The 52,641-nt window shown below is 34.0% G+C and overlaps 1 protein-coding gene across 1 annotated transcript; it reads left to right on the top strand.

Moving 5' to 3' along the window:
* The first annotated feature begins 7,179 nt into the window (after positions 1-7,179).
* Positions 7,180-52,147, top strand: ODF2L (outer dense fiber of sperm tails 2 like). Its single transcript, XM_069478157.1, has 18 exons — positions 7,180-7,223; positions 8,584-8,676; positions 14,064-14,226; positions 15,788-15,920; positions 16,946-17,074; positions 19,488-19,550; positions 19,688-19,759; positions 20,337-20,453; positions 23,786-23,971; positions 27,124-27,233; positions 28,528-28,663; positions 41,733-41,843; positions 43,105-43,209; positions 45,145-45,303; positions 46,643-46,728; positions 46,811-46,973; positions 49,275-49,400; positions 51,971-52,147. Exons 3-18 carry the CDS (start codon positions 14,114-14,116, stop codon positions 52,097-52,099), a joined length of 1,938 nt encoding a protein of 645 aa, XP_069334258.1. The 5' UTR covers positions 7,180-7,223; positions 8,584-8,676; positions 14,064-14,113; the 3' UTR covers positions 52,100-52,147.
* The last annotated feature ends 494 nt before the right edge of the window (positions 52,148-52,641 follow it).

Here is a 52,641-nt window from a genome sequence, read left to right as displayed (position 1 = left end):
CCAGGTCTTTTGCCCCCTGTCTTTACCCTGGCAAACAATCATAACAACAGAAAGTTTTTGATCAGCCCTTACTATGCAGGCACTTTGCTTAGGTACTGTAATTTTCATTTTATGAAGTCTCATTATGACCTCCATTTTGCAGATGAGGAACCGGGACTTAAACAGGTTCTATAAAATGGGGAAACTAATAATATCCACCTCATAGCTTTGTCGAGAGAAGTATTAATATATTCAAGCGCTTAGAGCAGTACCTAGCATATAGTAAGCAGTGTATAAATATTAGCTATCATTATTACTACTACCATCAGTTGGCATATATAATCCTTTCTTCCTTCCTCTTACAAATATTTATTGCTTATTAACTCAGTGCACTGTGGTGGGCACTGGGCATATCAGTGAACAAGGTTCAGTTCCTGTGTCCAAGGAGCTCCCACCCTAAGAGGGAAGATTGTGGGTTATGTAAGGTTAAGCACCGAGGGCAAATGCAGCCCACTGGGCAGCATTTACACTAGGCTCCAGATGCGATGCAGGGGAGATTATCCAAAGGCAGTGACATCTAAGCTGAGACAAAAGCATCAGCAAGGGTTAACCAAGACAGAGTGGATGAGGGTGGGGAGGAGGCTAAATAGCATAAGCCTGGAGGTGAAGGACTGCATGGGAGAATTCAAGAAACTAGAAATGAAAGAACTGCAATGTTGAAGGATGTTGAAGGGGAAGTATTTTTCCCTTCCTGTCCCTCTACATGGAATTTCTCTTGCTTCTTCTCATCTGCTTTTCCTTCAAATTCCAACTCTGTCCTGAAAGCCTTGCCTGAGCTCTGTAACCAGGTCAAATTCCCCTCTTTCATGATTGTATAGCATCAGATAACTCTCCTTTGAAGCATGATCAAGGGTGCCATGTCACATTTACGTTGTGTAATTGGGTGTTGGCTTCCAGCTGTAGGCTGTATGAGAGAAGGGGTGGTGTATGTTTTTATTCACTGCTCTCTCAGCACCTAGCTCAGTAAACTCTATTAAATGAATGAACGAATGAATGAATGAATGGAGTCGGGAGAAGGAAATAAAAGCCAGGATCATGAAGGAGTCCTGGATTGTAGTGTAAAAATGCTTCCCCCAACTTTGTTCCCCCCAAAGCATCTCTTCTGTTCTAGAGTAGTTTCCTCTTGCTCTCTTTTGACAGGCAGCTCCTGGGTGTCGGAGCTCCCCCTGGGTCTTTGGAGAGCGGAATGTCACTAGTCAAAATGTGGCTGCCCAAGTTACTCACTCTACAGCTCAGAGATCTTCTGAGCTGGCTTGTTTTCTGGAGCTGATTCCTAGCTGTAGGTTTTTTCCACTCTCTCACACTGTGTCTAGACTGGAAGGCTAGAAGTGTGGCAATTCCAAAGGCACTGCCGGTAACTGTGAATCATTAAGCAGAAAAATGTACTTCATTTCAACTTTCCTTAGTTTATTTTCTTATGCCAATCTCTTGTGATTTTAAGAAAAAAATATTTGCATCAGAAAAGCAATATGCTCAAAATTAAACTTGCACACTGTAGGAGTAGCTTTTTGCCAACAATCATGGAAGTTTCTTCTTGCCGTCATGTACAATTGTATAAGTTGTTCACTGGCTGAGGGTACAACTGAGGAGCAACATTCAGCACTCTGCGTGTTTTAATCAATAGTTACAATATCTTCCTTAGGATGTGAAGGTGGAGAATACTGGCTACAGAGTGCATACAGCTTTATGAAGAACAGCCATGAGTGAACAGCCTGGTCTAACTTCACCTGGGTGAAAACCTGAACAAGCACACTTAGGCTTTGCTAAGGACTGAGAGTCTAGGCACGACATCCCTTCCTGTCTACCTGCTTTTTGGCTCTTTGGTTTTGGAACTCAATTTCCAGGTCTGCCCACTTTCATCTCCACTTTCATCGTTTGTGCCTTACGAGATTCCCAGTCACTGACTCATTTTCTGATCCCGTTTTGGGAATCACATTCACTCCTAAAAGCCTTTTCCTACCACCTTTTTTCCAACCTACCATTCAAAACCCTTTTTACTGTCAGCAACCAGGCCTGGGGCCAAGCCAGTTGAAGGCCACTTTTCACTGCTTTCTCCTCTCACCAGGCTGACACTTCCGGAGACAAAAACAAAAAGCTGGAGAAAACTGACTTGACTGAATGAATTAAAAGTCATTCCTGAGCTGAGCATCTTCTTCTGATAAAGTGTGACTTTTCAAGAAAATAAACATTTTATCCTTTCATTAAAAAAAAATTCACTGGTCATGTCCATAGATTTTAATGATATCTGAGAAATAAAAATACACCTAAAGTAAAGGAAAATGGGAATACAATTTTCAAGTGTTTATTTCAATGTTATATAAACTCTAGGAATCTGCTCTGCTTTTATTTGCTTTCAAGAAAATAAGGGTTATTCAATTTCAGTAACTGAAGAATCTAAAGCACATCTTTGTTCATTGTCTGAATCTGCAGTTCAACCTGGTACCAGAACAGCCTGTCTATTTCTTTTTGTGGAGTCTGCTGGTACAGATCCATAGTCAAAGTGAATAAAAGATCCGATTGGTGTCAGAGAAGTCAGGAGATTTGACAACTTGAGGAATCAAAGAAAGTTTTGGATTATTTCCTATCAGGCTTTCATTCCAACAATTCCATTTAGAAGAAGAAAGTATATATAGTCCACTGCGTGGTTGGGCTACAAAGCCCATGGGCCACTTTAGTTTATGCAATGTTTATGAAATAAATCAAAATAGAAGTGAGACAAATTGTAAAGGCTAAGAATTTAAACAAAATACAGAGTTTGCCAACAGCTCAGATGGCACATTTTATACCCCCCTTATCCCACTTTCTTCAAATTTATACTCATGTTCAAAGCAAAGCAACAGAGTGGATGGTCCAGACAGGATCTGGGAAGCCATTTGTTGAGTCACCACCATACCAAAGCATGGAGATCAAGAACAAAGGTGAAACATAAACACAGAATTGAGCATGTCAGGATAAACCAAGTAGCTTTCAGAGATAGCTGCTTGGGAACCTGACGATGAAAAGATTCCAAAATTGAACAAAAGAGGGACTGTCTCACATTGCAAAAGGAGGCATTGAATTTGGATTTTGTGAAGACCTTCCCAGTGATAAAGACATGTGGGTCTCAGACATTATTAGAAACAATCCTTCATTTTTCTATGATGCTTTGCAGTTTTCAAAGCACTTTTGCACATTTAATTTCATGAGTCACAGGAACTTCTGAATTCTCCTTCTGTGGAAATTATTTTAAAGAAAAGTAAGAGTAGTTATCTTTTTTGAGGACCATTTAAATGAGATGTCTTGAATATAAGACTAAGATTTAGCTTATGGATTTTCTAAAATATATCCCATGTGTATCAGTAGAGTGTACTATGTAAGGTAAAGAGCAAGAGATACTAGTTTGACTCATTTGCTACGAGATCCTAATTACATCACCTAAACTCTTGAAGCTTGGTTTTGTCATCTCTAAAATAAGGGGGTTGATCTACTTAAATGGTATTATTTTTCCTCACATTCCTTATCTGATTTACTGTGGCAATAACTCAGCAGATTATCTTGTGCACACACATACACAAAAACCCTTCAAAATTTGCCAAAATGAATGGAAAACAAGAACTACTTTTAATGATAACCCAATAAAGAAAATGAGAGAAAGGGTATGGAATATTTCTCATTTACAAAACAGGAAGAAAATTGCCTTCTATAAAATACTGTTATATCTATTATGTACCAAATATTATGTAGCATCATGTGGATGTAAGATATTATCTTTATTACTATCGGTTTTTTCCAGGAAAAAAGAAAAGGCAGAAATGTAGGGGAACTTTTTAAGGAGATGGCAAATAACCATGGAGACTCAGAACAATACACAGAAGTAGAACACAAGATCTTGATTCCTCTTCCCTGGTCTCCCCTTCTGTTTTCTTCCTGCTCTGACTCTGGCCTCAATCTGTTATCTGAGACCTCCAGGGCTTTGCTAGATTGTCCTGCTGCTCCCAACCCCACTGAGAAGGGGTATAGCAGGTCTTCCTTGATCCCTTTCCTCTATTTCTTCTGCTCCTATTACTCCATTTCACCCTACCAGCCCTGTGAACAACCAGAAGCAACTCCAACCAGTTCAAAGATCTGGCAGCAGGGGGATTAGGACTCCCCCTTCTGTTCTTGGCGTGCAGGTGTCCAGAATTTGGAATCTTTAGACAAAATTCTCAGCAAACAGAAGCGACCAGCAAAAGCTATTTAAAGCAGTAATTTTCAAATTTTATTGCGCCTAAGAATCACCTGTTCAAATGAAGATTAGTAGGTCCAGGTGAGACCAATATTCTGCATGTCTACCAGGCTTCCATACATTTCCAATGTAAACATAAATTAATTTATGACCAATACAGCCTTTGTTTTATTTTATGATTACCAGTAATTATAAACTAATAAGGAATTGTTAATTTTGGCTCAATCAATGACATTTTAATAAGTAAGGATTCCCCATAAGGAACCAATAAATCATTATGGTAAACAGTAAATTACACTAAACTCAGTGTGACCCATGTATAAGATATATATTGGAAATTTATTTATGTGGCTGAAGCCACTGGTCCTTGGCAAGAACACATGTAATTTAGAGAATAGGGAATAAAGCGCATGAAAATTCAGGGCCCTGGTACCTCAGTGAGTTTTCTTGGGTCAAGTGGTCCCGGGGTATATTGGGTTATCTCCTCAAAATGAAAATTCTTTCATCTTATTTCCCCTTGGATCACGGTATTGGCTATGGTCACTCATACTACTGCATTCAGCTCAGAACACAGCTGGGCCTTGAAAGTGTATGACTCATGTTTAGTACCTCAGGTGAGAGACTGAAACAGCTCGGATCAGGCTGGGTTTCGCTCTGCAACAGGATAATTGTGTTTCTCATATGGCAACTGGCTCCCAAGAGAGGAAGGCAGAACCTGCTAGGCCACTTAAGGCATAGGTTTGGAACTGGCCCAGCATCACTTTCACCACCTTTGTCAAATTCAAGGGGACAAGAAATAGATTACACTTTTGATGTGTGTACAGGGATGAAAGGAATTGTTTGGAATCTATCTTTGGAAACAGTATCATATACCACCAACCATTTTAAAATTGCTTTTTAATTTTGCTGAAGGATTATTTGTGTTCAAGTATCTTTAACCTATTTAGTTGTTTGCTATTTTTACAGTATAGTACATACTTGTTGCCATGTTTCCATCCAACATTGCACTGTTGCATTCTACACACAAATGCACCACTCACACTTTAATGTTTTAAATACTTTATATCAGGGATCTGCACACTAATTGTGTGGGTCAAATCTAGCCCACTACAGTACCTATTTTTGTAAATAAAGTTTTACTAGAACACAGTCAAACTCATATGCTTATGCATGGCATCTTTTGTACAACGGCAGAATAACAGAGACCATATGATGTGCAAAAACTAAAATATTTACTAACTGGCCCTTTACCTAAAAAATATGCTGGCCTCTGCTTTAAATTATGCAGAAATCCTTAGTAGATTGTTTCATAGGTGATCTAGAGGGTTGAATGATAGCTTGGGAAATTGATTGAGGTTTTTGGATGAACCGAAATGAATTTTTTCCCATTTAAATAATAATGAAATAAAGGATCCTTCTATCCCAAAATTCACTAACCAACCAGATTTTACGAAAAGATTAGATTTACTTTATGAAAGATGCCATATTTTCGTTTCTTGGATAATTCAGTTAAAACAGTTTGAGAGAAATCTTATGTAATGATTTTTAAGAAATTTGATTCTCAGATTTTGTGAAATTTCCCTTGAATGTCTTAGAAAGGTGGTTACATCTAATACCAATACAATTTAATTAAGCATTTTTCATAGAAGGAGCCTAATTTCCATTAAAAGGAGCACAGTTTCTCTAATTATGACAAGTTAGCAAGGTTAGCTAGAATCCTAGGTTAGCGCTGGAAAGGCCCTTGGACTTGGTCGTTTCCCTTGCTCCAACTCCACTTGTCCCCCTCCTAAGCTTTTTTCTGAGAAAACTGGCCAAGAGAAGTTAGCTGACTTGACAAAGGTCACAGTCCATCAGTGACACAGTATATACTTAAATCTCAACCCCCAGTACTTTTCAGCATTGACATATATGGAACGATTATGTGTTCATTATGAATGGACTCTTAATTCTCATCAACTTTTGCTCAACAATCACAGTACTGGTGGGAAAAAGCATTGCTGGAATCATCAGTGGGAAATATTCTTTAGCAAAACAAATAATTAGGTAGCAGCATGCCATGGTTAAACCGCTCAGTTGATAGCTGCTCTATTTGTGAACTTAATACGTTGGTGTACGATTCTTAACATCAACATTTAGTAGAGCCGTTGAATAAAGTTTTTTTTTTATTTTTCCAAATAAAATCTTGCCTTGCCTGTTCAGCTTATAACCCACACCAGCTGGCTGCAGCGCAGATATGAAAGAATTTGAGACCTTGAAGGCATCTTGGAGGACACCATCCGATTCCCTCATTTAGCAGGAAAAAACCTGAGGCCCACGTAAGGATCACAGGTAAAACAGTAATACCATACATTTAAAACGACGTTTCTTTCAGGTCCCTTTCACTTTTTCAAATCTCCCCTTTAAAACGCAAAAGCAGGCCACTTCAGTCCAAGCGTCAGAAAATTCGGAACTAGTCTTATTTCCCTTCTGGTTGAGTTCAGTTAAGCTTTTCGGTAACTACACACAAGTGTTGATCCTTTTGTAAAACAATCTTTAAAAAAAAAAAAAAGTTTATCTAAGAAACGACGACATAAACCAAGCGCCTCGCCCGGGCCCCGCCCCCCACTCCCGCCAATAGCAACGGGCGCTGCGCGCGCTTGCCCACTTGGCTGCGCGCGCCGACGGGCGGGGCGGCCGTTGCCACAGAAGCCAGTTGCCGGTTGCTACCTCCGCTATAGTTCCGCTCTCACGGTAGCGGGCACTCTTCCACCGTAAGCAGTTCTAGGAATTCGCCTGCTTCCCGCCTCGCGTCCTTTGCCTTACTTCCTAGTCTTGACCCACTGCATTGCTCGCTGCGTCCCGCTTCCTCATAACTGACCCAAGGCTGGAGAGCACAGGTACGTTTCCACTACAGCCTCAGTGGCGCCTCTGGCCCCTTTTATGCCGCAGCGGTGGCGGGATGACGTCACAGCGACGTGCTGACGCTGCGGTGGACGCGTAGGTACGCCTTTTCGGTGGGGGCGGACTCTGTGTGGGAAGCTTGGCTGCCCGGTGGCGTTTACGGCTGGCAGCTATCGCGCGGGGGCGGTGGTGGGCCCCGGAAGTGAAAGTCCTTCACGCCCACTCAGAGCTGGACCTCGGCCCTTTCTGCACCTATCCTCCGCTTCCCCCAGACCCATTCGCTGGCCTGTGAAAAAGCAGTGAGATTACTCGCATCAGGGCAGATCTTAGCGTGAGGTGGGCTTGTTCAGATGAAAGCCCTGACCGGACCGTTCCCTGGTATGGCAACGTTTCTTTAAGAAATAACTGCTCTCTAATCATTCGGCTCGCTTTTAAGTGCCCACCATATTATATACCAGATCGTGGGCAGCTCCGAGGCTCCATAAAAGAAACATATTCCAGGAAGCCTCAGGAAGTAATTTCTTCTCTAGGCTCCTTCTAGATTCCAGCCCATAGGCGAGACCCCTTTATTCCGTGATTGGCTTAGGGTTCTGGAAAGTGCTAGCGGTTGACTTGCATTTAGTCCCAGCTCTGCCACTGGATCAGCAGTATGTTTTTTGTGCAGGTCACTACGTGACTTCAGTTTCCTTATCTGCAAAATGGGGAGAATAACAATCACTTTGGGGTGATTGTAATACAAGATTTAGTAAATGCAGTGCCATATAGGAGGTACTGAATAAAGGTGGTTAGTGAGTGATGCTGTTTCTTTACTGAGAATACTCATAACGAGACCACGTGACTGCTGTTGGAGATAAAGTCAATGTTGAAGACAAAGTTCCCTATCACCTAACTCATAGTAAGGTTTCAAGTGTTTTTGAATGAATGAGGTTCTTGAAGTAGATTTAAGCACCACTTCTTTAGTTACGGTTAAAGGAACAAACCACAGAAAGCCTATTTGCTTTTAAAATTAGTTTGATACTGTTCTAGTTACAGTAAGAATATCATGAACATGTTCATAATTCATTTTTTGCTTCTCATTTTCTTCTGCTAATTTCATAATTGTGTGCTAATCGTATAGTTTTTGTATCGCAAGCACCCAAAGATGAGAAAATGGCTTTGTTTTTATTATTCATTGTTCTTGCTTTATACAATTGAATGAGACTCTGGATTAGTATAGCAATAAGGTTGAAATAATATCAACCCACTGGGCACGATTTTGTCGGACGTCAGTGTTTCCCCCTGGGCTCTGTTTTAGTTCTCAGTCAATTTAGGACTACGTTGATGATGATTTGTAATAATTCTGCAAAGAATAAATAGATATTGAAAGAACTGTTTTGTGCAGTTGGTTCTGTATACAAATAACTCAGCCTGCAAGTAATTTCAGGAATGGTGATTGATTCAGGATGATTCTTTTTTTTAAGATGAAAAATTTTGAAGAGAAGACCTGGTGAGAAAGCAGCCCCAACAGAGTGGATCAAAGGGGCCTTAAATTAAAACAAAACCAAAAAAGACCCGTAAGTGCTTCTACTTCATTCTTTTTAAACCTTACCATAGCTTTGGCTGGCAAAGGATACTCTTAATCGTGTAGAAGAAAAAACCAAGGCCGGGTATGGCTAAAGTTTGTCCACGTCACCGTCACATGGTTAGTAAGGATGGAGAATTGATGTCTTATGAGTCTGGCTCAGTATTCTGTCATTTTAATATGCTGCTTCTGGGTCATCAAGGAATGGTTATCTTATGTTCAGTCTACCTGTATGCTGGGAAGGGAGGAAGAGAGGAAAGGAGGAAATTTTAAAAAGATGTTCTTCAAACCGGTCTAAGTTAATTTTGGTACTTAAATGGATAAGGTATGATTATCTAGAAAATTACATGTGGAGCAATCCATTCAGATTGTCATGGGTAAATATTCGTATATGACCACTTCTTTTTGTGCTGATCTCTTGATTTTCTGGCATTTTAAGTCTGATTCCTTCATTGTTTTTCATGTTTCTATCACCAGTGGAAGCAATTTTTATTTGGCTTCTTCAGAATTTTTTATAAGAAAAGAATGTTGAAATTTCATCTCTCTGGGGCCCTAAGTAACCAGTTTCACTGCTTCCACTTTCCTCGTTTCTATCTGCCTGGTCTATTCTTCAAAATACCACTGGATTAATCTTTTACAAATGCATTTGTGACCTGTCATTCCCCTGCTCAAATTATTTAACGTTCTGTCTTAACCTTTGGAAAAAAAATTCAAGCTCTTGAGCTTGGCATACGATCTGTGTGTCCACCGTCTTCTTACCACCTCCCTTTTGCAGGTCATACCCCTCACGATTCTGTGCGCCTGCCAGTGCTGGACCCTCTACCTGAATGCCTTTTCTCTTCCTTTTCACCTAGGTCAGACTTGTTTTGCAGGACTCAGCTGAGGTCCCATGTCTGCTGGGAGGTGTCCCAGGATTCTGCCATTAGCATTGGCTGTCCTTCTGGATGCTTTTGTGGTACTCCATGAGTTTCCTGTCATAGCCTTTAGCACAATGGATTTTAGTGGTCTAGTCACTCTCTGCCCTCTCCTTAGACTTGCAGTCTGTGCCTTCAAGTAGCTCAACCTTATTCATCCCTCATTTCCTTGTACAGAACAGTTTTCATCTTTTGGCTGAATCTAAATTGAATCTAAATTGAATTTATGAGTGCAATTAAAATGCAACTGAATTAAGACAAGTTTGTGTGTTACTTTTTGCTTTGTAGATTTCTATATATCTATATATTTTAGTATCTCATGGCTTTTAGTTCAAAACTGAATTCCACCAACTCCTTGTAATCTTAGCAAGCTATTTAACCTTTCTAAGACTTAGTTTCCTTATCTATTGCTTTTGGATATTAATAACAACCTTGTCAAACTTTTTGTGAAATAATGTTTCTAAGGTCAGTCAATGTCCTGCTCAATAAATGACAGCAGTTGTCATGATGTTGAAGGAAAGGAAAATGCTTTCTGTTTACCTGATAAAGAGTGCTGATTTTTTTTGGAATTAGACAATATTCTGAACACCTGTGGTCCATTCTGCACCTGGATAATTGGTATCTATATGGGACTTCCTCCATCTCAGAAGTGCCCCAGTGTGAACAGTAAATGATTTGGTCACCCTAAGTTACATTTGAGAACCTAATCTAGGCTCCCCACTGTTACGAAATTTTTGAGGGCAGAGGGTGATGGGTATCATATTTACCCTCACAAGGTTAGTAGTAAGTTTTTTTAAAAACTAAAATATAAGCATTTATGGAACAATTAAATTCTAAACTATGAGATTCTAAAAATACTGTTAGTTTTTTAGAGTTCTTGATGGGATGGAGGAATCAGGGCAAAACTTTGGGAAAGAAGGGAACTTGGGCCTTGAAGTACGTATCCTATATGTTGTACAGACCAGTCACTCTTGCTGTCACCTTTTCTCCCCATATTATCTAATCTGCAACCAATATTTTATTTATATATTTATTTATTATAGTTTTAAAACATAATTTTATTTTTAATTATGGGTACATAATAGTTGTATATCTTTATAGGGTACATGTGATGTTTTGATACAGGCATACAATGTGTATTAATCAAATCAGGGTAATTGAGGTATCCATCACCTCAGGCATTTAATATTTCTTCGTGTTAGGAACATCCCAATTCCACTTTTTTTAGTTATTTTAAAGTATATTGCTGATTTTAGTCACTTTGTTATGCTATCAAATATCATTCATTCTATCTAACTATATTTTTGTACCCATTAACCATCCCCCCTTTATCCCAGCTTCCCTCTCTGCTACCCTTCCCATCCTTTAGTAACCATCATTCTACTGCTCTGTCTCCATGAGATCAATTGTTTTTAATATTTAGCTCCCACATATGAGTGAGAACATGTGACATTTGTCTTTCTGCGCTTGGCTTATTTCACTTAATATAATGTTCTCCAGTTCTCTCCATGTTGTTTCAAATGGTAGTATTTCATTCTTTTTTGTGTGCAGCCTATCTTTTAAATATATCTTTAAATATATCTCTCTATACTCTCTTCATTGGAGAAGGGCATTAGCTAATTAGTTATCTAAGCTAACCTCTCTCTGTCAGAAAATGTTTTTTTCCTATTTTTGTAGCTTTTACTCATAAGGTCTATTTTCCAGCTCTAGTTATTTTTACTTTTTGCCTGTTTCCAAGTTTCCTATACATTTTTCCTTTTCATTATGGAGTCTAAAACGAAACCCTAGTAAACTTTTGACTAGTAGTATCCAGAATAGTGGGAGAAAAAGGCAGCATTCCTACATCTACTTTGTGTTCCTTGTTGAATATTTCGTGGTGAAATTTTCAGGAGAAGCTGTGTTTGAAGCCAGTAGAAGTTAGTTTCCCAAGAATTGGTGTTTGGCAAAACAAATTAAAATCTTCAGGATTCACATCCTTTTCTCTTTTGAAAGATTAATTTTAAATATATATTTATCTGATGCTGGTTTAGTTTACTTTGTCTATAAGGATGCTAAGGAAAGTCATGGATGATGATTTTTCTTTTCTCTGACCACGGCTGATATCATTGTCCCCGAACAGCCATCCCTCAAATGTTTGTTGTTGGCCAAAATGGAACATAGTTTAGTGAATGTAGCTGGATCAGCATAACCCAGGAGCACTCTTGGAAAAAGTTTTAAGTACATGCTTTTTTGGCAGGAGACTGGCAAAGTAGTCTCTACATAGGAAATTTAATTCTTTAAACAGGTCAGAATATCTAAAAATTGCTAATCTTTAAGGATATGATCATTAGACGTGTGCAGAATATGTGACAAGTTGTACAAAAGTACATTTGTCAGTTAGAAGTATATTCTGCTTAACTGAAAACATTTTATTGTAAAATGTCTGCTTTTCTATACAAGAATACATTTGGTCCACTAAAATGCTAGCATTTTTTGTAAAGGTAGGACTTTTTGTGCTAAAGAAAATGATTACGTTTGTGTTCAGCACATATATATTTTATGTTATAGTATTGTCGCAACACAAAAATATTGGAGTACCTTGGAATCTCCTCCGAACAATCGTTAACCTGGAGATGATTGTTGATGATTCCTATGAAAATATCTGAGACTTACACAGTTTTCTGCTTTTGAAGATAACGTTTTAGAAAGTTGAAGTAAAATCTAAAATCTGTTTTTACAATGTGTTAATTTTGTTTACACTTTAAGATAAGACATAGTTACCAATTATAGTTGATGAAGCAGAAGTATTTTGTTTTATGACTTTATCTTGTGAACCGAAGTAAGCACTAATTTGTTAAAATACTGATAAGCTGAATCTTATCTCATAAAATATTTTGTACACATTGAAGATCTCTATCCTCTTACATTATTTTTAAAACTTTTATTCCAAATATAGGAAAGATTTTTTAAATGATCCCCAAAAAGATGATTCAAGGGGTGAATAAAAGAAAAGAAATACTTTTTATTCCTCGTATTCATTAAGGGCTCTCTTGTGTCCTTTCCTTCAATTATTGCTTAGCTTTTACAAGGCCTGTAGGTGCTGAGGATTCAGATATAAATAGGACATTCTTTCTTCACATTCCAGTCTACAGAGAGACAAATATTTAAACAAGTGAATGGATGGCAGATAAATGCCAGTTTTTCTCTGAGTGGGGTAGCTATTGCAACTGAACAAATCCAGAGCATATTCTTCTTAGCTCTTAGGTTTGTTTTTTCATTTGATTTTGTATATCTGTATATTTGTAATTCTTGTAGTCTATTGGTAGCTCAAAATATTGTTATGCCCCAATAATAGATGTTGCATATTTGCAGCATTCAAGTGGATCATTTTAGACTATATGTAGGTTATTTAGCATTTCCCTTTGGACTTCGTTTGCTGGAGTTTGAAAAATGTGAGCATACTTCACTGGCCTGTATCCTAAATATTTGTCTCTGTAGTATATAGAATATTCAGACAAAAATAAGTACATTTTATAGATATTTCAGAAGATTTCTGAATTGCTAATTAGTGTGAGTAATTTTCAACCTGTAATTTCACATCTACCTTAAGTATTAAAAATTCTTGAACATAATATATTTTGTAATATAGGAAATAAAATTAAATCACAAAGAAATATCTGACAAAAATGCAGAAAACTTTATAACCTTTGATTTTATGTAAACATAAAATGAAGTCAGGGAGACACATTACCATATATTATTAGAGTTGTGAAAGCACAACCTTCATGGTGCTAAAGCTCTAACTCATTACTTAAAATGGAGTAGTTTTGAAGAAATTCATAAATATTCATGTTTTTGAAATGACATCTCCAAGTTTCAGTGAAAATAATGAGATCATTTAGTAAAATTTGGAAATAATGTCATCTGTCTATTCATTATCACCAAAGAATATCCTAGATTGAGCTGGGAATAGGAATAAAGGAACTTAATTTTAAAAAGTCTACTTTTAAAAGAATAACATATTTGTAGCCATTGTTGCCAAATACTTTCAAAGGTATGTTGAATTTCTGTGGTTCTAGGCATAAATAACATGTATTTCTTATTGGATGGGCATAATGGAACTAAGGACCATTGTTAACCTATGGTATTTATATTAATTTTCTAGTCTCACTGGATTAAAATATTACTGTAATACTTCAAGAAATAGACCATTAATAAAGATATCTAGACTCGTAATTATGTAGAAAATACCAGGCCTTTTGGAAACAATGTTTGGAAATTGACAGTTATTGAATGGTTGTGTTATGCAATTTTGATACTATTTTGAATTAGTGTAACAGTGAGTAGCAGTTATAATTTTGATTTTATCTTTGAAATGTTATTCTTTTGGACATCCTTAGGATCTTTATCTTATTAAAGGGTAATGATAGAAGAAAAGAATATTGAAATGATAAGTTTAGTAACTAAAATATTTCCTACCTTTCAGCTTATGTGGAGAAGTTGTGGAAGCCACCTATAAATCCATTTACAGAATTTATGGAGAAGCCTCCAAATAATGGAAGTCATTCAGAAGAATTCTTTTCCCATCTTAAATGTAGATCGGAGAAAGAAGATTTACCAGCTTGTGCCAGTGAAAGTCATCTCAGCTGGTATTCTCATCAATATCGGGAAATCTAGTTTTCTGATTTCAGGGTTTCATGTTTTGCATATAATGTAAATTATTTGAAGCAAATACAGCATTCTTTCAAGAATATCTTCTTCAAATCTAGTATTTATTAAAATATATTTGTTTAATCCGATTACAAGTACGCTCCTTTAGCAGAATTTAGCTAGTTTAATTTAGCTAGTTTTTTGGAATCTTAATGAAAGAAATTGAAAATGAAAACCTTAAGAATTTATAAATTAAAGCTTTTTAACTAAGATAAATGAAAATAGAAATAATATGTGATATCAGAAATGTAGTTAATGAGTACTAATTCACTGTCATTTGGTATATTAATTACTATGTAACTAATACTTGTCATTTTTTGCTTCTTTAGAGTAGGGAATACACTTATTATTTATATGACTGAACCCCCCCTACCCAATGGCAATCTTAAAATACCACTACTGGCACTATGGATAGTACAGTCCAGCTACTGGTTTAACTTGTTATAAATGAAAATGATATTTTGTCATATATAGTCATTCTTGACTTTCTACCCATGGTTTTTAATAAGGGACAGGCATCAAATTTATAGCCAGAATCTTCTTAGGCCCATTACTTTAAACCAATGGTACTTAAGAACACAACCTGCTTTTTGACATAGCCTCTAAGATGCCATCAATTGTTAATGAACCATTACATTATTTTTATAAAGAAGGAAAGCTGCCAAGTAAAGAATGGCACAGTGTTTTTGTATCACTTGGAATTTTATTTATAAATATTGAAAATGTGCCAACCAACTTAATTATAGATTTTTTAATTCAAATAACTTGTGATTATATAAAAGTAAAATGTAAGTGAAATAAATTAGTTAAGGTATTTTCAAAATTTGTTTATACACAAAGTCCAACTCTTTTGAACCACTTTTTGACTCAAAGTTGTCACTGCTATTAAGAGTATGATGTTGGTAATATGGTATATCTTAGGAGTATCTTTAAATGAAATGAAGTTTTTTGATTCTGGGCTCTTAATGTTGCTAAACATTCCTACTTTGCCAACTCCCTCAATCCCTCTTTGTAGCTCTTTCTATGAATTTTGGGTATGTGCAAAGAGAGGTCAGGCCTGCTTCTTGGCTGACAAAGATTGTAAGAAGCACTCTGAATTCAGTATGAAAAACTGTGACACAAATGTGTCTTACAATAATAGTAGTATCCAGATAAAACATAATCAAGGCAAGTATAAGTTATGTTTAAAATGATAATGTATTCTAAAGCCAAATGTGAAGGATATTTTAGATATCTAGAGAGCTTTAATTTTTTGTATTCCATTCGTTTAGCTTATTCTTACTGTTTTTCTGAAAAACAGTAAGTATCAAGAAAAGATTTTGGAATAAGTTCTAGAAAGGTAAATCTTTTGAGTTTGGAGGTGGGAAAAGGAAGGGAAGAAAAAAGACATATATATATTCACATAAATTGTTTCATATACCAGAAAGGGGAAATTGAATAATTCACATATACTTTATATGATATATTTAACTTAAATTTTATTTTTCCACTTGTAATTAGCCTGAAGCAGCACATTCTAAATGAAAAGAATGAATTGGAAGCAACACTTAAGGAAGCTGAATTGGCAACCCATTCTGTAGAATTACTTTTGCCATTACTTAAGGATACCATTGAAGAGATTAGTTTTGAAAATGTGAGTATGTGACTTGTGAATATCTAATAAAATGAAAAGCTAGTATCATACTGACAATGCATTAACTGAGGTTTCATGTCTTAAGTAGGTATTCTCACATACAGGTATTTGATACCAAAAATGGAGGTTTATTAGTGTTTTTTATTCCTGTGTCATTAACTTTAATTCTTTTCCTAAAAGATAATCTCAGGCATTTACCGGATAAGAGGCCAAGCTAGAAACTGTTTATCTTCATGCTTGACTTACTTGGAGTTAAATGATAGAATCAGCTTCTGTCAAGAGTGAATTTAAAATTAAAATCTTCTGAGAGATGAAATATATCTATTTTCTATAGTATTAATTGGAATAGAAAACTATTTATAAATTTCAGCATACTAAAGTTTGAGTTAGGGACAAAAACAGATTGCATTCTATAACTTTTATTAGAATAAATGCATGAAATACTTTTAGAATTTAAGCTCTTATTTTGATTTCATTTTATTTTACTGTACTATATAAAAAATTTAATTAGCTATTAAACTTTGCAAAATTTACTATTATACAAAAAAGAATGATTTTGTTACTAGTAAAAATTGTTTGATAATAGTATTATATTTTAGAGTGTTATGCTTAATGCTAGATCTTTTTTTTTTTTTTTTTTGAGACAGAGTCTCACTCTGTTGCCCAGGCTAGAGTGAGTGCTGTGGCGTCAGCCTAGCTCACAGCAACCTCAAACTCCTGAGCTCAAGGGATCCTCCTGTCTCAGCCTCCCGAGTAGCTGGGACTACAGGCATGCACCACCATGCCCGGCTAATTTTTTCTATATATATTTTTAGCTGTCCATATAATTTCTTTCTATTTTTAGTAGAGATGGGGTCTCGCTCTTGCTCAGGCTGGTCTCGCTCTTGCTCAGGCTGGTCTCGAACTCCTGAGCTCAAATGATCCACCCACCTCGGCCTCCCAGAGTGCTAGGATTACAGGCGTGAGCCACCGCGCCCGGCCAATGCTAGATCTTAAAATGTGTATGTACTCTTATATTTTGTCAGGCTACTCTTTCTGCATCCAATTTGAAGAAGATTTCTGAACAGAAGGAAATATTAACAAAAGAATTAGACACTTTTAAACATGTAAAATTGGCTTTAGAACATCTTCTTACAAAGACAGACTACAAACAAGTAAGGCATCAACACTAAGCATTCCTTTAATAGTGATATTTCTCACTTGAAGGATATATTATTTCTCAAACTGTAGAAATTAAAGTATTGGTATATTTGAAATGGAAATAATACTTTGATATGGAACTCATTAAAATTAACCCCTACTTTTAATGTTTCACAAATAGTTCTACATGAAAACAGCATGTTTTTATTTTTATTTTCCTTCTCCAAAGCTTTCATTATTTGTTATACTTCATTTAACCTATGATAATAAAATATACATTTTTAGAGTTTAAGCTCCTATGTACATTATATTTATACATACACACATTTTTTTTTTTTTTTTGGTAACAGCTTTTTTGAGATATAATTCACATACCATACATTTCTCCCCCTTAAAATATAAAATTCTGTGGTTTTTTTAGTGTATTCACAGAGTTGTGCAGCAATTGCCACACTCAATTTAGGGCATTTTCATCACTTCAAAAATAACCCCTATACCTGTTAGCAGTTCACCTCCCATCTCACCCACTCCTCCTAAAAGGAGCCGTAGGCAACCATTATCTACGTTCTGTCTCTATGGTGGATATCTCATATAAATGAAATCATATGACATGTGATTGTACGTGACTGCCTTCTTTCACTCAGGATAATGCCTTCAGACATGTTGTAGGATGTCAGTACTTCATTCCTCTTTATTGCTGAATAATACTCCATTGTATGAGTACACCACTTTAATTCATTCATCAGTTGATGGATATTTGGGTTGTTTCCACTTTTTGGCTGCTGTGAATAATGCTGCTGTGAACATTCATTTACAAAGTTGTGGTGCAGGTACATGTTTTCATTTCTCCTGGATATATACCCAGGAGTGGAATTGCTTGACATACATGTATCTTTTGTACATACACATAAATATATATAATTTCCCTTTGATCTAGGACAGGGTTTCCTTTTGATTTAGGACAGTACTTCACCACTTTTTTTCTTGCCTCTATACTGCTCACATGCATAATACAATTTCAGCCCATCTCATCAAGTGTAGGGAGAGTGGGAACAAGATGAGAGGATGTCACCTCATTATTGGGAAAAACTGACTTAAGCCTAACTTTATAGACACATGGTCAGGCATGATATAATTGTAAGTTAAAAATATTTAAAAGGATAAATTAGTAGTATTTTTGTTCTCTACTACTGTTTCTCATTTGTAGGATAAAGAAATTATATAAGATCAAGATTTTTAACCTGATATAATCTGTTAAATCTTAACTAGGGTCTGTGAATCCCCTGAAACTTTATGTAAAATATTGTGTGCATTGACTGGTGACAAGACCTCTACATCAATAATTTTTATTTCTTTGTGTTTATTAACTTCTTTTGAGTCTTAGGACAAATATAGTTGAAGAAATTAACTTCTGTGATAGGCTGAAAAATCTTGAGCTAATGACAAAAATCAACTAAATTCTTCTGAATCCCTTTTGGCTTTTTCCTATGATGACATTTTCTCAGAATTGTAAAAATCATCAATATTAGGTAACAGTTTTGGTAATAAGTTACATGCTCATTATAGAAAAATCAGATAAGCAAAGAAATATTAATAATTTTCCTGATCTCAGTACTCAGTGAAAAGTCACTGTCAAGTGTTAATTTTGTGTTGTATATCTTTTTCAGTCTTGTGTTCCATTACTGTGTATGTGTCATGTGTGTGTGGTTTTAGAAAAATGGGATCATACTATTCTCATTGTTTTGTAACTTGACTTTTATACTTCCAGACATATCATCAGTATTTTCTCATATATTAAATTTTTATTTCATAGGAAGGAATCGTAACTTGAGCTTGGTAGACCCTTAAAGAGTCCAGGGATGGGCTTCATGAAGTCTATGAGCCCTCTGAAATTGTGTGTCTAGGTCTGCATTACATGGACATGCATATGTGCTTTTGGGTGAAAGGAATTTGTAGCTTTTCACATTCTGATGCAGGAGTATGACCCTTAAAAATGAATAAACATTATTCTATGGTCTCATTTAAAATGACTACATAGAATTCTGTTATTGATTTGCTGTAATTATTTAAGAAATTTCTTATTGCTAGAATTTAGGTTTATAATTCTTGCCTATTTATAAACAGCAATGTGTTGAGTTTCTTTTGTATACAGGATTTTTGCAATTTTTATATATTATTAGCCCATACTTTCTGAGGCATTCTTTTGAGATTAATTTAGTAAATTAACTAATTTCATAAATTTTGGACAAAAAATGATTTGGAACACTTAGGCAAAAATCTTTTCAATGGTTAACTCTTTTAAAAATCAGAAGTATGCATAGTAGTTGTCCATATTGATTTCTTGAGTGGTGTTTATTCCACCTTCTACATTTTTATGTAGAGAAATATAGTTGGTGTACACTGATTTATAATATCTTTTTTTCACAGACAGGAGACAATTTACCTAGCATGTTGTTAAAGAAGTTAACTGACGATGAAAATGAAAATACTGTAAGTCTTTTCACACTTTATATCCATTCGTTCTGCCATTTTTTGTTTACTTGTATGCTGCATCGTTTTAAAAAATTAACCAATATTAATCAAGTTGTAAAATTTCTAATTCTTACATTATATTGTATTAGGTGAAGAATCTTAAGAAGAGGGTACTTGAGAAGGAGACCTATATCCAAGAACTTTCTTGTTTGTTTCAGAAGGAAAAGGTAAGCAAATTTTGATCTTTTGAGCTTAATTTGTTATATTTTCTTAATTTTGACTGCTTCTTCTCTTTCTTCCCATCCTGGCCCCAAGTCCTCAGAATTAAACACAGAAAGATTTTTAAAAATTCTAGATTATTTGGGTATTTTGCAAGTTTTATGTATCAAATATAATATCTTAATTTTATTAAGTTTTTTTTTTAGTTTTATGTTGTTTCATGTAGAATACTTGGTATAAATCACTCTAAATTAGGAACACTTATGAATTTGTATTGTATTTCAATTTGGGGACAGATTAAGGAATTTTGGTATTTGTAGGAGCATTGTGTACACACCCATAATTTTACTTAGGAGGATAGATGGGAATTTTTAAAAAGAGATAATTATCAGGAGCCATTAAATGAAAGGGTGGGAGGAGAAAACTTTCCCATAGTTTTACATGAAAAGCATCTGTATTGGAGGGGCAGTTTATGTAAAGCAGTGCTTTGCTGTTTATCAGCATTTTAGATTGTCTAAATTGGGGTAAAATTAAAATTATTGAGGAGATACAGCAAATAACACATTTTTTTGCTCTTTGTTACAGGCAAATGCTTTGAAAGCAAACCGTTTTTCTCAATCAGTAAAAGTAGTACATGAACGACTACAGCTCCAAATTCATAAAAAGGAAGCAGAGAATGATAAATTAAAAGAATACATAAAGGTTATAAGTATTTATCCATTTTTATAGTTTAAATGATAAAATTAACGAAAAGCTATAAGGCCATTCCTTAATTCTGGAATTTGGTGATTTTAAAGTAATTCATTTTAAGTGTTGCCATGGGAAATACATATTTAAAGGTAAATCTTTTGGCCCACCTAAAATTGGGATTTGAACCCAATTTTATATTGGTACCAAAATCTCTTTTTAGTACCAATCTAGGAAGGATTTATAGTGATTGAGTAACTTTAAAAACCTTTCTCATTATGTAATTAACTTAATGTTTATTGTGGAAAATTTATAAAATATGGAAAATATAAAGGGGAAAATAAAAATAGCTTAAAAACACCAAAACCATTGTTAACATTTTGATGTATATTATTCAGTCTCTTTTCTACATTATACATATATACATATTCTCACACGTTTAATAAACAGTCAATAAATGTTTTTCTTTGTTACTAATCATAATTTAAAATCAGTTAACCTAGATTTAATGTTCAGAAAATTGAGTAATCCCCATGTTCTACAACTTTGTATCTGTCTAATTAAGGGACATTTTTGGTTTAATTATTCTTTTGGAGTCAAAGTCACTTTGAGATAAGGTGAGGTTGCTATCGAATAACGCTAGCTAACTGGATCTACTGTCATTTATTTTTGCCTAAGGAAAAGAAGCAGTGTTCCCACCTTCAGAGAAGTGTACACAGACTCAAACCCCGTTGAGTGTGAGGACTTCTGAGTTAGATTTCTGTTTGCTTTTGCTCTCCTGAATTATAGTAGATACTTGCAACTTGTAGCATGTTTCAAAACTGCACTGTGGGTTTTTTTTTCCTTCAGTGACAAAAAGCTTTTGCCCATCAAGCGGACATTAGCAGGTTTATGGAGGATGTAAATTTTGTCCTTTGTTCCTCCTTCATGTTCTTTTAAGTGTTTTCCAATGTGTAGATTCCTTGTCATTCATATCCTAGGGCACTGCAGATGGACTGGATTTGGTATTGCAGTGCTACGTCATAGTAAATACAAGAGAATGCATACGATTTAACACATCTGATAGGTGATTTAACACATTAGATGATCATCTACCACAATTTATCTTACACAGTTTTTAATTATGTCCTCAAATAACAGTGGGGAAAGTTTTTGAAAATATGTTCTTCCATTTAAAAACAGTATCAAATAGTTTTTTAAACGTAAATTGATTTTTTATATCTATGATAATCTGGAAAAAGAACATAAGGCTAAAACTAAGATTTTACTATGAAATTCTTCTGTTTAATACTTTTGGGTTCAAATTCCTTTTCAAAAATGCTGGTGTTAAATAATTAAAAGAAGCTGCCTCACGTTACTGATTTTCCTACATTTCCTCTCACACACTTTTGGATTTTAAGGGATTAAATAATTGTGGGTCAGAATTTAGTTCTTTGACTTAGATTTGACAAGTTTTGTTTTGGTTTGGTTTTTTTAGTGTACAAACACAATGAACTGAATTTGGCAAATTTTTTACTGTTGTTGAGCCAGTTCATTATATTGGATCTTTAAAAAATTTACATTGTAATCCTCTGAGAACTATCTTAAAGCTACTTTGAACCAATTTTTATTTCTAGATCTTTGTAGCAATTAGAATTACAACATTTTCATACTTTTAGAAGAGACAGAATAATTATCTGTATAATATGCAACATGTATATAGTTCTTTGGAAATAGGAAACGCAAATTACCAACTTTATGTGTCTATACTTTTAGCAAATGATTGAGGGGTTTTTTATTTTGAAACTGTAAAAATAATTTGATAGTTTCAGTATACTACCTGATAGTGCTTAAACATGGAATTTGATAAATCTAGTGAGAAAGTCTTGCCTGGACCATACTGGAAAAAAATTTACCTCACCTTTCATGTTTTAAAAGGTTTTTACTTAAGTGTAGCAGATTATCATGGTGCAATGATGACACCTTGTGGATAGTTTGAAGAATGACAGTGGTATTTCCTGTGGGGTGTTCCTCTCTCCTATCTAGACTTACTGTGTATTGCTCTTTGTTTTTCAGCAGCTATTTATTACATTTCATAGGACTTTTTTTTTAGTTTAAGATATATATTTAAAGAGAATTTAAGAATGTATTGCTTCTTAGTTTATTTAGTCACTCTTCAAAGAGTTCAAGTCTAAATCTTAAGATGTACTTCTTAATTTCAATTTTAGTGGAAGAAGCAGTTTTTGTTGATCTTGGGCTTTAAAAGCCCCAGATTTTACTGTGACTCCTTTGGAAAAAATTTTTTAAATTAAAATGGCTATCTAAGGAATGGAAGACCAAACTACATTCTGTAATAATTTCACATTCTTCTCAGTATTACAGAGCTTTCAAAATGTAAAGGCATTAAAATCTTGTCTTTAAATTCTTAGCTCCTCATTACTCAAATACTTTAAATACAATGTTTTAAAATAATTTGAAATAAAAATATGAGAGTTAATCACATCCCTCATTCACCCAGCCTAATGTTCTTTCTCTCTTTATATTCCCAAGATATGTATCAAGGAGATGGTCATGCTAATTAATTAATACCATCACATGCAATGGATAGAAGCCTGTTCTCAAACATCTTTTTACCCTTCTTAATCTTGTGAATCTGATAGTCATTAATTTATCTAAATCCGTGTTTGGTCTTAGAATAGTGACTTTCACAAATTTACTACTCACTGGGTAAATCAGTACTTTTACTGTCTTTAATGTAACCTTTTCTAGTGTCAGGGCATGCCCCCTAATGCTAGTAAATTAAAATTTGGTAAATTATGTTTATCTCATCTATAGCCTTCATGATCTGTAGATTTTAATCATTTCTTTTTTAAGGCTTGTCTTTCAAACTAAAGAGTCTTAATATATTTGGGGAGCTAGCAATTCCTTTGAGCTTTGGTACCTGTTATTAAATATTTACATTGTTTCTAGCTTGATTATGTTTTTTTAACTAGTTTTTTTTTTTAGCTAGTACTATGTATAATGTACCAGATGTGCACTAAATCTAGTTAATCTGTGAACTAATTCTAATATTCTAGTTAATCACAGAAGTTTTAAGGAATTGGTGTTTGTACCATAATCACCAGTTTTAATACCTTTAGTAATGGTAGCATTAGTTTGATGTAAACTTATATGTTTTAAATTTGCATTCTTTAACTGGTTACAAAGCAGCATTGGTGAAGTCACCTTTCTTTACTGTTTTGCTTTTTATTCATCTTATGATTAATCATTTTGGTAAAATCTGTGTGGAAGATTATGTACATATTTTTACAATGTTTGCATAGACATTGGAGTTCTGAAGTAATTTAATTGGTGCTAATATTTTTTAGAGCTTAGAATCCAAGATAGCCAAATGGAACTTGCAATTGCGAATGAATAAGCATGAGGCTGTAGCAATGAAGGAAGCAAGTAGGCAAAAGGCTATCGCTCTAAAAAAGGCATCTAAAATTTACAAACAAAGGCTTGAACATTTTACAGGAGATATTGAAAACTTTACTTCCCAAATTAGAGATCAGGTAAGTATATACATTCTTTTTTTTAGAGATACATTTTGTGTACTTAGTTTATGTATCGTTAATGTCATAATGCTTAATATAGTAATTTTATTCTTTTAATGCTATTGATACTAGAAAAACTTTACTTATACTTTTTGCTTTAATCTTTTATTATGAAATGTTACATAAAGTGTCAAATTTGCATGTTGAATTATGTCATTGTTTTCTTGGGAATTGTACTTAAAGGAAATGTTAAGTGTGTTCTCTCTACCCGCACCCCTGCCCCCATATAAAGCTTCTATGGCCAACTAACTAAGAATAACACTTCATATGTATTTCCCCTCGAAAATTTATAGTGCACATTAGCATGTTAAAGGCCCTGAGAAGGCTTTCAGCAAAACACTATTAATGAAGGGTATTGAACTCAGAGTTTCCTACACTTATTTAACCACAGAACTCTTTTTTGTACACAAAGCTACTCCTGGAACTTGTTCTGAGGAACACCAATTTGGGAAATGCTGATTTATGTTGTTAGACCATATGACTTTATCAGTAATTACTTTAATCTCTGTAATGCATTTAAAACCATATGCTGCATAAACACACCATGTGAAAGTTATCTTTGGATATAGTACAAAGTTGAAAAATGGATTTAATGTTCTGTTGTTTTTGACAAATTGTTACATTTATTCAATTATAAATTAATAATTTTTTTGATGTCTCACGAGTATCCCACCTCTTAAGACTTATATGAAGGCTTATAGAGTTATTAGAGACTTTTAGAAATGGAAACACTTGTATAAAACCTGTGCAAACAAAACAATATTTTATAAGCTCAAGTGCTAACATTCTAAGGTTCTGATATTTAATTTACATTCAGAAGAATTTAACTAGATCAAAACATTGAAGATTAGGTTCAAAGTCTAGAAGATTATAGATCTGGTTGAATGCCTGAAAATATTTTTAGGTGGTAAAACTAATTGAGTCATTAACATTCTTGGGGTTTTCCTATTTAAATAGTATCACCCACACCCCAGATCATAGTATAGAAAAGCTTCTCTTCTTGTTAGCCTTGTGATTTTGGGTAAGGAACTTAACCGAAGCTTCAATTTCCTTATCTGTAAAATAAGGGATAGTAATATTCTGTATCTCATATGATTGTATGGAGGGATAAATAAGAAAATACATGGTAAGTACAGTGCCTCACTACATTTTTGCACTGTCCTCCTTTCTATTCCTCTAATGCATGGAGTTTGTTCGTTTTGTTTGTTTGCTGCCACCTCTGGCTTTAATGTTCTTCCCTGGCTCACAATAGCTGGTTCTTTTTTTAATTATTTAGGTGTCTTTTCAATTGACATCTCTTTAGAGGGGCCTTTCTTAATCACTCCTTTTTAAGTAGTCTTATAACAATCATATTAAAGTCTTAAATTCTTTTCATAGCATTTATTGTAATTTGAAGCTATCTTTTTTAGTTTGCTTATTTTTTTTTTTTTTTAATTGTTTCCTTCTACTTGAATATCAAGTCCCAGGAGGCAGGAGCTTGCTTATCCCATTCACCTGAGGGTACCATAATTTAAAAAAATATCTCAAGTTCAAGATATGAACAGTTTAGCAGCAGGAACTAAATAATAGTTTGATAAAATATCGTCTCATATCTGCACAATGCCTGAAATTTACCAAGTACTACGCAGAGATAAGGAAAATGAGGCTTTGAAAGGGTCTTTGGTAATTAGAAGGTCACTAGTTACTAGTTCAGGTACAATTCAGTGCAGTGGAAGGGAAGATGAAGGGGGCTTTTGCTTTATATCTGCATGTTTCTAAGGGCAGATAAAAGAGGAAATTGGGATTTTGAAAGTGCTAGGGACAACTGATTCTGACATTTATATCCTAGGGGCCAGGATGTTAAATGCCTTATTATTCTCCACACTGAAGAATTATCCCATTTCCTGTGAAAATTGGATAGATCCTAATTTTGCTTCTGATAGCTTAGATGTGCCAGTTCTTTAAAGCAGAGAGAAAAAGTAGGTCACCCTCAAAAAGTCTCCTTTAGGGAGGTGATTTAATCATTGACTAGTTTCTACATCTAGGATATCATACTAATTAAGTAATTAATAATTTCATCTCTAATGTATAAATTTCTTTTTTATTGGTAAAATTTATAAATATCTTTGTATATAATATAAATTCACATTTCATAATATGTATTATGTCCAACTCATCCTTCATAATTTATATTAAAATTCATTTTATATAAAATGAAAACAGAATCCCATTATTTGTTCAGTGTATCAAAAATATTACTGTGAAAAAAATTTTAAAAGTGTCCTGCACATAGTAGATATTTAATAAATACTTGTTCAGTGACGGGATGAATGACAGAAGGAAAGAAGGAAGTACCCAATAACTGTTAAATGTTATCATTACTGTTCCAGGCATTTTGATTTGTAATTACTGGCACTGCTGCATTCCAGTGAGTTTGTTTTTCTGTAGGACATAGACAGGGACACAGTGTCTACAGCTCTTTAGGTAGATCTATGGAGAGTCATTTGAGTTATATATTGAGTGTCTGCTGTGCTCCAGAAACTGTTCAAGGCCCTAAAAATACAGCTACGAACAAAACAGGCAAAAATCCATACCTCATGGAGCTCATATTTAAAATGAATGAGTCACTACTACTACTTTTATCTGTTTGCTGACAGTAGCAGTGTTTGAAGGCTGACGGGGTGACCTCTACAAAACAGAGCTTGGCATCATAACAAAGAAAAATAAGGCTGCATTACTAAATTTTACGGAGTTGTGGAATTGGGGGCAGTTTCTATGTATACCATAGAGGGCTTCTTTATCCTTTGATGCTTATGTGGTTGTTATCATCTTCTGTATATAGAATGCAAAATTAAAAACTCAGTGAAAAGGAAAATTATCTTCATTAATTATGAAATGTTAAGTTGGAACTTCCACTGTGTGCATATAAAATAATAGCAATATAGGTATTTCATTAAAGTTTACTTTAAAATTTTCCTGTATTCAAAGTTGTACACTGAAATTTTCTGTATTAAAAGTTCCATACTTTTTTAGGAGAATGTTTCCTTGTTTATAATGTATTTGTGTTTGGGGATCTGAGCAAAACAAAAATGTCTTAAAATTATAAGATGAGTATTTTATGTATTTTTTAGGAAGCCAAATTGTCTGAAACAATTTCAGCTTCCAATGCCTGGAAAAGTCGTTATGAGGAAATTGTAATAGAAAAAACTGAATTGGAAGTTCAGATCGAAACAATGAAAAAGTAAGAAAAAAATTTAGGTTCTTTTTATTATTTAATAAGATGTGTTTTTAGGTTTTTTTCCTCTTTGAGTGTTTTTTATTTTGATTCTTTTGGATTATATGTGGTAAAGGGGCTATTTATATGATTTGATATTTTTGCTGTTCATAATTCTATAAATTTTTCTTACTCTAAAATTAAACAATAAAAATGATTGCTCATTAAAAATGCATTGGTTTCACATTTTGAACTTGTAGGTATTTGGTATTTGAGTATGTGTCATCTATTATTTTTAGTAAATGTTAATGCTACCTTTGTCTTAAATGGAAGTGATATTTCTCTTTTAAACAAGAATGTGTAAGATAGAATATTTAACAAAGTTTATACTAGAATACAGAAATGATTTGAAAATCCTAAAGGTTATTGTTCCATAATTAAATCGACTTAAATGCATAACAAAGAAGATCAATAGTAAATATACTTACATTTTATGCTTTGAAGTGTATTACTGATGACCGAACAATAATGAACCCTGAATATTTGATTTTTTTTTTTTTTTTTTTTTTTTTTTTTTTTTTTTTTTTTTTTTTTTTGAGACAGAGTCTCACTCTGTTGCCCGGGCTAGAGTGAGTGCCGTGGCGTCAGCCTAGCTCACAGCAACCTCAAACTCCTGGGCTTAAGCGATCCTACTGCCTCAGCCTCCCGAGTAGCTGGGACTACAGGCATGCGCCACCAAGCCCGGCTAATTTTTTGTATATATATATTTTAGTAGTCCATATAATTTCTTTCTATTTTTAGTAGAGACGGGGTCTCACTCTTGCTCAGGCTGGTCTTGAACTCCTGATCTCGAGCGATCCACCCACCTCGGCCTCCCAGAGTGCTAGGATTACAGGCGTGAGCCACCGTGCCCGGCCTGAATATTTGATTTTAAATGTTTTCTTTTTTGTATATTCTCTTCAGTCTTATCATTGAAAACTACTGCATATAATTTGCTTTAAAGGTTAGTTGTTACCGCCTCAGTTGATCCCTTTTCTTTAACCTTGTCCCTAAAATTATGTGTATGTGTGTGCGTGTGTATGAATGAGAAAGACATGCGTACCTTTAGACATTTTATTGAATAGCAAAGAGCGTGTTGTATAATTTTTTTGTTGATATTATTATTTCTAATCAAGTTTTCTCTGGTGGTAACCTTATAGATTACTTCTTCCTATTTCCCTTGTTCTTTAAGTTGTATTTACTTTTTGTATGTTCCCTATTTGAAACACCTACCAAAATGATTTCAAAAACACACTTAAAATGTATCATTCATTTTATAAAGGCAAATCACTAATCTTTTGGAAGACCTGAAGAAAGTGGAAGACCTTGGAAAAACTTCATGTGAAGAAATTCGTAGAAAACTTCACTCAATTGAATATGAAAATGAAACTTTAAATTTTGAGAATACGAAATTAAAGGTACTATATATGTGTGTTTGTGCAGGTGTGTATTGTGTAATGACAACTTAATCTATTTAGAAGTAGCTTGAAAAAAACTATATGTTTAGAATAGTGCTCTTGTATCATTTTATCCTTTTTGCTTCTCAGGATATTATGTTTTCAACTCTACAAATAAGATTTATGAAGTTGACTGTCTCTTTGCCTCAACTAAAAAAAAAATGATTTACTCTCCAATTTTAGCAGTTAAGTGAATATTCCAAAATTACATTAACTTTAATGCATAAGATTATTTCTAGGTGTCATGGTTACGATAGGATATATAACCTCAGGCTTGGTCTGTTTGAAACCAGAAAGTATGTTCTTGGCTGCTTCATAACCAGAAAGAATTTTCCAACTTAGTCAAATCCAAGGAGTGATTGGTTTGCATGTGTACCAAAGAAGAGGTAGGAAAGAAGCTTTTATACTTTCTGAGAAAAAAGATATTTGAGTTCTCAATCAACCAGAGATACATGTAACCCAATGAGACTTCTCTGAAGATGATGGGATCGTTTTCAGTTCCATAATACTACTTTTGGAGGATGGAAAATGGAAGACAGAAAAAAATCTTTTTAAACCATGAAATAAAGTTTGTGTGTACAAAATAAATAACAATATATTAGTAGCATAATATCAGTAGCATAGAGTATATTTTAGAGAAACTTGTAAAATAAGCATCTAACATTGTTTTGCTGGTTTATAACAGTTCAGTTTTATCATTGTATTTAGAATTAGCTAAAAGACGTACATTTATTCTACATATTAAGATGTTTTTATTGTAGCTAATTTGCATGGTACTTGAGAGAAAATATCTTTAATGTTAAAAGAGAAATTCTAAGACTGTGATTTTTTTTTTTACTTTAAGGTTTTTTTTTGCATTGGAAATGTACTTTGTTTCTTTTTCTTAGAAAAAATTATTATAAATTACTGACTGTTTAGAATTATGTAGACTTTATGTAAAAATTGTCATGGACTGTTTTTTAAATAAATTTATGAGAAAGAATAATATGAAATTTAAAAAATTACCATCAAAGAAAATCATTTTAATAAAATGATGGCATTTCAAGCTTTAAGGTACTAAACTGTTATTTAAAAAGATTATTTTCCAGAAGGAAATTGGAGATACATCCAAATCTCGTTTGCCCTTTCTAAACCCTTCTTTCTCTATATCTCTAAAATGTCATGTACTGTAAAGAGAATTTCATTCACTGTAGATTGGCATATATTCCCAGGGGCCAATTTATTTTCTAGGTACTGATCTGTCTTTGTGGGAAAGACATAGTGTTATGTAGTATAGTGTACAGTAATTAAAGCTTGTTTCCTATATAAAACAGAAAGGCAACAGATTGCCCAAACCAGAAAGATTTTCTTCCTCTGTTGGTTTATAAAGTTGGTAAGTTTTCTCATCTTGGTGTTCAGTTTTAGTTTCCTTTAGATCACTGAGTGAGGCACGGACTGATAAATCTGAAGTCTGTTTTTGTTCTAAATGTGAACACTCCATTAGTTTGAAGTGGAGGACTTGCAATTGACAGTCCTATTGCCAGCGGTCATTTAGGAATGAGTGGAGGAAATGGCAGGAATCTAAGTGATATATATGGCAAGAAGGAGCAGGGTGTTTCTTTTCTCACCTTTAACTTATTTATTAATAGTAATATAATAATTTTGGCTACTTCTTGTCAGGAAAGATTTTAAAAATCAAAATTACAGTTTGTCTTAATAGTTGCCATTTTTAGCAGTGACATTCAGAATTAGAATTTTTTCCTTCAAGAAATTTTGTAAGTCCTTTGTAGTCCTTCATACAATATGAACTTATAGTGTTTTCATTTCTTTTTTTTTAATTTCAATAGATTTATGGGATACAAGTGTTTTTTGTTACATGGATGAATTGTATAATGCTGAAGTCAGAGCTTTTAGTTTACCCATCACCAGAATAGTGTACATTGTACCCAGTAGGTAATTTTTGATTTCTACCCCCAGGAACCCCCCTTCTTTCTTTCCAATGTCCATTATACCACTTTATGACCATATATACCCATTGTTTAGCTCCCACTTATAAGCAAGAACGTATGGTATTTGTTTTTCCATTCCTGAATTACTTCATTTAGGATAATGGTTGATTCCATATCTTTGTGTTTGTGAATTGTGCTGTGATAACCATTCGGGTACAGGTGTCTTTTTGATATAATGACTTCTTTTCCTTTGGGTGGATACCCAGTAGTGGTATTGCTGGATCAAATGATAAGTCTACTGTTAGTTCTTTCAGGAATCTCCATACTGTTTCCCATTGAGGTTGTACTAATTTACCCACCAACAGCATATAAGCATTCCCTTTCCACTGCATTCGTGTCAACATCTATTGTTTTTTGACTTATGATTAATGGCCATTCTGACAGGGGCAAGGTGGTATCTCATTGTGATTTTAATTTGTATTTATCTGATGACCAGTGATGCTGAGCATTTTTTCATGTTTATTGTCCTTTTGTCTATCTTCTTTTGAAAAAAATTTGTTCATGTCTTTTGTCCACTGTTTGATGGGGTTTTTTTTTTTTTTGATGATTTGTTTGAATTCTTTATAGATTCTGGATGTATAGTTTATGAATATTTTATCCCATTCTGTAGGTTGTCTATTTACCTTATTGATTATTACCTTTGCTATACAGGAACTTTTTAGTTTAATTAAGTCTCATTTATTTATTTTTGTTGTTGCTATATTTGCTTTAGGGGTCTTAGTCAGAAATTCTTTGCCTAGGCCAATGTCCAGAAGAGTTTTTCCTACAGTTTTTCCAGAATTTTTGTGGTTTCATGCCTTACATTTAAGTTTTTAATCCATATTGCATTAATTTTTATAAATGGTGAGTGATAGGAATGTAGTTTCATTCTTCTGCATGTGGCTATCCAATTTTCCCAGCACCATTTATTGAATAGAGTGTGTCCTTTCCTCAGTGTATGTTTTTATCTGCTTTGTTGAAAATCAATTATAGCTATATGGTTTTATTTCTGGGTTCTCTACTCTGTTCCATTAATCTATGTGTCTACCTTTATACCAGTACCATGCTGTTTTAGTTATTAATACTGTAGCCTTGTAGTATAATTTGAAGACTGGTAATGTGATGCCTCCAGATTTGTTCTTTTTGTTTAGGATTGCTTTGGCTGTTGTGGCTTTTTTTTTTTTTAATTCCATATGAAATTTAATATTGTTTTTTCTAATTCTGTGAAAAATGGCCTTGGTATTTTGATGGGATTTGCATTAAATCTGTAAGTCACTTTGGGTAGTATGGACATTTTAACAATATTGATTCTTCCAATCCATGACCAGGGGATGTTTTTCCATTTGTTTATGTCATCTGTGATGTCTTGCATTAGTGGTTTGTAGTTTTCCTTGTAGAGATCTTTTACCTTCTTGGTTAAGTATATTCCTAGGTATTCTATTTTCTTTGTAGCTATTGTAAATAGTATTGAATTCTTGATTTGACTCTTACTTTGACTATTATTTGTGTTTTCTTAATTGAAAAAATTCCATTCAGTGAGCATAGTTTCTCCAACTTCTGACTGTCCTTTAATCAGTATTACCTTTGGAAGGAAGAATATATACCCATTACAATAAACTTGGAAACTATAGAAATATAGAAAAAATAACTCTTGATCCCATTTTAGACTCTTTAGAGATAAGCATATTTTGTAACATTCCTTTTTTGCATAATTGGTATTAAAATAATATCTTGCTTTGTTCACTTTAAAATAGAAAAATATATTAGTTTGTATAATATATAATACAAACTTCATGTGCATTCTCTTTAATTACTTTGTAATAGGTATTCCATATATAAGTGTTATATAATTGACTTAATTATTCCTTCTTTGTTAGATATTCAGATTATTTCCAGTTTTTTAACATTTACAAGTAATGTTCTGATGAACTTTTCTTTTTGTTGTATTGTCTTTAGCTTAGATTCCGATATAGAATTAGAGAAAAATATGAACACTTTTAAAGTTCTTGATATGCTTTGCCACATTTCTTTTCAAAAGCATTTTATTACCCATACTGTCATTAGCTCTACATTTTGTCAGCATTGGAAATGAAATTTGTTTGTCATTTAGTGTTTGTTAATTTGACAGGTAAAAATAGTATCTGTGTCTTAATTTGCAACTCTTTGAGGAGCTAGTTTTAAAACTAAACAATTTCTATTTTTGATCCTTCTGATGGTTATCTACATATCTCTAAATCATATACTTATACCACTGTTTCTTGATTTATCAATTTAGTCATTTGTATTGACTTTCTAATTAATAGGGCACTAACATAAATGATAATCTAAAGACCAACACAACTAAAAAGACATGTCAAGTTCCTAATAAACACTACAGCAAACATGTAACTTTATCTTTTTTAAAAACTACGTGAAGGTAGTTTTATGGAAGAAATGAAGAGAGAGAATTAAGATTGTTATGGGCATAAGATTATGAACATAAAGGCAACACACAATAAGCACTTCCAAGATAGGGTTCATGACCAAAGAGAAAGAAGAAGAAGAACCTGGGGTATATGGGTTTTGTGTAGAGTGCTGTGTACCTCTATGGCTTGCTATGTTCAGCTGTTTGTGCAATTTGTATTCAGCTGATAGTTTTTAATGGTACAAAGGATTAACAAACTGGAAAAAAATGCATATGAACAAAAGTTACTTCTTTGTTATGTTGACATCATTCCCCTGCTTACCAATAGTATAAAGTGAGCTTCACTGGATGGAAATGTGAAACAGAACAAATTATATGTCTTTACTTTTTATTTGTTAACATAAAGATATTTCTGTTTTTCCTTTCCTCTATCTGTTCTCTCCACATTGACTTCCCAATATCTTTTTATGTTGCCAATGTTACTAACATTGACAATTTGTTCTATTACCTTAAGTGCTCTTTTTATAGATGTACAGCAATGACTATTGTAATTGTTCTTTCACTACACAATCAAGTAATATGTTTATAACTTTTTTCTTGTCGAGCTTTTTAATTTTTCCAGAGTTTCCAAGTACCCTTCTTGTTGTACTCTACCCTTATCATAGCCTTGTTTTTTTTTTTTTTCTTGAAACTCTCATTATATTTCTATTCTCTGAAGAACCTGTTTTCTCCAGATTTCTTCTACTTGAGGCCCTCTATCTTCTTGTTTCAATCTGAACAGGTTGTTCTCTAGGCCTGCTGCCCAGATGCCATGCTGGAACTTCCTTTGGCTACTGTCCTCGTTGTACTGTTTCCTGGATCCCACATTGTCTTTCTTATTCCTCATTTTGCTGGGATATAGCTTCAAATAATCTCCCCTTAAAAAAGAAAAAAATGGGAAGTAAACATTAAAAGGTCTTACATGTCTAAAAATGCCTTTAATCTGCCCTCATTTGAATTGATGCTTTCAGCATCCTAGACTGAAAGTAATTTTTGCTCAGAACTTTGAAGGCTTCGCTCCATTGTCTTCTAGCAATCAGAGTTGCTGGTGGAGAAAATCTGTTGCCTGTCTGTTTCTTATTCCTCTGTGAAAATTTTAAATTTATTTTGAAATGTTCAAGAGATTCTCTTATCCTTGGTGTTTTGACATACACGTGTGGGTCTCTTCTTGTCCATGGTACTGAGGACTTTGTAGACATTGTAAATCCAATTACTCACATCCTTTACCTCTGGAAAATTCTCTTGTGTTATTTCTTTGGTAATGCTCTTTCCCCTGACACTTGCCATTTTCTCTTCTCTATCTGGGCGTACTTCTAATTGTTGATTTGTTGGACCTTCTGTATTAATACTCTGTCTTCAATCTCTGGCTTTTGTTCAGTCTTTTGGAGATTTCCTTGGTTATCTTATAATCTTTCTTTTAAATTTTTAATTTTCAAGAATATTTTAGTGTTCTCTGAATGTTCCTATCACCAAATATCTGAAGAAACCTGTAAGAATTGTTTTTTCAATTTTTTTTTTTTTAGTTTTCCAATGTATTTGTTTTTTCCTGGTTCATTTTTTTCTTTACTTTTTTTTTACATTGAAAAAAATGGATCTTTCTCTTTCACGTTGCTGTGTTTCCCTGAAGGTCTTGGTGACATTTAAGAATTTACAATTGAAACAATAGAAAAACCAGTGAGACTATAGAAAACCAATCTGGTTATGTGAATGGTTCTTGTCATTTGATTGGTTTCCCTTCACTTCACTTTCCTCAGCTGTTGAGAAATTAGTAATTTACCTGGTGGCCCCTAAAAAAATGCCAAAACACATGTATCTTTGCTCTGGGTCACCAGCACCATCCCTCTGTTCTAGTTTTCCCCAGACAGGTAACTCAATGTCTTTAGAGAAGAACCTTCCCTGTTTTGTTTCCTGGGAGGTAAACTCCTAATTCCAGGTGTTCTGCTTTGAGTGTACCAGAGGGAAATGGGAGGGCAGTGGTGGTCTGCTGTTTTTTTCACAGGCTTTGAGTTAATCCTTTTCAATCCCAGCTGTCAGTCCCACCCTCAGCCCCGTGCCTCTCTGGATTCTGTGGGTGGATAAACTTCCTCCTTAGCTGAATCCATTACTGCTTCACTAATCAGTCATCAGTTTTCTAGAAGCATTAAATATTTTGTCTTTTGATGGCCCCTGGTCTGTTTTCTTTATTAAGTGGACTTACAAACATTTTTATTCCTTTATATTAGTTTGGTCTTTAGAAGGAAGAGAGATAAACAAGTGTGGTTAGTCCTCCAGCAGAAGATGCTTTAATTTTATTTAAACCTAGGAAGTTCACTCCGATTAAGCATGTTACTAACCTTTCCCCCATTTTTTATTCTGTTTGATTCTTTATATATTCTATATGTAGAAGTTTATTGCACTTGCTTGTTTGTGTAATTTGTCTCTCCCTGATGGCTATCCTTCCCTCCATCCACACACCAGGGCCATGGATTATATTTTATCCTCTCATTACGTCTTGTGCCTAGTATTGTGCCTGGAATATAAATTTAATAAATGACTGTGGAGAATAGCAACAATAATGGCTGCTATTTATCAATTACCTTTAAATGCAAGAGACACTTTAAGAAGTACTTTACATCTTTTACTTCTAATTCTTATATCAATACATAATAAAGATATTTTTCTCAGTTATGGATGAATACATTGAAGCTCACAAGTAAATACTTGTACAACATCACACAGCTAGTTTAGTGGAAGAGCCAGGATTAGAATTTGGGAGAAGAATGGAAGAAAATACTGGACACTCTTGTTGACATTTTATAATTATAAATTTGATTTGTCTCATCTTTTAAATTATGTAAAGTTTGCCAGAAATTTTATTGGAAATTTCCAGAAAACAGAACACACAAATAACTCTAGGGAAGTATCTTATGTTTCTGTAAGTCTTGTATTAATTAAGATTTAGCTTCACAATATATGAAGAACACCCAAGTGGCTTAAAAAAGATAGAGGTATGTGTTTATTCTGTAAAAGAAATCCAGAGTTGGCAGTTCAAAGCTGATGTGGCATCAGGGTACTTAGCCTCTTTTTAGCCCTCTGCTCTGCCATCCTAGGTTATGACCCTCATTGTCATGTTCCAGAATGACTGCTGGAGCTCCAGCCTTTATAGCCGGGTTACAAGCAACAGGCTGGAGGAAAAAAGAATGCATTATCTCCCTTTTAAAAAAATTTCCTCCCTTTTAAAGATACTTCCCCAAAGTCCCGTACAACTTGCCTCTTATGTAGGCCCATGACCCCACCTAGCTGCAAGGGAGACAAGGGAATGTAGCCTTCTGGTTATTCTGAGCTCTAACCAAATATGAATACTCATTATTTCCTGCAACTTTTTCATGTTTCCTGCATCTATTCCTGTAGTTTTCCTATTATACTTTGGAATGCTCCTTTTCTCAATATCCAAATTCTACCTTCCATTTAAAGTTCAGCTCAAATGGCACTTCCTCTCAGTCTTCTCAGTGAATCATTCCATATAAGCTCCCCTATTTGTGTGCACGGGGTGCCCAGGGAAGATGTGACATATACTTAGCTCTGACTGAATATTTGTTGAATGAATGTTTTAAGTTATTTTATCTGTGAAGAGGAAGCAATTTTATTTATTATGTTTACTTAGTTTCCTTATTATCCTTCAGAGAGGAAGGATTAGATAATTATAAATCTAGTTTTTAATTATATGATAAAGGAATTTTAAATTACGTAGACTATAAAATTATTGAGTTAAAGTTTGTATCTTAGCACATTCTATTAATAATTCAGAAACATGTATTTTTAATGCAGTATTCTCTAGATTTTTGTTTAAGGAAAATATTTAGATATGTTTGGCATATGTTATTTATGGTGTAAAATTTCCTAGATGTTTATATTTTATCACTTTTAATTACTTTAGAGTAATTTTAGATTTTAAGGTTTCAAATAAAAAAGCTGCTGCTATTACTTCCAAGGCCCAGAAACCTCCCTCTATAAAAACAACTAAAGCTTATTTGGAGGGTTATAAAGTTTTGTTTGTTCATTATAGAAAGTTGGAAAAACAGAAAAGCACAAATGGAAAAACTTTAAAAATCACCTGTAATCTCACAACTGCAAGATAACTAAAGTTAATATTTTAGCATATATATAATTTTTGATATATGTAATATATATGCTACTTCCAGTTTTTTGCTATTATAAATAAAAAGGTAGATAGTTTCTTTTTGAGTGTTTTTTACACATCTATCTTCTTAGGGTCCTATTTCTAGAAGTGGGATTGTATGGTCAAAAGAAAGACTCATTTGTTTTTTCATTTTTAATGTGGTTGTTATATATCATAAATGTGTCTACTATATGTAAAAGGGTCCTTATGCTTCTTCTAGCACTAGGCAATTGAAAGTACTAATTTAAAACAGATCTCTCCAAATTTGATAGATAATCTCATTTAATCTTACAGCTTTTAATACCATCTATATGCTGGGGGCGCTCAAATTTATACCTCTAACCTAGATGTTGCCCCTGAATTCTAGACATGCTTCTGCTGCCCACTTGATATCTCCACTTGTACATTTAATAGGTGTGTTAAAGTTATCATGTCTAAAATGGAGCTCTTGATATGCCCCAAAATAATTCATCCTATAGTTTTTGTCATCTCAGTTAATGGCAAACCATTCTTTCTCTCAGAGTTCTGGAAATCCTGCTTCCAGTCTGTCAGCAAATCTACCTCAAATATATTCAGAATTTGACCACTTCTCACCAGCACCACCCCCATTACCCTGGTTCAAGCCACCATCATTTTTAAGTTTTGCAATGATTACCTGCCCATTCTTATTTCTGCCCTGGCCACTGCAGGCAGGCAGCATTGAGTGTAGCAGGAGAGTAGTTCCTATAAAAATGTAAGTGAGAACATATCACTTTACTGCTCAAAGCACCCCATGATGATGTCTTGCTTAAGAGAGTAGACACCTGCAAGGCATTACACCATCTGACTTTTCATTACCTGTCTGATCTCATCTCCTTCCACACTCCCCTTAGTTTTCTCTATTCCTACTACCCTGGCCTTGTTGCTGTTTTCCCCTAACTTGGTAGGCCTCCTCCCAGTGTTGCCTTTTTCCACAGGAATACTCTTTCATTAGTCACACTTCCTTTCAGTTTTTACTCAAAAGTTCGTCTCTCAAGAGGCCTTCCTTGCCTTACCCCCCCACATGTCATTCCTGTTCTGATTTTGTGTGTGATATATTTTATTGCTTATGCTTTTGTCTGTCTGCCCCTCTAGTATGTGAGCTTCTTGAAGGAAGGGGTTTCTATCTGTTTTGTTCACTACTAGAATTTTCAGTGCCTAGAGCATTTTTTTAATGACTAGTGAACATATTTGTTCATATATTCATTGACCATTTATTAGGTGATTAACTGTGAAATTTCTAATCAAAAGTTTATTATATCTCAAAAAAGAAGCAGTACAATTAATCAAAGTGTGCGCTTAAACTATCGACACAGTTTTGCCATCTTAATGGTAGCTTACTTATACCAGCAGTGAAGAAGCCTGGAGAGAGAGTGGCAATGAAATCAAGAAAGGCGTTTTCCACAGCTTGTTGAGAATTGACTATTTTTCCTTGCAAGAAATGGTCCAAAGCCTGGAAGAAGAGGCTGCTTAATCGCAAGCATCCTCATCATTTCATCCAGTTGCTTGCAGTAGACATCCAAAATAATTGATTGACCAGGTTTCATGAAGCTGTAGTGGATAATACCAGCTCTGGACCACAAAACAGATACCATCAGCTTTTTTTTTTAATGAATATTCAGTTTTTATGTTTCAGTGCTTCATCTTTATCCAACCATTGTGTAAAATGCTTGCAATTCAAAAAGAATCCATTTTTCATCACATATAACAATATGGTGTAGAAATGTTCGCCTTTATGTCATGGCAGCAAAGAAAGGCAAGCTTCGAGACAGTTTCTCTTCTGATGCTCATTTAATTCATGCGGTACCCATCTGTCTCTTTACGTTACCGATTTATTTCAAATGGTCCAATATTGTTGGAATAGTAATGTCAAACCTTGTGGCTAATTCACACATAGGTTGAGATGGATTTGCTTCCACTACAGCTTTCAGCTCATGATTATCCCTCTTGATCTCAGATCACCCACATGGCTCATTTTCAAGATTAAAATCACCAGGAGGGAACTTCTCAAACCATCGATGTACTGTGCGTTCATTAGCCACATCCTTCCCAAACATTTTTTTTGATATCTCAAGCTGTCTCTGCTGCATTGGTCCCACAATGGAACTCATATTCTAAAATAACATGAATTTTTGACTTCTCCGTGGTTTCACAGAAATTGCTCTGAAAAATTTGGCAGATAATCACAAGCCAAGCCATGTGTTTGAAAAATGAGGATGTACCTTCACAATAAAAAGAAAACAGGAAATGTCAAAGTGAAATGTCATAGATATCAACTGTCAAATTTAGTACTTAAGGAAATCTGACATTTCATACCTAATAACCTATTTCTCCCTTTTTGATTACCTAGTCATTATCCTTTATATTTGTCTTTTGACCTAATTAACATATAGGAATTCCTTATATTAAGGATATTAATCTTATATTTGTCATGATTTGCTCTATTTTTTCATATTTTGCTTGCTTCAAACTTTTTTGGAGAGGCTATGAAATTTTAGAGATATATTTTATATATATGTTTTTTTTTTTCATGGCTTCTGTTGGGAGTGGTCTCACAATTGGACACATCTTGCAAGCAGAGACATTGACCATACATCAAAAAATAAATCCAGACTATTTTTTTAAGGATGTTTTTATAGAAAACATCCTTGGAAGATGATAGCAATGTTTCCCTTTGGAGCAAAGGGTAGGCATGCTTGAGATCTGGGTTCCCTAAATTCAGGTTTATTCTTCTGTAATGCATCCCACTGCGTATGTGGTTGTTACCTGGCCCTGGCCCTTTTTATATTGCCTTATGGGAATTGGGGCTCAGAAAACTGACACAAGTTCTGATAGTCTTGCTATTCCTATTGTGAGTAATAAAGTCCTCTGTTTCTGACCCAGGAGTCTTGTGTCTTTTGTAGCATCTATGAAACTGTGAAGAGCTTGCAAGGAGGGTAAAATCTCATACTCTTAACAGTTCTCCTTATCTTCTTTTGATTTTATGCTTAATAGGGTTTTTGCTGTCCTAAAATCAAATACAGTTTTACCTGGATCTCCTTTGAAAATTTTTAAAGTGTTATTTTTATATTTAATCTTTAATTCATTTGGTGCTTCTTTAGTATTGGGTTGAGGCAGATAGTTAACCTGTTTTTTTACTAATAGTTAAACAGCTGTCTTATACCATTTATTTAGTGATCCATATTTTCTCCACTGATTTAAAAATCCAGCCTTTATCATGTACTAAGTATAATTTTTTGAGTATTTTTCTTTTTATTTTCTATCAACCTCTATTTTCTTATATTAGCATCTTAATAATTTTAATTCTTTATTTTTTTTTTTTTTGAGATAGAGTGTCGCTTTGTTGCCCTGGCTAGAGTGAGTGCCGTGGCGTCAGCCTAGCTCACAGCAACCTCAAACTCCTGGGCTTAAGCAATCCTACTGCCTCAGCCTCCTGAGTAGCTGGGACTACAGGCATGCGCCACCATGCCCGGCTATTTTTTTCTATATATATTTTAGTTGGCCAGATAATTAATTTCTATTTTTAGTAGAGACGGGGTCTCGCTCTTGCTCAGGCTGGTCTCGAACTCCTGACCTTGAGCGATCCACCCGCCTCGGCCTCCCAGAGTGCTAGGATTATAGGCGTGAGCCACCGCGCCCGGCCAATAATTTTAATTCTTTATACATTTTAATGTATAATAAATACTGAGATTCCCCACTTGGTATTCCTTTCAGAATTATATTAGTATTTCCTATTTATTATTCCCATATGAGTTTTAAATTAGTTTTGTTATATGTCCCTCTTCCCATTTGTTATACTTTTGGTTGAAATTGTCAAGTTTTTTTTTTTTTTTTTATTTGAGACAGAGTCTCACTCTATTGCTTGGGCTGGAGTGCCGTGGTGTCAGCCTAGCTCACAGCAACCTCAGACTCCTGGGATCCAGCAATCCTTCTGCCTCAGCCTCCCAAGTAGCTGGGACTACAGGCATGCGCCACCATGCCTGGCTAATTTTTTCTATATATTTGTAGTTGTCCATATAATTTCTTTCTATTTTTTTTAGTAGAGATGGGGTCTCGCTCTTGCTCAGGCTGGTCTTGAACTCCTGAGCTCAAATGATCTACCCACCTGAAATTTTCAAGTTTTAAATTAATTTGGAAAAAAACTGATATGTCAACAGTATTCATTCTTCGTACTTGGGAACATGGTCTATTTTCCACTTCTTTTTTTGTCAGTAAATTTTAAAAGTTTTAAAAATCATGTGTCCTGTGTAAGTCTTATTAAGGTTGTTCATAAGTATTAGTCAATTTTTGAAATTCCTACATTTTAGATGATAATTGTATATAATCAAAAATGATTATTTTATTAACTTTGTTGATAAATGAATTACTTTTTATAATTCAGTAGCACTGGAGTATAAATGTATTCTAATGACTTATAAAATCTATTTATATATTTCTTGTTAGACTACACTTGCTGCTTTGAAGGACGAGGTTGTTTCTGTTGAAAATGAACTCTTAGAATTGCAAGAAGTAGAAAAACAACAGAAAACCCTCATGGAAGTATATAAAACTCAGGTGACCACTGCATTTATTTTAGTGTTTATTAAAATTGGTAGACAATTTATAACACTGTATTTATTTGCAATCTAAATAAACAGAACTGAAGAGAAGTAGAGCTATTGTTTTGTGATATGATATGTCCCAAACATTTAAGGTCCCAAATACCTTTATAAACAGATGATTCTAAAAAAAAAAAATAGATGATTCTGCCAACTCCTGATTCAAACACTGCCTGTGGATATATTGGATATTCCTAAAAGTAGATTTAAAATTAATTACACAGGTGTAATATGAACCTTAATATATTATTGTTAATCTTAGTTATATTTGTTTGTCATCTTATATATTTAATGGTATTGATTTAGATTAATGACTTCCTTCCAGGGTCATTAAAACCCAATACTCCCCCTTTCTCAATAAAGTATAATTCAGATTTATTCACATGAAAGACCTAGAAAAGAACATATGACAATATATATGAAATAGAGCATGTGTTCAGTGGTTATTTATAGAAAAGCTTTATGTTCTGGAAATGTCGTGTTCAAGAAAAAAACTTCATGAAAAAGATGGGACTTATGCAGGTCCTTGCATGGTGGGTAACAAACTGATCAGTAAGAGAAAGTTGAAACTAAAGAATAGTAAACTAACGGTAGAAACTTAAGGGGGGATGGGCAAAGTGTAGGCAAGTAGGAAGGAGCTGCATCTGGATGGATTAGATAGGAAAATGGGGTTGAGACATCCAGTTAGAATATTTAGTCATCCAGGTCTGAAGTAAGAATGGAGGCTTTGGGACCTGTTATTGAGAATGTCATCAGGGTCTTCCAGCTGGTTGGTTGGGTTTAATCCCATAGCAGAAACACTGTGGATGAGTTACCATATTTTAGGTGCTGAGCCTTATATAAAGCATACAGATATTTTTTGAGTGAAATTCGATTTGGTGGGAAAAATAATTGAAATGGGAATTAGTTTGGACCAGAGACTAATACTTTAAAGTGACATTGACCTGCAGATGACAATTTCTATAGTTTTCAGAGATCAAATGAAGAGTCTAGAAGTATTGATGGGAAAAGACAGGTATATCGTAAAAGAATTATGGACAAGAGCAGGGCCCTGAGTGATTCTGTATTCAAAGAAGGAATAACACTAGATACCTACCGAGAGTATTGATAGGAAAATAATGATTTATTTAAAATGAAAATTTAAATTTTAGATTTTTACTTCATGTCATGGTTCTAATAATAAAATAATACATGTTGCTCTAATATTTTATTTTCAGGTACAAAAGTTGCAAGAAGCAGCAGAAATGGTAAAAAGCAGATGTGAAAATTTGCTACGTGAAAATAACCTATTAACAAAAAATAAAAATAAAAAGTTAGAGAAGGTAAGTTTGGAATTTGAAATAATAAAATATATGTTTTTTGCTTTTTTAATATAATACTATCCAAATTCTTTCATTTTGGTCATTTTCTCTAGTTCATACCTAGGAAAATTCTGTTCATAATCTCTGTAGGAGTTTGTTTTCTGAGGAAATAATGTTTCTTTCAGACTTGAAATATTTGTGTGAATGTTTTTTCACTTTTTCCTTAATATTTGGGAAATAGCATAAATGTTTAATTTTTCTGATACAAGAGCAGACTTAAATTTAAGTAGCTCAAAAAATTGTTATCACTGAGCTTCATCAACCATAAGTATATAGACTTGAATACCTCTCATTTTTAATCTCATCTTTTTTTCCTGGTTGTAAATCTTTTGTGTCTAAAAAAGCAAAGTCAGTATTTCTCTGCTAAATGCATTTTTGGAAGAAAAATAGTATCTTTAAAAAAACCCCATCATTTCCTTTTATTCACCCTATTGCAACAAAATGAGGGGAAGGCCAGTATTGGCAAGTTATGGTGTTTGTGTGAATATTTTTAAGTTTTTAAATGAAACCGCATCCTTTTTTGGGTTTTCATGTTGTTTTGGTAAGAAAGCAGTGAAAGTTGTGGGATTCTGATTTCTGGCTGGAGAGGTCATGGGATGTTAGTGGTCAGTTCCAACTGAGTGTGATGAGGTTACTGTCTCTGGATTGTTCCCGTATCTTGGGTTTGGGAAGTCAGAGTGAGGCACCAGTGTGAAGAGGAGGTCAGCCAGAGCGCCATCCTCCAAACAGACACAAAGACAGCCCACAGTGAATGCATAGCTTACTACTTTCGTAGAATGATTTTCCGCCTATTTTTAGAGGGCCAGAGAAGAAACCATTTCATGTTTTTTGGTCTCTTTTTCTCATGAGACATACCAGTGCAAATGTCTCCTCTAGGCATCACTATAAATCAAAGCCTATTTTAAAACCCAGTTCAAAAGGTGGAGAGGGGCAGAGCCTGCGTTTTTCAGATTCTGTGAGATTAATGTTTTCTTACTGGTATTTAACCAGAAAAGTAATTTTTTAAGTGAAATTTTTCTTTTTCTTTTTCTACTGTTTTAAGTCTCCTGGTTTTCTCATGAATGCATAGATGTTTTGAGGACACAAAAGTATGCTTTGTTCTGCTTTTATCTTTTGTGATCAAGAATGCCAGATGCTGCACAGAATCATAGGTGTTCCTGTCTCAGGGAGAGTCTGACTCTTGTTTTTCTTCCTCATGAACACCTTAAATGCCATCTTTGGCTATTTTTTCTTAATTAGCAGTCCAAGCATTTCTTAAGGTTATTTCTTGTCACATATTCACAGAGGTGCTACAGTGAGGAACTGCAGCAGCCAAAGGAGATTAATATAAATGAAATCAGAGAGATTTGTTCATAGTAATATTAATGATCAAATTACAGTCAATTGAGAACTGATGATACTAGTTATTTTGAAATCATATAGAATAAATCCCACCAATCTGGGCTAACATGAGTGAAGGAAGGCTGCTCTAATTGAGTATCTGAATTATAAGACTGAATGGCTAAAAGTGACAATTGTTTTGGAACTGATAGTTGGACAGTAGAAAACTACTATACCAGCTTTATTAATAATAATATCCTTGTTTGAATCTAATGACAGGGTTCAAAAAGTTTGCTTTCCCAAACAGGCTAGATATTCTCCCTGCCAGCTAATATTAGCCTATTTATGTGCATAACAAACTCTTTGAAAACTGAAGTCCATCCCACTTTTTAGTTATACGTTCTTACTTAGCAAAATTTAATATTTATTTATATTTATTTGGCTAAATATTTTTGTATAAAACCATTATACCTAAAATACTTATTATGTTGCAAGCATATGTAGTATTGAAGATAGTAAAAATATTAATGCTGAATGTGTGATCTTGCACTTATTTCCCCTAATGCCACAACTCAGATGAGAGACCAGATGGAGTCTCATCTGCAGGAGTTAGAGCATGTCCGCGATTCCTTGACGGCAGCTGAACGGAGGCTTCACAAGTGTCAGGAGAATTTGCAGCGCTGCAAGGGGAAGTGTGCAGACCAGGAACACACCATTAGGGAGCTGCAGGGCCAGGTGTCCAACGGTCGTTCTCAATTTTGCTAGATGTGTTAAAGGAGTGCTTTGGAATGATTTCACCAGTTGAGGGCACTCATGTCAGGGCTTGATATTTTTATTCTCATCCGTATCAGTTGATAAAACATCAATTTTCATGCAGATACTGTGATGTTATTTTGCAAGCTATTCTTTTAGTATTTTCTGGTGAAAAATTGGTAATTAAAATTGCTAATTTAGTTAATTCACACAAATCTATATTTAGGTATTTGAGGGTATGGTAATAGCATAAAAGGAGCAACACTATGCTTACATATATGTTTCTTAATGTCAGGGTTAGGTAAATTACTGTAATTTACCCTATACAAATTAGAATTTATTTTAATTAGAATTGTGCCTCAAGTTTATTGGAATTACTTTAAGGTTTTTTTTTTTCAATTTATAGTTTTTTTGCTCCCTCAGAATAGGGATCATGTGTGCCCTATTAATCACTACATAGCCATCTCCTAGCCCAATGCCTGGCACATAAAAAGCACTCGATAAGTATTTTTTGAATTAATGAATTTTTTTTCAAAGAAGGAATCCAAGGGTGATGGCCTTTTTTGTTTACTTGCAGGACAGTTTTAGGAAGGATTCCCTGTCTTCGAAATATAATCTGGATTTTAATTTTGAAATACATCCTATTTTTAGAAACATGCTGACAAGATTTTTGTGAATTTAAATTCCTGAGAAGAGATTTTTCTAGGAGAATGTCAAATTACTTAAATGACTATTAATAATTGAAATTATGAGAAAAGATTCTTTCTATTATCAAAGCTTCTTAAACTGTTTAAATCAGCTTTGTAGCAATGGGAAGAATATTCTGACTTGGCTCAGGCAAATGTGTTTTTGGTTGATTTGCTTCATATTGCTTCTCATGAAAATATGGTTTTTTACTTATAATTACAACTTCACAGATATTCAATTATCAATCAGTATTTTTAGGTGAAATGGAAAACTTTAAGAGAAACCCTAAGTATCCCACAATAGGAGATTGATACTGTTTAAAATTTTTATATTTTGACTTAACAAAATAAATGTCCTACTTCAATAAAGTGTCATTCAAAATGTTTTAATATCATACATTGTCCAGAAAAATTTTCAGTTGATAATTTTCCAACATAGGCAACATAGTTTTTTAAACCTTAACCAGGACTTTAAGAACTTGTATTTTAGCAATGTAATATTTCTTGGTGTCTTTCTGTGTAAGAGTGATAATATTTATAACTTCCTATTTCCTCTGATTGTTCTAACAATACATTATGTAGATTTCTTTGGAAGGTGATTATAAATAAAAATAAGAAAACTTTTTTTTTCATAGATTGATGGAAATCACAATCTTCTGATGAAGCTTTCTCTGGAAGAGGAAAATTATCTTATTCAGTTGAAGTGTGAAAACCTTAAACAGTAAGTATTAAATTGACTTAAAACTGGTGCTACATTTTCCTCTACACACTGTAATTTTAAAATATATGTTTTCTATAAAAAGGAAATTAGAGCAGATGGATGCAGAAAATAAAGAGCTTGAAAAGAAGCTGGCAAACCAAGAAGAATGTCTTAAGCACAGCAATCTTAAGTTTAAAGAGAAATCTGCAGAATATACAGCATTGGCCAGGCAACTAGAAGCTGCGTTAGAAGAAGGAAGACAAAAGGTACCGGTGACCTATATTTAGAAACTTTTTAATTAGTTTACCAAAGAGTTGTCTTTTTAAACAGACAATATTTCATCTTGCCAAACCTACAGTTATTGTTTTTATCCTGATGACAGGGTGGAGGGAGCAATTACATTTTTGTTCTTTACTTATTTTCTGTTTCAAGCAAAACATTTACATTACTGAGCCAGAGTTATTTCACTAGATAAATAAATGGTGATGTGGCAGGGCAAAGGGCAGAGATGGAAGACACTTTGAAGGCATAACCCTCTCCTCCCCCAATATTTTTTTAATATAAAACCAAATTGAATGTGCAAATAATTGAAAATTTTGATTTTGATCTGGATCTGGTGAGCTGTAAAGCTCAAGTTTCTTTTGACAAATATTGTTGCATAAATACATGCAAAATTAAATTCCAGTTAAATCCATTAGATTAACGTTCAGTGAATACCTTCTCTGTATCAGGTACTCTGATAGTGCTTAAGATGCACAGATGAATAAGGCGTGGCCTTGGCTCTCAGGATGCTCAATCTAGTAGGGAGGAATATGTGAACAATAAATGTCTTGCTGCATGTATGTAATAGAGGGTGAGCCCAAGGTACACAGAGAAAGTGGTTATTTCAAGCTGGAGGTGATAGGCAATGATTCAGGAAGGTCTCAAAGAAGAGATAAATTTATCAATTTGAAAATCTAATCTTGAAAAGGTATAAGGTGGGCTTTGGAGTCTAACAGGAACCAAATTTAAATTCTGACTTTGATACATCGTACCCTGGCCCAGGGCAAGCTACTTCCCTTAACTTTAGTTTCTTAATCAGTAAAATGGGGGTGATGAGTTTCCTCATAGGACTGAGTGATGTTAAAAAGCAATCATTTATATTCTGATGACTCTCAGATGTATATCTCTATCCAGACCTCTCTCCTTACTAAAATCTGAACTCATATATTCTGCCACTTACTTGGCATCTCCACTTAACGTAGGCATTTCAAACTTAACATGTTCAAAACCAAATTCTGAATCATTCCCTCTAAACTCTCTTCGACCCATGGTCTTCCTACAGCCCATTAATGACAATTCCATAAAAGTCAGAAAAAATCTGATACCCTTGAAATGTGGCTCTTATATCACAAATGTCACACATATATTTTGATTTTCTTAAACTCTGGGAAACAAATTTAAACTGATTTTGAGAGACACATAATTGAATAAAAGCTAAATAATAAAATGTACTGCCAATGGTCAAAATATAATACAGATTTCGCAGCCCCACCAACCTTTGGGAGGAAAATAAGAAGTGACTTTATCTGTATCTTAGGTTCAGCCTAAATGGACTTTGGAAATGCCATGTGCTCTCAGATTCCTTCCCAAAAGGAAGAATTCAGAGTCCCCAGAGGATTGTCTGCCCTCTAGTTTCTGCCCACATGAGGAGTGCCGTTACTACCTGTCACCATTGCCCACATGGGAGGGGATGATGCCAAGGGCATGGATGTTTGTCCTGAGGGCCCTTCCTTCCACAGCTTCAGATGCTATTAGCATCCCTCACTCACAATTGCCCTTGTAATTTGTGCAGAAGAAATCTTTGTAAATAACTTTGTAATGACCTAGAACTGAGTCTACAGGCATTAGTTTAGAAGACAATCCTTCTCAGTAGCTCCTTGCTCCTGGACTAGTCCCTACCTCCTCTCTCATTCTTGTGGCTCCAAACCAACATTTTTACCAATAGGCTCCCACATGTCTGAATCCTTGGGTAAACATAGCTAAGCTAGACTTTCTGCTAAAATAAGCAATCAGAGAAATATGAAAACTCATATTCAGATTACTTTGGAAGTGAATGAATGAAAAACCAATCTGTGTGTGTGTGTATGTGAAATGTGTACATCACCCCCTTAATTCTATCCATCTAAGTGTGTAATCAGGATTTAATGAGAACTTTCTATGTTCTACCACTGCTCTAGACACCATGGTGAGTATAATGCTATGAAAAGTGGCAATTGGCCCCAGCATGTTTTAAAAACACACTGTTGGGGAAAACGCCTACCTAAGTAACAGAGCAGTGAAAATGTTTACATCTCTTTTATCTCAAGCTAATTTTGCAGATATTTACACTGCAAATATAAGTAAAGTACATACTTATATATACTTCTTCAAGATAGAACATTTTAAAATATTTTCTAATTAAATCGTCTAACATCCAGTTAATATCTGTTTGGATAAAAGAGATACAGCATAACCATGTCAAGGCTTTCAATCATATTTTAAAGAAAACACATTTAGTTATTTTGCTCTTTTAATAAAAATTACAGGTTTCTGAAGAAACAGAAAAAATGTCATCTAGAGAGAGGGCTTTACAAATTAAAATATTAGATCTGGAAACTGAGCTTAGAAAGAAAAATGAAGAGCAAAATCAACTTGTTTGCAAAATGAACAGTGTAAGTATTAGTATGGCTTAATGTATTATAAAAAAATAAATTAGCGTTTAACATGCTTACTGTGTAAAGTACAAAGTGAGAGGAATCAAGGCTATTGCTTTACTGATAATATTAAAAATAACAACTAATATAGTACATAAAAAATAAAAATGTCAGGATATGCCAAAGAATTTATTATCCTGCCTCCTTGGTAGCATCTATTGCATTGCTCCCAGATCACATCAGGCCATTTCCTTGCATATTGCTTCTGTATGACAGCTGCTTAATGAAAGTTACAGATACACTTAATTTCTTCTTGGTATAAATTTTTCATTTTTTTTAAGATAAATACAGGCCGGGCGCGGTGGCTCACGCCTGTAATCCTAGCACTCTGGGAGGCCGAGGCGGGTGGATCGCTCAAGGTCAGGAGTTCGAGACCAGCCTGAGCAAGAGCGAGACCCCTGTCTCTACTAAAAATAGAAAGAAATTATCTGGCCAACTAAAATATATATAGAAAAAATTAGCCGGGCATAGTGGCGCATGCCTGTAGTCCCAGCTACTCGGGAGGCTGAGGCAGTAGGATCGCTTAAGCCCAGGAGTTTGAGGTTGCTGTGAGCTAGGCTGACGCCACGGCACTCACTCTAGCCAGGGCAACAAAGCGACACTCTGTCTCCAAAAAAAAAAAAAAAAAAAAAAGATAAATACAATTTAAACTATTATTATGAGTTAGATTTTTATATCTGTCTTGAATAATGAATATTATATTTTAGAAAGTTATAATTTGTTGTTAAATATTCAGTATTGTTACATCTGCATGTGAGATGGATGCTTTGATCCACTCAGCCATCAATTGAGAATACCAAATTGGTTGTGTTTAATTAGTCTTCTAATGTTCTCTTCCTTGAATATTCATGAAATTGTCAATTGGCATAAGATATTCTGAAAGTAAGCATTAGTTGTGATTAAATTACTTAATAACTATCTACTTAATAATGACATAGTAAATAATGATATTATTTTTTCCAGAAGCCAAAGACTCCATGAAAACTATTTTTCATTCCCAAGTCTCTAAAAACTTGAAAACAAAAGTGAGATGATTTTTGGCAGGCACTATTTAATTTTATTTCTATCAAAACTTCATGACAATTTAATCAGAACAAGACATTTATCACTTTTAATAGCACAGGCCTTCCTTTTATTTCTAATTCTTTTTTCTTTTTTTTTTAACTCACCATCAGAGTTTCTGATCGTGTAAAGTATGTGTGATGTTCTTTGTGTAATTGAAACCTTTGAAAAAATAAAGTAAATAAACTAAGGTGAGGTGGGTTTTGCTATGTCCCAGTACTTGGCTAAAGCTACTAAAATAGGTTTAAGATCTGATGTTTTGTTAAACCTGATAATTTTTGCACTAGTAAAGATCTAGAATTGTAAACATACATTTAGACATTGCTGAAAAATGAATTTATGTGTTCTGTGCCTTCCAGGGGACAGTTCAGTGGGCAGTTGGGTATTTATTTTATATGCCTGCTTTAGCCCCAGTTGAGTTGTAAGCACCCTGAGAGCATGTCACATAGTTGACTATATCTCTGGTGTTTTCATAGTGCCCTGCCTGCCTGCATGCCTGTTTGTATTTTCTGCCCAGCTACTCTAATTGGGGGCAGAGTGGATGCACAGATCCAAGGGTGTCTTTGAAGTCTTATGTATTATCCTAAAATCCATTCACATTTTACATTCTAGCCTATAGGATAAGTGTATGTCACTTTTTCTCTCTGTACTTTTCATGCTCCATAGACATTGGCTGTATTCATCTGTGACTGTGTGCAGCCCTCTCTAGCACATTGCCTCGTATGGCCCCACTTCACCTGATGGGCATTGCTCAATTTCAGAAGGTATCAGATGTTATTGAACACCTGATATGAAGGACATAAAAGATCTCTCTTTTCAAGATGCCTACATTTTAGTGGGAACTAGATGGCATTTGCAACCTGTCTTTATCTAAAGCATTTTCAGTGAACAGATCTACTTAGGAATTTATATGCAACTGAAGCTAAAAAAATGTATTGGGGTTTTGTATTTTTTCCTCACAGAACATCTGTAATATTAAGAGTTCTTTTTATTATTTTAAAGGATTCTAAGAATAAAATGTTCACATTATCAAAACTAGAATTCTATCATTTTTTAATGCAGCAAAGATCATTCATATGGTATAAAATATGAATTTTTAGGCAGAGAAAATGGCAAAAACTAGTATGAAAATATGTCATGTTAAATATAATGGAAATTATGACAATTTTAAATAAAAGCTGTTCATTAAGTTAATCATGTTAAATATATAATAATTTGGGGCCAAGTGAATGTGTATTATAATAAACTATTTCATAGTAGAGATCAACCATGTATGTGCTTTAATTATTAAAGAAGAGTGAGCACTAAGATAAGAATGAACACATCAAATATGAGGATTCTTTCTTTCAAAAAATTAAAAATCTATTCAGTTATTGTGTGTATATATATATTTTATATTATGACTCTTATCCTTTGATTTGAATGCCAGTATTGATTATCTGTATTTCTCTCTTTTTTTTATTTAGAAAGCACAGCATCAGGAAGTGCGTTTGAAAGAAATACAACATAGTCTTGAGAAATCGGAAAATCAAAATGAGAGTATTAAAAATTATTTACAGTTTCTTAAAACTTCTTATGTAACGATGTTTGGATAAATTGTCAACTTTATTTTCTATAAGCAGTAGATTTTATTATGAGTCTAAAATATGATTAGGTAAAGAATAAATAAATATACTACCAGTTGCTATATTTTATGATTTATGGGTGGTAATATGAGAGTTTTTATATAAAGATTTTTGAAACATAATTTATTATGTTTCAAATAAACACAATTTATTATCTTATTGAAACTTTAGAACAACATAGCCGTTATCCTTTTGCTGGATACTTCTCATTTAGCTCTTGTTTAATTCTTTTTTAAATTATATTGGTTTTTAGAATATTTCTCTCTCTCACACATACACACACACAAGTCAGATTCATTCTTTGTGATGTCTGTAGCCATGATTCAAGTGAATTTGTAATGAATCTAGGTCAATTATGAGCCAAATACATGATTTTAAATAATGTGTGTAATTGTTTTATATTGTGGTGCTATATAAATATAATAAAGGAAAATATTCTGAATTTTAATTTTTTACAATGGTGTAATTATATACTTTCTAAGGATACCAAAGGTCTCAATATATTTAATATT

The sequence above is a fragment of the Eulemur rufifrons genome, chromosome 8 (assembly GCF_041146395.1).
Source record: "Eulemur rufifrons isolate Redbay chromosome 8, OSU_ERuf_1, whole genome shotgun sequence".
NCBI classification, from domain to species: Eukaryota; Metazoa; Chordata; class Mammalia; order Primates; family Lemuridae; genus Eulemur; species Eulemur rufifrons.
Note: the sequence above shows the minus strand (reverse complement) of the source record. Positions and strands in the feature narration are given on the sequence as shown.

Bases quoted from the DNA above. Each gene is read 5' to 3' on its own strand.
- ODF2L (XM_069478157.1), top strand. From the start codon at position 14,114: ATGGAGAAGCCTCCAAATAATGGAAGTCATTCAGAAGAATTCTTTTCC. The intron at 14,227-15,787 runs GTATTCTCATCA...ACTTGTAATTAG, and splicing joins AGTGAAAGTCATCTCAGCTG to CCTGAAGCAGCACATTCTAA. The intron at 20,454-23,785 runs GTTATAAGTATT...AATATTTTTTAG, and splicing joins AATTAAAAGAATACATAAAG to AGCTTAGAATCCAAGATAGC.